The sequence below is a fragment of the Papio anubis genome, chromosome 8, assembly GCF_008728515.1.
Source record: "Papio anubis isolate 15944 chromosome 8, Panubis1.0, whole genome shotgun sequence".
Lineage (NCBI taxonomy): Eukaryota > Metazoa > Chordata > Mammalia > Primates > Cercopithecidae > Papio > Papio anubis.
Window position 1 is genome coordinate 40,133,288 of NC_044983.1, and position 70,357 is coordinate 40,203,644.

The 70,357-nt window shown below is 47.6% G+C and overlaps 2 protein-coding genes across 8 annotated transcripts in view; one reads left to right on the forward strand and one right to left on the reverse strand.

Annotated features, from left to right (window-relative positions):
- Nucleotides 1–9,775: 9,775 nt before the first annotated feature.
- GPAT4 (glycerol-3-phosphate acyltransferase 4) lies at nucleotides 9,776–44,809 on the forward strand. 7 transcript variants are annotated; one of them, XR_002523780.2, is made up of 13 exons: nucleotides 9,776–9,905; nucleotides 24,430–25,437; nucleotides 32,228–32,297; nucleotides 32,467–32,767; nucleotides 33,549–33,623; nucleotides 34,741–34,830; nucleotides 35,017–35,110; nucleotides 35,719–35,834; nucleotides 37,273–37,328; nucleotides 37,849–37,978; nucleotides 41,591–41,719; nucleotides 41,805–41,884; nucleotides 43,788–44,809. XR_002523780.2 is itself a non-coding variant. In XM_003902685.4 (13 exons), the coding sequence occupies exons 2-13, from the start codon at nucleotides 25,273–25,275 to the stop codon at nucleotides 43,894–43,896; spliced, it is 1,371 nt and encodes a 456-aa protein (XP_003902734.1). In that variant the 5' UTR covers nucleotides 9,776–9,905; nucleotides 24,430–25,272; the 3' UTR covers nucleotides 43,897–44,809. The 7 variants fall into 7 exon arrangements, 6 of the variants coding, with proteins under 6 accessions (XP_003902734.1, XP_009211226.1, XP_009211225.1 ...); XM_003902685.4 differs by having other exon boundaries at nucleotides 37,849–37,934; XM_009212959.4 differs by lacking the exon at nucleotides 9,776–9,905 and adding an exon at nucleotides 10,632–10,646 and having other exon boundaries at nucleotides 37,849–37,934.
- Nucleotides 44,810–66,070: 21,261 nt separating this feature from the next.
- NKX6-3 (NK6 homeobox 3) overlaps nucleotides 66,071–70,357 on the reverse strand; it is a 6,996-nt gene continuing 2,709 nt past the window's right edge. Inside the window, exons 2-3 of the mRNA XM_031669523.1 lie at nucleotides 68,880–69,049; nucleotides 66,071–67,458 (exon numbers count right to left, since the gene is read on the reverse strand). Of these exons, the coding sequence (XP_031525383.1) occupies nucleotides 67,213–67,458; nucleotides 68,880–69,049 (416 nt within the window). The 3' untranslated portion in view covers nucleotides 66,071–67,212. The remainder of the gene's footprint in view (nucleotides 67,459–68,879; nucleotides 69,050–70,357) is intronic.

Here is a 70,357-nt window from a genome sequence, read left to right on the forward strand (position 1 = left end):
GGGTTGAGCCCTCTGACTCCTGCCTTTTCCACCTGGGCAAAGCGTGATTTCTCGTCCAGGACGTGCGTGTTTCCTATGTCGGGGAACTTTGCTCAGTCTGTTTTCTTGCTCCTGAATTCATAATGGGGAACCAGGACTGATTCAACTCCTAGTACCTGCAGAAGGCCTCGAATGCCTCGCATTCTTCTCTCACTTCCTGACTACAAGGGATGAGGTTTTCTTTAGGAAGATTCTGGGAATGGAGTGGGGCAACGGAAGAAATGTAAATAAAGCACTTATAAGTAATTATTGAAAGGGCTTAGCAGAGAGTGTCTAAGGACCGCGGGTGGTGTGTGTGTGCGCGCGCGGTGCGTGCGTGCGTGCGTGCGTGTGTGTGTATGTTTGTGTGTGTATTGCAGAGGTTGGGGGGGGTTCTTTACATTAAAGATGGGAGAGATGCAGCACAGAACTTTGCCCTTCTACTTTCGTTTCCATCTGGGAAGGACTAGTTTCCTGGTAACTTGAAATAGTCCAGCTTATTCAACTTTTGCCAAAAGGAATGTTCATTAAAGCATCTTCAATAGTTGATATAATAAACACTTTTTCTCCCTCTTCATCATATAAGAGTGTGGGGAGACTCTGTCTCTGTTCATTTCAAAATACGGGTACTTTTAAAAGCACTTATTTTCAGTAGCTTAGTACACTTTAATTTTTAATTTTAATTATTATTATTTTTTAGACAGGATCTCGCCATGTTGTCCAAGCTGGTCTTGAACTCCTGGGCTCAAATGGTCATCCTGTCTAAGGATCACTCAGAGTGTTGGGATTACAGGCGTGAGCCATGGTGCCTGGCTACTCCCTTTTTTTTTTTTTTTGAGATGGAGTCTCACCCTGTCACCCAGGTTGGAGTGCAATGGTGTGATATCGGCTCACTGAAACCTCTGCCTCCTGGATTCAAATGATTCTCCTGCCTCAGCCTCCCGAGTAGCTGGGATTATAGGCGCCTGCCACCATGCCCAGCTATTTTTTGTATTTTTAGTAGAGACAGGGTTTCATCATGTTGGCCAGGCTGGTCTCGAACTTCTGACCTCGTGATCCTCCTGCCTCGGCCTCCCAAAGTGCTGAGATTACAGGCCTGAGCCACCACACCTGGCTGCTACTACTTTTTTGAGTCCAATTTACCTAGACCCAGAAGCCTGACTTTTGCTCCCACGGCCTTCATGGCTCCCCGTTGTGTATGGATGGTCCAGTATTCAAAGTGTCCACTGAAGTGTTTGCCTCCCCCAGGATGGGAGAAAGCAAGGACAAGTCAGCCTTGGACACAGCCAGCCCCAGGCTGGCCACCCCGCTGGAGCTCAGAACATATGGATTAGAATAATATATGCGAATGTGTGCCAAGTGTGCCTCTAGCTTCAATTTACAATGTTCTGAGAGCTTTAGATGTTGGAAGGCTTTAACGTCTTTCTGGGGACTCTTCATTCTTCAATTATTATTCATAGATGACAAATTTTAAATAAAAAATTTCTTTGTGTACACTTTTATCTCTTCTGATACTTGGACTACATTTGTTTGTGCCAATGGCAGGTATTGAGGCTGAGCAAGCAACATTCACTTTTTTCTTCCTTTCTTTTTTTTTTTTGAGACAGAGTCTTGCTCTGTCGCCCAGGCTGGAGCGCAGTGGCACTATCTTGGCTCACTGCAACCTCTGCCTCACGGGTAAGTGATTCTCCTGCCTCAGCCTCCCAAGTAGCAGGGATTACAGGTGCCTGCCACCATGCCCAGCTAATTTTTGTATTTTTAGTAGAGACAGGGTTTCACCATGTTGGCCAGGCTGGTCATGAACTCCTGACCTCAAGTGATCCACCCGACCTTGGCCTCCCAAAGTGCTGGGATTACAGGCATGAGGCGCCCCACTTGGCCACTTTATTTTTTTCCCTAAAGGGCCTGTCCCGCCTGACTCTGAAACAAAACAGACAGGGTGCCCTGCCAGGCGGATAACAGGGTAAAGACAGAAGCAGCCAGACACACAGGCTTCCAGGAACAGTGTGGACACAGCTGCAGCTTCCTCATCTGATAAGGGGAGCTATTGCAATCGCTACTGTTTCCCCCTTGCCTTCTGGAAGGCCTGACTCCATTAAGGGTTGATCATGAATAGGGCAGGTGGACTTACAGAGCATGCTGTCAGAGTTGGGGGTTGCTTTCAAATTCAAGTTAGTGAAAATCAACAGAAAAGATGAGTAGCCAGCTGTAGAAGTGACGTACTCCTAAGATGTGTGGTAATGTATTTCTAATGACATTAGAGTTTCTGAAATCCATCTCATCATCATGGCCTAGCACTGGAAAGGGGAAGTGCTGGGAGACCACGTGGACCAGGTGTCACATTTAGAGAGGGCCTGGGACCTAGACTTTTGATATTATCTCCAAATTAAGTTACACATACAACTACAGAGAGAACTAACAGGATTGAAAAAAGATGCTGCTCAGCTGGGCTCAGTGGCTCCTGCCTGTAATCCCACCGCTTTGGGAGGCAGAGGTGGGTGGATCACCTGAGGTCAGGAGTTCAAGATCAGCCTGGCCAACATGGTGAAACCCCGTCTCTACTAAAAAACACAAAAATTAGCTGGGCATGATGGCAAGTGCCTGTAATCCTAGCTATTTGGAAGGCTGAGGTGGGAGAATCGCTTGAATCCAGGAGGTGGAGGTTGCGGTGAGCTGATATCTCACCATCGCACTCCAACCTGGGCGACAGAGTGAGACTCTGTGAAAGGAAGAAAGGAAGAAAGGAAAAGAAAAGGAAAGAAAAGAAAGAAAGGAAGGAAGGAAGGAAGAAAGGAGAAAACAAAGGAAGGAAGAAAGAAAGAGAGAAAGAGAAAGAAAAAGGAAAGAAAAGAAAGAAGGAAGGAAGGAAGGAAAAAAAGAAAGATGAATGCTGCTCATCATTCACCTCCAAATTTCACATTTGCATCTCATAGCCAGAGATGTATCTCATGTTGCCTGCTTTGCACTTTGAAATAATATTTGACATTTTTATAAAGCTTTATCTTGAAAGCAGCACAATTGTGAATTGTCAGTTTTGGAAATATACACAGATACCATATGCCACAATTGTAATCCTGTAATTCTTTTTTTTTTTTTTTAATGTAGGAATAATTTCAAAAAATAAAAATAAAAAGTGATCAAGGGCTCCCTTGACCTCTGAAAGGTCCAGACGAAGATAAACTGGTCTGATTTATTACAACCTTTCCCATCTAGGTAATGTTTTAATATGTATGTATAATATGTATAAATGTATGAATATGAGTGGATATTAAATAAGCAGGGCTGGGCATGGTGGCTCACGCCTGTAATCCCAGCACTTTAGGAGGCCGAGGCGGGCGGATCACGAGGTCAGGAGATGAGACCATCCTGGCTAACACGGTGAAACCCCGTCTCTAATAAAACATACAAAAAAATTAGCCAGGCGTAGTGGTGGGCACCTATAGTCCCAGCTACTTGGGAGGCAGAAAATGGCATGAACCTGGGAGGCAGAGCTCAAGCAGGAGTAGAGAGATTGCACCACTGCATTTCATTCAAGGACAGAGTGAGACTCTGCTCAAAAAAAAAAAAAAAAAAAAAAAAAAAAAAAATTCAATAAGCTCAATATTTTTGCTGTTAAGAATTCCTTTGTGCCACTTGAGGTGGCTCACGCCTGTAATTCCAGCACTTTGAGAGCTATGTGAGACCACTGAGTCCAAGAGTTCAAGACCAGCCTGGGCAACATGGAGAAACCCCGTCTCTAAAAAAAAAAAAAAAAAAATAGCCAGGTGTGGTGATGCACACCTGTGGTTACAGCTATTTGGGAGGCTGAGGTGGGAGGATCACCTGAGCCCCAGGAGGCAGAGGTTGCAGTGAGCTGAGATTGCACCACTACACTCCAGCCTGGGTGACAGAGTAAGAACTCATATCAAAAAAAAAAAGAACACATCTTCATTTTCTCACATACCTAAAGTATTTTCTATCAAACTTTGCGTATTAAGTACTAGTTTAGTTTATACTTTTATTCATCAGATGTATGCATAATTTGTCTAGTAGTTTCTGGTAGTCACCATGTAGTTTTCACTCATCCAACAAACATTTATTGAGCAACTACTATATATGCCAACTGGTGACAGAAGGATGAATAAATCAAAATTTATGGTCTGGTTGGGGGACAGACATGTGAATAAATAATGAAAGTAAACAATATTAGAGGCACCCAAAGAGAGAGAATGAGCCCCTGGGGGAATCAGAGAAAACTTTCTGTTGGGGTTGATGTCTGAAGTGAGTCCCTAAAATATGAGCGGATATCCGCAAAAAATTACATTTTAGTCCATTTAAGTATCCTTATTTCAGGTAAATGTGTGATTTCTACTAGACTTTTTGAATTGTTAAAATAATGTACAAGCTCCTGTTTTCTTTCCGTGGGAACCCCAGGAAGGGAACTATAGTCTCACGGGAGGTGGTAATGGTAGGTGGGAGTGAATTTCAGAAAGTGGGGAGCTGGGCTAAGAGAAATAGTATATCATAGTCATCCAAGAGGATGGTCTGCTATGCCAGCTTTTATCCACTGCTTGGCAGGTGCAAGCAGAACTTTGCGAGTAGAGCCCATTGCCAGAGCCCTGAGAGCCACACATTTCCTCGTTTCTTTTTTTAAAAAAAAAACCTTATAGTAAACAATCAACTGATATTGATTTGATTTTCCAAGTATTTAGACTTTCCTACTGCTCAAAGTATGAGCTGACCTACTTATTCTATCATTCCAGTTAATTTTGCATTTTCAATCCTCCCAAAATAATAAACAAACCTTTTTGTATCAGTGTCCTTTGTTGGTTTGAGTCTCTGAACCAACTTGTCACAATCAATTCATTATAAATTGGCAAAATAGAGTGTGTTTCTTTCTTTTTTGTTTTTTGTTGTTGTTGTTGTTTTTGAGACGGAGTTTCGCTCTTTTCGCCCAGGCTGGAGAACAAAGGCGCAATCTCGGCTCACTGCAACCTCTGCCTCCCCAGTTCAAGCAATTCCCTTGCCCTAGCCTCCCCAGTAGCCAGCATTACAGGCAACCGCCACCACACCTGGCTAATTTTTGTATTTTTAGTAGAGACAGGATTTCTCCATGTTGGCCAGGCCTTGGTCTTGAACTCCTGGCCTCAGCTAATCCACCTGTCTTGGCCTCCCAAAGTGTTGGGATTACAGGCATGAGCCACTGCGCCCAGCAGAGCGTGTTACTTTCAAATTGAAGACTATGCTATAGATCTGGACTGAAACAACCTGTCTTCTTCACTTTGCTCTTAACTGCCAAGTCTCGCCTTAAGTCTGGACTTTCTTGTATTCATCTGTTCATATTCTGATAACTCTCAAATTTATTTATTTTTATTTTTTATTTTATTTTATTTTATTTTTTTGAGACATGGTTTGACTCCAGTAGCCCGGGCTGGAGTGCAGTGAAGCAATCTCAGCTCACTGCAGCCTCGACCTCCTGGACTCAAGTGATCCTCTTATCTCAGACTCCAAAGTAGCTGAGACTACAGGCTCCTGCCACCATGGCTGGCAAAATTTTTTTTTTTTTTTTTTTAAGAGAGAGAGGGTTTCACCATATTGCTCAGGCTGGTCTGGAACTCCTGGGTTTGAGCGATCTGCCTGCCTCAGCTTCCCAAAGTGTTGGAATTACAGGCATAAGCCCCCACACCCAGCTTGACTCTCAAATTTATATCACTAGCTAGAGCTCTCCTCCCAACTCCAGACTTTAAAAAACTGAAAGTAGAATTACCGTGCAATTGGGCAATCCCGCTTCAGGGTAGATACACAAAATAATTGAAAGCAAGATCAATCCCAAATGTCCATCAACAAACAGATAAAGAAAATGTGGTATACAAATACAATGGGGCCAGGCGCAGTGGCTCATGCCTATAATCCCAGCACTTTAGGAGGCTGAAGTGGGTGGATAACTTGAGGTCAGGAGATCAAGACCAGCCTGATCAACATGGTGAAACCCCATCTCTACTAAAAATAAAACAACAGCAACAAAAAATTAGCCAGGCATGGTAGCGCACACCTGTAATCCCAGCTATTTTGGAGGCTGAGACAGGAGAGTCTCTTGAACCTGGGAGACGGAGGTTGCAGTGAGCCAAGATCATGCCATTGCACTCCAGCCTGGGAAACAAGAGCAAAAACTCCGTCTCAAAATAAATACGTACATACATACAATGGAATATTAGCCCTAAAAAAAAGGAAACTCTGACACATGCTACAACATGGATGAATCTGGAGGACACCGTGCTAAGTGAGATAAGCCAGCCACAAAAAGGCAAATTCTGACTATTTATATGAGGTATAGTACTCGAACTCCCATTAGAAGAACGTAGAGTGGTAGAATGGTTTTTATTGGGGTTAGAGAGAAGAGAAATGATTTTTTTGTGTGTGTGGGTATACAATGTCAATTTTTTAAGACGAAAAATTTCTTTCTTTCTTTCATTTTTGTAGAGATTGGGTTCCCCCATGTTTCCCAGGCTTGGTCTTGAACTCCTGGGCTCGAGCAATCCACTTGCCTCAGCTTCCCAAATAACCAGAATTACAGGCATTAGATACTACCCCCAGCCTTGATGAAAAATTTCTGAAGATTCACAATAATGCGAATATATTTAACACCACTGCACTGTACACTTAGAAATGATTAAGATGGGCCAGGCCCAGTAGCTCATGTCTGTAATCCCGGCACTTTGGGAGGCCAAGGTGGGTGGATCACGTAAGGTCAGGAGTTTGAGAGCAGCCTGCCCAATATGGTGAAACCCCATCTCCACTAAAATTACAAAAATTATCTGGGTGTGGTGGCGCGCACCTGTAGTCCTAGCTACTCGGGAGGCTGAGGCAGAAGAATCGCTTGAACCAGGAGGCAGAGGTTGCAGTGAGCCGAGATTGCGCCACTGTACTCCAGTCTGGGCGACAGAGTGAAACTCTGTCAAAAAAAAAAAAAAAAAAAAGAACTGATTAAGATGGTATAATAAATTTTAGGTTCTACTGATTTTACCGTAATTTAAAACATTTTTTAAAAATAATATTTCTTTTGCTTTCTTTGGCTTTTTCTTTTGGTGCTTGGAAATGAGCATTGATGTTGCTGATTGTGCAGTCAACAGTTATAGATTCACCTCTTAATGAATGGCAAAGTCTTCGTAGAGGTTAAGGTTGACTTTGGAAGAAAGATAAGTTGTACAGCACAGGCATGGTATTCTCCTGGGAAAAGGAGTCCTTCCTAGGCTCACAGCACTGTGCACCATGTACAGAGCAAACACGCATTTTGGGGAAATGCCCTCATACTATGAATGAATTCAAAGTTAGTATGGGGTAGGATCTAAATCTTGTGATCTCTTTCTTCTAAAGGACTACCTTTCATCAGGTTTTAAAAATTACTCCTATAGTTTCTGTAGTATGAGTTTTTTCATTCTAGAATGTGAAAATACTGCCAACAATAACCTAAGGACAGCCCATATTCACAGCGACAAGAAGTTCAGTGTTGGCTATAAGCTTGGTCATGCTATGGGCAGGAGGCCTTCTCTAAAGCTAGGTCTGCTTTGTGTCAAGCATTTCAAGCATGACTTGCTTGTTTCATCTGCCCCATTTATATTCCTTGTACCTAGAAACGAATGTGATAAAAGTTTTGGTGCCTACAGGAACTATATTTACCCAGTTCATGTTGGCTTCCCGCTCAGAGGGAAGTCTGATTGCCTTCCTGCACTTGAGAAGTTTAGAGAATGTGCCAGTGAATGTGCACACTCACAAGGTGTGTGTGTATCAGTGTCAATACCCAACAATTGAGCCTACTATTTGCTTGGGCAAAGAATCAACACCATTTTCTCTTGAGCTTCTAATACGTGTGAAATATTTGAAGATTTCAATATTGTGTACAAAGAACTAGTAGATGTGAGAATTGTGACAAAATATCATGAGAACACAAACAGAGTAGAGCAGATGAGTGGGCTACTTCCAAGACTGGTTCTGGGGGCAGAAAACGAGACCAGGCATAAGACTCCAAAGAGCAGCTGAGATCCTAGTGGCCACTTTAAATCCCTATTCCTAGCACTGTGGAGAACACAAAAATGTATGATGTCTGGTTTCTCTTTTTTTTTTTTTTTTTGAGATGGATTTTCCCTCTGTCGCCCAGGTTGGAGTGCAGTGGTGCGATCTCAGCTCACTGCTACTTCCGCCTCCCAGGTTCAAGCGATTCTCCTGCATCAGCCTCCCCAGTAGCTGGGATTACAGGTGTGCACCACCACGCCCGGCTAATTTTTGTATTTTTAGTAAAGACGGGGTTTCACCAAGTTGGTCAGGCTGATCTCGAATGCCTGACCTCGTGATCCGCCCGCCTCCGCCTCCCTAAGTGCTGGGATTACAGGCGTGAGCCACGGCGCCCGGTAGTTTCTTCTCTTACGGATCTTCTCTCTTTCATCTTGAAAACTTGAGATAGGGTCTCGCTCTGTCACCCAGGCTAGAGTACAGTGCCACAATCTCAGTTCACTGCAACATCGTCTCCTGGGTTCATGCAATTCTCCTGTCTCAGCCTCCGTAGTAGCCGGGATTACAGGTGCGAGCCACCAGCCCCGGCTAAGTTTTGTATTTTTAGTAGAGACAGGGTTTCACCATGTTGGCCAGGCTGGTCTCAAACTCCTGGCTTCAAGTGATCTGCCCGCCTCTGCCTCTCAAAGTGCTGGGATCACAGGCGTGAGCTACCTGCGCCCCGCTCCCCCCACTCTTTTTTTTAATTTTAAAAATTTTTGTAGAAGTGGGGGTCTCGTTATGTCGCCCCGGCTAGTCTCAAACTCCTGGCCTCAAGAGATCCTCCTGCCTTGGCCTCCCAAAACGCTGGGATTACCGGCATGAACTACCATACCCTGCCCATTATTTTTACAGAGATTTTGAGGTCTAAGAATGTGAACTTTACCCTAAAGATTTCATTATCAGATTATGCATTTAGCATGGAATGACAATCTGACAGCAGTGTACAGCGTAAACCGGCGGAGACGGCTTGGCACTAAAGGCAAACTGTCTTTTCAGAACAGGAAAGAGAAAGGTAATATATATTTTAAAGAGGTCCAATATTAGGGGAGATAATAAGCTTGGGTTAGGCGTGTGAAGTCAGAAGATATGGTAAGAAACTCCAGCAGGCACCAGCTAGACTTGAGTAGAGACAGCAGGTCCAAGTGGAGGTGGAAGTTGGCAAGTTGCATCTGCGAGGGAGGGCAAAGGTGGCCCACACCCACTCCTGGAGCACCTTGCTTGAGAAGCAAGGCAGACAAGATTAAGGGATGCTGCTGGTGATGACGGTGGTCGTGGTGATGATGGGGGTGATGGTGCTGGCAGCTAACAGATCTTGAGCGTACCAGGCCCTGAGCTGAGTCCTCTACGGGCAGAATGTCGCTGCACACGGACAGTAGCCCCAAGAAGACAATGTGATTTCGTGACTCTAGCCTCTTCCCGCGGTGCAGGGTTGATTTCACCCTCTCCGGAACGCACGTGCGAACCTCCGGGTAGGGAGCCAGTATCGGGTCCTGACGCAGGGAAGCGCTCCGCTTATCTGACAGGGACGCGCCAGCGGAGGGGCCGCCAGGGCCCGGCCTCTCCCGCTCCCGCCCCGCCCCGGGCAATGGCCCCTCGTCCGCCAGGGGGCGACTCCTCGCTTCCCGGGCGCGCCCACCCCGCGGGCCCGGCCACGCGGCACCCGCCTCTTCCTAGGCCCCCGCCCTGCCGGCCCGCGCGCGCCCGGCGGGAGCGCGCGGGGCGGTGGGCGCAAGGTCACGTTGGGCGGCGTAGACAAAGGCGGGCGCGCGCACGTCCTGACGCAGCTTGGGCCCGCGGCGTTGGCAAGGGCGGGAGGGAGCGGTCGCGGCGGGATTTGGAGCTGCTGAGCTTCGCGGTCGGTAAGTAGGAAAGAGCTGGCCCCTTCCTTCAAAGTCCCCGGCCTCCGGGGAGCCGAGAGCGGGACGAGGAGGCCAGGCTCGGGCGGCCGCGCGGGGCCTGCGGTCTGGGACGCCCCGGCGACGCCGCGCCGGCGTCAGGAGGCACCATCGCCGCGCCCCGGGGATCCCCGGCGGGTGGAGCGGGTGCCCCCCGTCCCCGATGGAACGGTCCGCGCCCGCCCCGAGCCCCGGTTGCCCGCCTCTCCGCTCCCCTGCCCTCCGAGCCCGTTTCCTCGGAGCCCCGCGCCTCCCCCGAGTCCCAGGTGTCCGCAGCCCTCCCGCCCCGGGAGTCCGGGGATGTGGGTGGCGAGGGCTGCAGGGCGTTGGAGCGCCAGGAAGCGCCTTCCCCTGTCATTCCCCTTCCTGTGTTCTCTGGTTGCCCTGAGATGCTTGTCTTTCCCCTCTCTTTCTCCAAATGCATGCTCCCATTTTTCTTTCTTTAGGATTTCTTAACTCCCGAAATCCCTTGTCTTTCCTTTTTTATTTCAGCGCCCTCCGAGGCATCCTCCTCTCACTGGGGCTTGTTTATTTCCTCGCTTTCCATGTCACAGAAGGCTGAAGTTTAGCTCTTCAGAAGTGCGGAAAATAGCTTATAGGAGACATACGGTGTAGCACAATGGAAATGAGTTCCATCCTCTGCCAAGTATCACCATGAATCTTCTCATTGATAACCTTGAGGTTATTTGAGGAATTTTGGTTCTGGTCCGTTTTCCTTAATTTTGGCTGAGCTTTGAGGAGTTCTGATTAGTTTCATGTCTTGTAGATTCTATTTCAATCCAAGGGAAATGGTGTGAAGAGCAGTTATACCATACCAAAGTCTGCAGACAAAATCCTGTAATAATGCCAATCGAGTATACTTCTTTCTCTTTGAAAGAGATGTGCTTTTTTTTTTTTTTTTTTTTTTAAACTTTGTATTTTGGAGAATTTCAGACACAGGAAAATAGATGGAATAGGGAACCAGCATGTACTTTGTACTTGGTCTGGCCTCCTCAGCCACTTAACTGTGGCTATTCCTGTTCCATCCACACCCCACACATTTCCCCTCCCGTTGTCTCAGGGAGAACTTGATGCAAGGTGAGTCTGTCAAAAGTAGCTTCAGTTCCATAATGAAAACCACCCTACGAAGTCGTAATGTACTTTTTGTTTTGGAACACAGGCCACTCTTATGAGGTCTTAAGAAACACACAATAGAGTTGAAGAAAGAGCACAGCAAAAGGTGTCTTAACATGATCGAACAGGTTAAAAGAAAGTGTGGCCGGGCGCGGTGGCTCACGCCGGTAATCCCAGCACTTTGGGAGGCTGAGGCGGGCGGATCACCCTAAGGTCAGGAGTTCAAGACCAGCCTGGCCAACATGGTGAAACCCCGCCTATACTAAAAATACAAAAAATAGCCTGGCGTGGTGGCGAGTGCCTGTAATCCCAGCTAGTTGGGAGGCTGAGGCAGGAGAATCGCTTGAACTTGGGAGGCAGAGGTTGCAGTGAGCCGAAATTGGGCCGCTGCACTCCAGCCTGGGCGACAGAACGAGACTCGTCTCAAAAAAAGAAAAAAAGTATTTCAGATCTGGATGAGAGCATTTGGAATGTCCTGTCCAATGTTTTTATTTTTTCTGAGCCCTTGGAGGTCCAGAGGCTGGAAATCCCGCCTCTGCCTCCAGGCTGCGGTTCCACTGACCCATACTGCTTGCCTTTAGGTTGCCTTCAGGAAAGAGAAATGGGTAGGAGGGCTGTGGATGAAGACGCTTACATTCATGGAGGGTTTGGATAGGCAAACATGAGCTTTTCCACCAAATTCCAGAATTTTAAGAAATGCCTTAAATTATTTCTTAAAAATCAACTTGGGACAGATGAGAAGTTTTGATAGTAGTTTTTAGGGAGCATGATAAAATTCTGACCTTAGAACTGGTATACCAGTTTGAGAATAAGAACAAGCTATAAACTATGTAGATAACATTCACAACTATTTAAGAAAGAGTTACTAAGGGAAACCAGAATGACTTGGGACTGTTACTCTTCTTTTTCTGAGAGAACAATAGAATCCTCTCAGAAAGCCTTTCATGCCATTAACAGATAAAAATCTGGGCTTCTTGGACCGTGGGTTAGACTTTCTTACAAAACCATAATATGCATTTCCTAGCAAAATTTATGCTATTACGTTTCCTTATCTCAGCGAAGACTTGTGAATTCAGTACTTGTTCCTCAATTTTCCTACCCTTAAAATGGGGATATTCTACCTCTACAAGGAATACTGGAAACAAGCAATTCCTCATGTTAGGGATCTTTGAGTTTTCATGGAAGTTTAGGTTATTTATATGATGATATAGTTGTCAACTTACTTTCAGAATGGATTTTTCTTTTGTGAGTTTGTGACCTAAATACAATAGTTGTCATGTTTGTCCAGTTTATGGAAGTACCACTGCAATAACAGCATTTGAGTGTCATGGTATATCATTACCCCTAAAGATAGAGGAGGGACGAGGAGGAGGAGACTGTTGTGTCTATTTTGTGTTTGGTGTGAGGAGTGCTGTGGCTAGTCTCTTCGGAGGCTAGCCTAACTTGCTAAGTGTTTTCTGCTAAATAAAAATCCACTTTTCTTGTGTGTGCTTGTCACCAAAAGTTAGCTTGTATTAAAAACAAAACAAAACTCTGAGCTATCTGAAGGTTATTTTGCCCTGGTTAAACTTGAACTGTACCGCAGAATTTTTTGTTCGGGTAAAGTAGAACCTCATTACGGCATGTCATTTACTTCCTAATGTGTCATTGTGTTTACCGGGAAAACTTGATGGAATATCATCTGTTCCGTGTATCACTAAACCATGTAGTAGCGTACAGTATGATTAAGGCTTTTTAAGAGAATAGAATTTTAGAGTTAGAAGGAGCCTTCTAAGTGCTTAGAGTTTACCCTGAGTCCTTCAGTGTACTCTTTCACCTTTAAAACACATGCAGACACGTGCGCATGCCACACAAACACAGAGGCTCATCTAGGGCTCTCTTCATTTTGCCTTGTATAATCTTAGTATGTTTGGATCCCACCTCCAGTTAATTTGTAAGCTGAAGATCTGCCGTAATGGAAAAATACTTTGTAAAACAGGAGTATAATACGTTTGCGCTTGACTTTTACCTATTTATTTTACGGAGATGGTCTTGATCTGTGGCCCAGGCTGGAGTGTAGTGGCATGATCAAGGATCACTGCACCCTCAACCTCCCTGGCTCAAACAGTCCTCCCGCCTCAGCTGCCCAAACGATTGGGATTACAGACATGAGCCACCACACCTGGCCTTTGTTGACTTTTCTGAATTTTAAAAAAAAAAAAAAAGGTCAGGAAACTTAAGGGAAGTTCAGTGATTTTTTTTTTTTTTTTTAATTTTTTTTGAGGCTGAATCTCCCTCTGTCGCCCAGCCTGAAGTGCGGTGGTGAGATCTCGGCTCTGTGCAACCCTCCACCTCCTGAGCTCAGATGATTTTCCTACCTCAGCCTCCCGAGTAGCTGGGATTACAGGCGTGTGCCACCACGCCCAGTTAATTTTTGTATTTTTAGTAGAGACGGGGTTTCACCATGTTGGCCAGTCTGGTCTCAAACTCCTGACCTCAGGTGACTCACCTGCCTCAGCCTCCCAAAGTGTTGGGATTACAGGCGTGAGACACTGCATGCGGCTGAAGCTGAATGATTTATTCAAGGACACATAGACCAGACAGTAAGAATTGTGCCTGGAACCTAAGAGTAGTCCTGGTTCCAGATCTAAGCCCTCTCTGCTGTACCATTTTCTTCTCGGAGAAATAGGGTGGGAAATTATATATATATGTGTGTATATATATATACACACACACGCACACATGTCTTTCTTTCTTTGCCAGTTGAAGATATGTTGTTGTTGTTGTTATTATTATTATTTGAGATGGCAGTCTTGGTCTGTCACCCAGGCTGGAGTGCTGTGGTGGGATCTCAGCTCACAGCAGGCTCCGCCTCCCGGGTTCACACCATTCTCCTGCCTCAACCTAACAAGTAGCTGGGACTACAGGCGCCTGCCATGACACCCAGCTAATTTTTTTGTGTATTTTTAGTAGAGACGGGGTTTCACCATGTTAGCCAGGATGGTCTTGATCTCCTGACCTCGCGATCTGCCTGCCTCAGCCTCCCAAAGTGCTGGGATTACAGGCGTGAGCCACTGCGCCCGGCTGAAGGTATATTATTTTCAGAGTCTCCTTTAAAAATTTTTGATCAGTGCTGTCCCATAGAAATATTATATATGCTATATATACAATTTAAAATTTTATAGTGATGCTTTTTTAAAAAGCACAAGGAAATAGATTAGGTTGATTTAATCGTTCCACAAGGAGAGAGAGTGTGTGTGTGTGTGTATCTCAAAACATCACATTGTGCCCTATAAATATGTAAATGTATGTATCAATTTTTTAAAAATTGAGGAACAGTAATTTTACATATTTATAGTGTACAGTAATATTTGCCCACGTGGATAGAACGTGTAATGATAAAATCAGAGGATTTAGGATATCCAGCACCTGAAACATACATCATCTCTTTGTGTTGGGAACATTTCAAATCTTCTACTTAACATTTGAAATTAAAATACACAAGAAACTGGCCCAACGTGGTGGCTCATACCTGTAACCCCAGCACTTTGGGAAGCCGAAGTGGATGGATCACTTGCGGTCAGGAGTTTGAAATCATCCTGGCCAACATGATGAAACCCCTTCTCTACTAAAAGCACAAAACTAGCTGGGTGTGGTGGCCTGTGCCTGTAATCCCAGATATGAGGGAGGCTGAGGCATGAGAATTGCTTGAACCCAGGAGGCAGAGGATGCAGTGAGCAGAGATCGCGCCACTGCACTCCGGCACGGGCTACAGAATGAGACTGTCTCAAAAATAAAAAATAAAAATAAAAAAATATATATGTATATATGTAGAAGAAATTGTTAACTATAGTCATCCTACTTTGCTCTTGAATACTGGAACTCATTTGTTCCATCTAAGTTTTTTTTTCCTGTCCATTAACCAAGCTCTCAACGTCCACCCTTCCCAGCCTCTGGTATCTATTATATTCTACTGTCTACCTCCATGACCTCATTTTTAGCTCCTACAAATGAAAGTCAATTTAAATTTTACAAAAAAAAATTATAAAGTAAAAAGAAACAGGTGAAAATAATTTTAACAATGTATTTTATTTAACTTAGTTTATCCAAAATATTACTTTAATCCATAATCAATATAAAAACTATTAATGGGATATTTTACATGCGTTTTTTCATACGAAGTCATGGAACTCCAGTGTGTATTTTACATTCACAGCACATTTCAAGTACTCCAAGGTCACACATGGTTAGTGGCTGCTCTGTTGGACTGCAGAGAATCACTGTCAGTGGAACATGAAGGAACATTTTATTTTGCTTAGTAATGTTCAGGTCTGAGGTTAGAGTTTGTGGTTGTCGTCATTGTTTTTTTCTTTCCTGTTTTAGTGATTTTTTTCTTTGCACAATTAGAAGTATTTTGAATTTGCAGAGAGATGAACAAAAAAGTCTGATGTCACAAATTTGTGCATTTGTGATGAAAAGCTTTCATTTTTTAAGACAAGAGTGTTGCTCTGTTGCTCAGGCTGGAGTGCAGTGGCACTATCAGGGCTCACTGCGGCCTCAGCCTCCTGGGCTCAGGTGATCCTCCCACGTAAGCCTCCCAAATAGCTGGGATTACAGGAGTAAGCCACCATGCCTGCCTAATTTTTGGTTTTTTAGTAGAAATGGGGTCTCTCCTTGTTGGCCAGGCTGGTGTTGAACTGGCCTCAAGTGATCTGCCCACCTCAGCCTCCCAGAGTGCTGGGATTACAGGTGCGAGCCACTGCGCCTGGCCAGTGATATGTCTAAATTTAAAAGACTGACCATATCAAGTATTGGTGAAGATGTGGAACAAGTGGGACTTCCTACGCTGTTAGTGGGAATACAAAATGGTACAACTCATTTTGGAATTTGTCATTCCACTCCTAGGTATTTACCCAAGAGAAATGAAGTATATGTCCATACAAAGACTTGTAGATAGCACCTTTATTTGTAATAGCCCCAAACTGGAACAATCTTAATGTCCATCAGTAGGGGAATGGATGAAGAAACTGTGGTATATCCATATACTGCAATACAGCTCAGCAATCAAGAGAAAGAAACTGTTGACACATGCAGCAACGTGGATGGTTCTCAATATAATTATGCTGAGTGAAATAAACTGGATAAAAAGATTTTTTAAACAAGAAAAAGGCCAGGAAGTTGCTTCTAATTACATATACAGTACTCAGATGTCAAGAACTGGTATTGAAATGGAGCCATCAGAGCAGTGTTCAGGTCGAATAATGAATTGTCTTGGGTCTTAAACCTCCAGCAAATCAAATTGTCCTCATTAAAATATACTCTGTCTTTTTTGTTTTGTTTTCTATTTTTTGTTTTGCCAGCTTCAATAGATGGTTCCGTTACATTGGGGTGAACTTGGTACCAGTGCCAGTTCTAACTCAAGAAAGTTCTGGAGGGCATAATGATCTTAGATAAGACCAAGGCCCTGAACCTGACCATGTTCTATCTTCCCTGTGAGTTGAATCATCCTTTGGCTGGTTGGATCCTGGCTTTGTCTTGAGTGATTTTTTTTATCCAGGATTGATGCCAACTGTGTGTGTTCTGGGTTTTCAGCACTTCAGGTTCATGTCAACCGAGTCCCTCTGAGAGCTACCCTCTTTGGAAACATTATGCACTTTCCCCACTAAGCAGCAGAATCCTATTCAAGCAAATTTCTTAACACTCTACTAGTCCTGATACACTCGACATTAAATTCAGCCTAGCATACATTTCCTCGTGCCTGTGTGTGCATGTTTGTTTACATCACAGATGGGGCATTTGATGGGCCTATGTTCTGACAGTAAGTAAACTAGGAGAAATGGATGCTTTTCTCTGAATTGTAACCCACCCCAAAGCAAGTGAGGAGTCGGCCTGGGGAGTAGGAAGCGCACTCGACTGGGTATCAGATGGGCATTAGTCCTGCCTCTGTTACCAGCCAGTTTTGTAACTTGTCCCTGTCATCGAACCCTTCCAAGGCTCAGTTATTTGAGCCATAAAATGAAGAGGTTGGACTAGAAATCTGAAAGATTAACTAATAAAGTTGTGGTTTTGTCATCATTTTTTTATTATTGCCTCCAGCTTTATAGTGATGATTAGTAGTAGAAGCTTCTATTTATAGATGATTTTGTGCCAAGCACTACACTGATAGCTTGATAGGCATCACGTTCAATCTTCACAACAATACCACAGGATATGTATTATTCCCATATTACGGATGAGAAATCTGAAGCATGGAATGTGACTTTTTTGAGGTCAGACAGTCAGAAGGTAGGGGAGGCTGGGGTTTTTTTTTTTTTTTTTTTTTGAGACGGAGTCTCGCTCTGTTGCCCAGGCTGGAGTGCAGTGGCCGGATCTCAGCTCACTGCAAGCTCCGCCTCCCGGGTTTGTGCCATTCTCCTGCCTCAGCCTCCCGAGTAGCTGGGACTACAGGCGCCCGCCACCTCACCTGGCTAGTTTTTTTTTTGTATTTTTTAGTAGAGACGGGGTTTCACGGTGTTAGCCAGGATGGTCTCGATCTCCTGACCTCGTGATCCGCCCGTCTCAGCCTCCCAAAGTGCTGGGATTACAGGCTTGAGCTACCTTGCCCGGCCTGGGAGCCTGGTTTTGAATGTAGCTTGTCTGATTCCCTGTATGTTTGGCCATCATGCTTTACTGCTTCCCTCACATTATGCAATTTTAAATAAAGACGTAAGGACAAAAAACTTGTTTCAGGAAGGAATTTTAAAAGACATCCAGTGTAGCCACCATAACTTATCTGCCACTCGGCAGAATGCGGATGTAGGTGAAGGTCTCCCTATACAGCCTATTCTTTTTGAACAACTCAATCTTAGATTCTTTTAAAAATAGCTTTATTGACTTACAGTTCACCCAATGAAAGTATCCAGTTCATTGGGGTTTATAATGTTCACAGGTGTGTACAGTCATCAACATAGTTTTAGAACGTTTTCATCACCTCAGAGACCTTTTAGCTGTCACTCTCGTATCTCCCCACTCTCGCCAGCTCTAAAGTAACCAATAATCTCTTTCTGTGTAGATTTGCCTGTTTGTATAAGTGGAATCAATATGTGGTCTTTTTGATGAGTTTTATTCACTTAATATGATGTTTTGAAGATTCATCCATGTTATAGCATGTATCATTTCTTCATTTTTATGGCCAAAGATTCCATTGTATGGATGCACCACATTTTGTTTATCCAGTCATCAGCTGATGGACATTTTGGTTGTTTCTGTCTTTTGGCTGTTCTGATTAATGCCATTGTAAGCATTCATGTGCAATTTTTTTGGTGTAGACAGTTTGTCTTTCTCTTGGGTATATACGTAGGAGTGGAATTGCGAGGTACATGGTAACTTTGTTTAACCATTCTCCAAGCTGCACTAGCTTACATTCCAACCATAAAAGCATCAGGGTTGGATTCTTAGTATTGAGCTAGAATTTGCATCCCATACCTGCCAACTGTAAAACCAATTCCCTTGCATCAGGTGTCCCAAGCAAATCCACTTTTTCTAGGTGACAGCCAGTCCGATCTGACCTTCTGAGTGCTCTCCAGTACTGAAGGGCTTCCACTGGGTTTCATGTCCTGGGTTGTCATTCTAGATCCTCACCACCTCTCTTATGAATGTGATCCCCCTCCTTTTTTTAGAGAACTAGATGCCTTTTACTTGTGGGTAATTTGTGCTCAGAGATGGTTGTCTTCTCAGTTTCAGTTGTCCTTTCTCAGTTAACTGGTAAGAACCCTTAACCCGGTAGTCTCAACTGACTACACATTAGAATCGCTCAAGTGTCGTAAGAACAAATCCAGATTGTACCTGCAGATATTCTAATATATTTCATCTGGGCTGAGGCCCAGTGATGCAAATGAGCATCCTGGGTAGAGAACCAGTGCAGCCTTTAGTGGCCAGGGGATGGCTCTGTCTGGGTCTCTGAGGGCCCACGTGGCTCATGCCCCTGCCATCTGTGCATGGATACCAGCTGTCCTGATTCAGAATTACTGTGAGAGTCTCATGTTTTTACTAATGCGTTTACACAGAGTGCCATCTTGAAGCCTCAAGCATTTGTGTTCCTGTTTTCTGAAGAGTCTCGTTTGCCCCCAGTATGCTCTGCAGACACTGACTGTGGCAGTGTTTGCCTCCCTGTCAGGCCGTGTGCACTTTCTGAATGAGAAAGCATGCTCCAGCCATTTTAGAGGCATATAAACACCTTTAGGCAAAAGTGGTAGTTGAAAACCCCATTAGTGTAATGTCATTACTTCTTGGGAAATACCTTCAAATTCCCCTTCTCCTTCCTAGTGACAGGGGCTCAGATGAATAGTATTCCATTATATCCTCTATTGGGAGACACTGATGTTTGTTTTGATATTACAGACTATGCTGCAGTCAGTAACCCAGCACATATTATCACTTTGCTCATGCTTTAAAATACAGGATTTATACACTTCTGCACTACTGGCGTTTGGGGCTGAACAGTTCCTCATTGTGTGGGAGCTGTCCTGTGCTTTGTAAGATGTGCAGCATCATCTCTGCCCTGTGCACTGCACTAGATGCCAGTAGTAGCACTCCCATCCCAAGTCATGGCAGCCAGAAATCCCTGCACATGTTGCCAGATGCTCCCCAAGGGGGTAAAAAGAAATCATCCTTGGTTGGGAACCACTGGTCTGATTTATCCTTAGGATAAATTTCTAGAAGTGGAATTGCTGGATCTAAGGTTATGTACATTTAAAATTTTGATGGCAGTCGCTAAATTGTTCTTTGTAGAGGTTAAACCCATTTTACACTCCAACCAGCAGTATTTGAGGATATTTTTTCATTCTCACCAGTACAGTGGTTTATCAGAATTTCTTTACCATCTCACTGTACTTTCAGTTTGAATTTCTCTGTTTTACGGCTAACCTTTTTACTGAACACTTACTGCTTGCTAGGCAAGTTGTGTTGTTTGGCCTGTGTATTTTGTGTCATACATTATAATGCCTTCCTCTCTAAGCCTTCTTGAAGTTTGGTACCTAGCGCTGACGACTAAGTTTCTTCTGATTCTAATGAAATGATAATATGTACCATTCATTGAGATCTAACATGTGACTGGCATTGTGCTTGGTGTGCTCTAAAAATATGTGCATTCTTGTGTGATCTAAGCGTGTATTAATAAAGTGGCCTTTCTTTTACCTTTTGGGTTGGCACTGGGCCTCTGTCTGCACATATTCTGGCAGTTATAGTCCCTGAGTTGGGATATGTCACAGAGAGCCGACTGAAAAGTATTTGATTCTGCAGTTAGGAGTGATAATAGTCCCAGTCCAATGATTGGGACGGAATTGGTGTAGATGCCTTGATTTAAATTAAGTTCTGTTCTGTTTTGTTCTCTTTTTTTTTCTTTTCCTTTTCCTTTTCCCTTTCCTTTTCTTTCTTCTCTCTTTTCTCTTCTTTTCCTTTGCTTTCTTTTCTTTTCCAGGAGTCTATTTTCCTTGTCTACAGTCATCATAGTTTGAAATTACGACTTTTTGTGTGCTTGTTTCTGGATGAGCATATCTTTTCACCACTGAACAACAACTAACACATGGTGTACTGTCTGGCACACACTGTGTGCCCAGTGAGTATTTGTTGAATGAATGAACTAGTCACTCCAAGAACTGAGGCCGTTAGGGGGCCTAAAGGCCCGGATTTGCCATTCCATGGGTTGAAGAGTTAGGTTAGCTTAGTGATGGGCTCTGTTGCCTTCCTGGAATGGAGGCAGCTTCCTTCCTGAAAGGCTCAGAACTAGCTGATTCTCTGGAATGTTTGGCCTGTTGGGGAACGTTGGCCCTGATGATTCTGGGTGAGTTTGGTTGGAACCCAGCTGTGGATGTTGAGAGAATAAGTGAATATTCCTGTGAATGAATGGCTTCCCCAGCTCACATTCTTAAGAGGTCATGCTTATATTTACTTGAGGCAAAGTCATAGCCTCTCGTAAATGAACGGTTATCTAGAAATTGTGGTTGGATTTAGTTCTGATGTGAACAGTTTTGATATTTCCACACATCAAAGTCTGTATTAAGGGGACCTTCAGCTACTAGTTCCCTCTGGCTTTAATGAGTTTTCAGTTTCCAAACACTACCGATTCGATAAACTCAGTTGGCTTGCTCTTTCCTCTACTTCTAAGAATTTGTGTGAGTATTGTTTAGTGTTGGCCTAATAACTTGTTTGGCCAGTTTGGTGTTCTCTGTCCTGGAGGCTGGCATTCAGCAAAAGGAACTCGGGGTAGGGTGTGGCGGGGTGGGATGGGGTGGGATGGGATGGGACTGGGAGAGCCAGCAGGGGGCCTCTGAGTGGAGGAAAGACCAGCAAGGTCATGAGTGCAAACTCTTCCTATAAGGGGCAGATAGTGAGTATTTTAGGGTCTGTAGGCCATGGTCTTTGTCAAATCATCTTTGTTTTTTGCATCTGTTTAAAGTCTAAGAATGTAAAAACTCATGAGCCTTTGTGAAAAAGACTGTAGCCAGATGTGGGCTATAATTGGCCAACCCCTGAACTAGGTGAAGAAATTGGTTTATTGCTACACGTGTTTACTGGTTTGGGGACATGAACCCAGAATAACCTTGGGAATTTTCAGTTGTGATCCTTAGAGGAGTGATCTACACTCTGGCATGGGGGTCAAAGTGACCCTGGTGTCAGTCACCTTGGGTCTGTGGAACTCAGGGTAACCCTGACCAGTAGGACAGAGACCCTTGCTGCCTCTTTCCCATGGCAGTCCTGTCCACGGGGAGTGGGGAGACAGCAATGAAGGAGGAAAGGAGATGTTGTCCTGGATAGGCCTGAGGACTTGGGTAGCTCAGGTGCCTGAACTGCCTCTAGAACACGGTTAGAAAACTGGCGTGTATGAGTGTTTATGAAAATACAAGAGCATGTCTGTATTCTGAGAACACGACCAAATTCTAATACTGGAGTCCAGATCCTGATGGTTTTGTCTAATCACAAGAAGTTCTGTAGAGCAGTCTGGCTTGAAGGAAGTACTACTTCTTTTTTTCTTTTCTTTTTTTTTTTTTTTGAGACAGAGTCCTGTTCTGTCTCCCAGGCTGGAGTGCAGTGGCGGCGATTTCGGCTCGCTGCAACCTCTGCCTCCCTGGTCCAAGCAATTCTCCTGCCTCCTGAGTAGTTGAGATTACAGGCATGCTCCATGATGCTCAGCTAATTTTTGTATTTTTAGTAGCAATGGGGTTTCGCCATGTTGGCCAGGCAGGTCTCGAACTCCCAACCTCAGGTGATCCGCCTGCCTCAGCCTCCCAAAGTGGGCTTACAGGCGTGAGCCACCGCACCTGGCCAGTGCTACTTCATTTTAAAGCACATAGTTTGGGTGATAGGAAGAAGTAGGGGTTACAGAGCAGGGTCCTGGAGACGGATGCTCTTGTCCTGCTTCCAACTCTCTGCAACCCTGGGTGACTTGACTTCCTTAATCTTCCCAGCCTCAGCGTCCTCACCTGTGGATCAGGATGCCAATGACTCCAGCGTACAGCCATCGTGAGGATTACGTGAGGGTGGTGTATGTGAAATGCTCCTTAGCGCAGTGCTTGGCATGTTGTAAGCACTCAGTCAATGTTGGCAATAGCAGTGACAATGTGAAAGTGGAAGGAAACGTAAGAAGTGGCCATCAGAACTAGGAACTAGGGTTCATGACTCAGCGCCACTGATTAGCATGTCCTTATAGACTGGAGCATTTCGTCCTCAGACGTGTGAATGTCATGGAGTCGTACAGAGGAACTGGGTCTGCAACTACCTCTTTCAGCTTCCTGATGTGTAAAATGGAAATCATACAGATTGATGGGCTGGGGATAAACAAACGAGGTAACAAGGGAACGGCCTTGTTCTCTAGAACTGTAACAGGATGAGCCGCAGATAAGAACCTCTCAGACACCGAGTTGTAGAAGGAAAGGGCTTTATTCAGCTGGGAGCATCAGAGGACTCACGTCTCCAAAAACCGAGCTCCCCGAGTGAGCAGTTCCTGTCCCTTTTGAGGGCTTACAACTCTAAGGGGGTCCACGTGAGAGCGTCTGATTGATTGAGCAAGCAGGGGGTACGTGACTGGGGGCTGCATGCACCGGTAATCAGAAGGGAACAGAACAGGACAGGGATTTTCACGATGCTTTTCCATACAATGTCTGGAATCTATAGATAACATAAGCAGTTAGGTCAGGGGCTGATGTTTAACTACCAGGCCCAGGGCATGGTGCTGGGCTGTCTGTCTGTGGATTCCATTTCTGCCTTTTAGATTTTATACTTCTTCTTTCTTTGGAGGCAGAAATTGGGCATAAAGACAAGATGAGGGGTGCTCTCCTCCCTTAAAACATTGAGCAGATTTTAAGGCGAAGTCAGTACTTGTTAATTTGTTCAGTTTCTTGAACTTCTAAGTGTTGGGAACAGCCTGAGGGTGATTGGTGTGAAGCCAAAATGTTTGCCAGAGAGAGTTGATAGGATACTCCCAAGTTCAGGGATTTGGAATGTGTGATATAAAATTGGAATACTTTTGTGAGATATTTGAAATAGTGGAATTTCACAATGGGTGACCCGTGTGGGGAGAGGCTGGAGGAGGTTCATCTCTATATGGAAAATACGACAAGATCTTGCAAATTTAAAAATGTGTATTTTCTTTTCCTCTGCAATTCCATTTCTAGGAATTTACCCCGAAAATATATTTTCTAAGCACATTTTGTGTACTAAGTCACGCATGTACCTGGTTATTCCTTACAACATTATTTATACAAAAAAAAAAAAAAAAGTAGAAATATCAGTGTTTAACCTTAAGAGACTGGTGAACTAAGTTGTGGCACATTCTTAAGTTGAAAACTGTGCACCTGCAGAGTGAGGGAACTCTATGTGTATTGATGGGACATTCTTCTGAGATGTGTTAAGCTAAAAACAAAAACAAAAAGCAAGGTGAAGAATAATATGTGGTTGTTTCCCAGCCTGGGGGCCAGTGGTGATGGAGAACCATTGTGATTTCCTTGTTTAAGCACAGAATGTCTTGGGAAGAACACAAAGGTGGTTACAACCTTTGGCGGCATCTGTGCAGAACTACTCTGAATACCTGGGGGACAGGTAGTAAGGAGATGTACTTTCCAGAGCACATGCTTTTTATCTTTCAAATGTGTCTCGTATACACGTATTTTCTATTCAGAAAGTTTGACCACAGGTCGTATCGTTTGGGTGGAAAACTGAAACCTCTATGTTTCCCTCCCACATTCATGTCTGCCACCTGTTGGCTCTGCCTGGTCTCTTTGACCTTGATGACTTGAAAAGTGGGCATTGACCACACTGACAGTTTTAGGCTTACCCTGAAACAGTCCCCCTGGTCCCCAGCATATTGACATTTCTCCTCTTGATTTGTGTGACTGACAGTGTTTCTGTTTCCCTCCCCCAGCTTTGGCAGCATGTAAGCAGCTATTTGCCAAGAACCCAGGTCACCGCTAAGAAAGGGAGCCTTAGGGAGAAGAGTGTCCAGAGGAAACCAATGCCAGATGCGTCTGGAGTTACACTCAGCACTTGCATTATGAGACATTGTGTGCCAGCATCTCTTTCCTGCTGGCAAAGACTGTAGCTCTCCAGGTAGGAGGGTCCTGGAAGCTGTGAGCGCCAGGAGCCTCACCAGAGGAGGATGGGGCCAGATAATGAACTCTCTACAGTGAACATGGTTTTCAGCTTATGAAGGAATTTTAAGTAAAACAATTATTTAATTTCCACATATTCAAGTTCAAAAGCCTTCTGTGTAAAGTGCCAGTGATTACCCCTCCACAGAAGTTATCAGGATTTTTCTGGCACCAAGTTGAACTCTTCTTGGTACTTCTGGCAGTGACAGGGACAGATTTATCTGTTGAATGCTCTTGGGCAGGAAAACCATGTAAAACTTCTGGAAGCAGCATCAGGACAGCAGAGCAGAGCCCCTGCCCTCACTGCTCACTTGCACAGAAATTCCATCTGGACTCGGATGCTTTCACTGAAGACCCATCAAGCTTCATTCATCTTTAGAGTCCATCCGTTCTGGGGAGACCTGGCGTTTGCAGCTGCCTCCTGTGGCCGTGTTTTCCTGTCCTTCTCTTCCCAGGCCTTCTATTCAGGCGGTTGAGGGGTGTGGACTTTGGAATGGGGTTTGCTGTTCTTCGGGAACTTGCTTCCTTTCCCTGGCTGGTGCTGTCGGGAAGGACCATCTGAAGGCTACAGTTTGCTCTTGGGGAGGCAGGTGCTGGCCTGGCCTGGATCTTCCACCATGTTCCTGTTGCTGCCTTTTGATAGCCTGATTGTCAACCTTCTGGGCATCTCCCTGACTGTCCTCTTCACCCTCCTCCTCGTTTTCATCATAGTGCCAGCCATTTTTGGAGTCTCCTTTGGTATCCGCAAACTCTACATGAAAACTTTGTTAAAAATCTTTGCGGTAAGTTGTGCTGTTACAAAAGGTTGCTTCACAGGGGAGGGTAGAAGTGCATTTAGCAAAAAGAGTTATTCTTACAGGCCTATTGTTATCTCTTTATTAGACAGGGAGAAAGTTGGGAGAATGGGAAGTGGCTTTTTGAGTAAGAAGAATAACTAAACGTGTACTTTTGAAAGGTACTTGTATGTTTGATTTATGCTGAGCTGAGGGACCTATGCCATGACTGCACATGTCGCCTGTTTATTTCAAAGAGAATGGGGCTTAGAATTAAAGAAAAGCACTGCCAGTCTCTGTCTCTTCTTACATAACTGATGCCATAGCTCAAAGCTGCTGCAGGCATATTCCCTCACTTGAGAAGCATGGGAAAGCCTCTTCTCTTCCAGTCATTTATTCTAAGTAGGTCCTTGCATTTCAGACTAAAAGAATGGACAGAAAAGGGCATTGGAATTGTTTTATTTTCTTTAAAGGCGAAGGATACATTGCTAAACATATATCAGAACTTACCTGACCGTTGAATTATACCAAACTGGTCACATTGTAAGGAAATGGGTGAGAAGTGATGTTTTTTGGAAGTTGCTCTCTCCCATAAGACTTAAATACCTCTGCACAGATTTGGTGATTTAATTGTAATGTCTGTTTTTAGTAGTCACCAAATCTTTAGGGATTCATGTATAATTTGAGAAGTGCACTTACAGTAGTAAAAATAATACAACATTGTTTGTTCATATTGTATCTTTTTTTTTTTCTTTTTTTTTTGAGACAGAGTCTCACTCTGTCACCCAGGCCAGAATGCAGTGGCGCAGTCACGACTCACTGCAACTTCTGCCTCCCAGGTTCAAACAATTCACCTGCCTCAGCCTCCTGAGTAGCTGGGACTACAGGCACATGCCACCACACCTGGCTAATTTTGTTGTGTTTTTAGTGGAGACAGGGTTTCACCACGTTGCCCGTGCTGGTCTCGAACTCCTGACCCCTCAAGTGATCTGCCCATCTCAGCCTCCAAAAGTGCTGGGATTACAGGCCTGCACCACCGTTCCTGGCCCATATTGTATCTTCTGGTTTTGAGAGTAACTTTTATCATTTTTCTTTGATTCCTTATAATTCTGTGGTAGACGGGGCATTTTATTAACCTGCATTTTATTTATCTGCATTTTTATCAATGAAGAAAACGACTCAGATTAAGTGAGCGATATGAAATGTTACATTATAGTGGGAAATATTTTTATGTTTGTCATTGAATCTTGGGTTTTATCTTTTTTGGTACTTAGTATGTCTATAAGCATATGTGTTTTTCTTTTCACATTTAAGAAAACCAAGGGGAAATTGACAACATAAAGTTAATAATTTTAGAGTGAACAGTTCAGTAGCGTTTACTATATTCACATTGTTTTCTGTCCAGTCCACAACATTTTCATCAGTCCAAAGGAAACCCCACACTCGTTAAGCATTCACTCCCCATTCCTCCCTCCGCCAGCCCCTGGCAACCACAGTCTGCATTCTTCATAAAGATCACTAAAACTGGATACCTAATAGTTCATGCGGTACATATACCTGTGCTTTTGGCAGACCTAAGCAAGCCCTGGCTTACAGCTCCTTTCCCATGACTAGTTCTCCCGATATAAAGGAACTAGGAGAAAATATCTGTGTACCTGCCAAGTGATGAGGAATATGGAGAGGATATGGGTGGATCAATGTCGTTTCTATTCCCTTTCCTGGAAGCCCTAACTCAGTGCAGGTCCTGTTCATGCTGAGTCACAGAAGATCTTTGTGTGCAGAGAGCAGCATGTGACTGGAAGGGTTTTAGTCTGTTTGCTTAATGTTTGTGCTTCACATGAACCCTCTCCACAGTGGCGATGGTATCACTAAGAGCAGAATTCCCAGGAGTAGACTCTCAGCTGAGTTGAAAATGACCTGGAAGAGGGGAGAAGAGAAAGCCTGGATGTAAAGGAGAAAGATGAGAATAAATGATGTGAAAGGAGTTGATCAGGTCACGTTAGAGAAGATGAGACAGCTGTAATGTGATCTGTGTTAAACTCCAAGGTGGAACTTGTTGGTGGAGAGTCATAGAAACCAGTGGCAGTTGTGGAGAAGCTGAAGAGGCTGGTGGTGAAGAAGCTGAAGAAACTAGTGGTGAAGAAGCTGAAGAAACTAGTGGTGAAGAAGGAGAAGCTGAAGAGACTAGGGCGATGGGCATTCGTGCTAGGTCAGGCAGTTGTTACCTTGAATCCCAGGGCTTCCATTACTGGCTCTGAAAAGGCATTGAACTTTCCAGTGTTTCTTTGTCCAGAGAGTGGGAGTATTAATACTCCTTTTACATGGTTGTAGTGAAAGAGGTCATCCTACCTACCCTGATGAGGAGTGTGATTTTAACATAGCCTTGAGTAGGTTAAAGGACAAACTGAAGGAGACAGGAATTGGGGGAAAGATGATAGGAAATAGTTCCAGGTTTTGTCATTTTGGTTCTACTTTTCCATAAGGAGACCTTGATGGAGAGAAATATTGGGAGTTGATAAATTAAATCAGTGACTGCCTACTAAGTGGAAAGCACTCTCTCAGACTGTGCTGAAATGCACAAAGGGGTAAGTTCTGGCTCCTGCCTCTTGAGGTGTGTGTAGTCTAGTAGGAAAGACAAATATATGCATATATAACTAATTCAGAATGGGATACCAGTTGAAGTACACAGGCAGAGGTGAATTCTGATTGCAGGAATTGAGTAGGTAGCATTTCTTAGATTTGACATTTGAACTGGATCCTAAAAGGGAAAAGGATAGAACATTCTAGAAGCACAGTTGATAAAGGCGAAAAGGTAAGTCTTATTCAGAGATGGCACGTAGTTCAGTAGAGCAAAAACATTGGGCACATGGAGGGACTGACGTGGGTTATAATACTGAACTTCAGGCATTGGGAAGTCATTGAAGTCAGTGAAGGTTTTTTTTTTTTTTTTTTTTTGGAGACAGTCTCCCTCTGTTGCCCAGGCTGGAGTGCAGTGTGGTGCAATCTTGGCTCACTGCAGTCTCTGCCTCCTGGGTTCAAGTGATTCTCCTGCCTCAGCCGCCTGAGTAGCTAGGGTTACAGGCCTGTGCCCCCACACCTGACTATTTTTGTAGTTTTAGTAGAGATGGGGTTTTGCCATGTTGACCAGGCTGGTCTCAAACTCCTGACCTCAAGTGATCCACCCGCCTCAGCCTCCCAAAGTTCTGGGATTACAGGCGTGATCCACTGCGCCCAGCCCGTTGAAGGTTTTTGAACAAGAAAGTGACGTGGCTGGACTCTGGTAGCATGTGTTCAGGTGGATTGGAGGGAGGCAAGAGGGAAGCAATTCAATAGGGAATAAGGGAGTGCAGAGAACAGGGCATGAACCGGGAGGCAGCTGGGTGAGAGCATCCTCTTGGGAGAAATGGCAAGAGCTTGCCATATCTTGCCCTATGCATCTCTTCCATCTGGTGCTTCCTGAGCTGTGTGTCCTTTATCATAAAGCCATACATGGAAGTAAACCATTACCCTGAGTCTTGGGAGTCACTCCAGCAAATTGAACCTGACGAGGGGTTGTGGGAACCTTGATTTATAGCTGGTCAGTCAGAAGTATGGGTCACATGAGACTTTTAACTTGCATCTGAAGTAGGGGCAGTCATACGGGACTGACTCTCATAACTTGTGGAATCTGATACCAACTCCAGGTCGATAGCCTCAGAATTGAATTGAATTAGAGGACACCCAACTGGTGCCTGCTGAAGATTTGCTTGGTTTGGGTTTGGGGGTGGCATTCCTCACACATCTGGTGTCAGGAGTGTGCTGTGCGAGTATAGTGCAAGAAGCAGTGTTTTCCCAGAGGCCCTTTGATTTGGTCCAGTAGGGTTTGTAGGGGCCAAGGGAAAGCATCCTTTGCCTTCTGAAGATTCACTGAAAAATCAACTCTCAAAAGCAGATTAATAAAAGAAAAGACATACAGATTTATTAATGTGCACAGGAGTTTTACAAAGATCTCAAAGAAATAGCCAGATGGTTGATGCTTTTGTAGCATTTGAGGTTACAGAAGCAGTGGGGGCTCTGAGCATGGCCAAAAAACAGGCTATGGTGGTAAATCAGGTGGCAGTAGGTAACAAGAGGGAGAGAAGAGGAGGCCTGGCTGGCACAGGTGGTCTTGTGTAGATGAAGCCTCACAGATAGACGAAGCCTCACAGATAGCAGCCCTTCAAGAGTGTAGATGCTAAGTGTTTCTTTCAGACCTTTAAAGGTGTCTCTCAGTTCTTTCTAGATTCGGACAAGGAGGGAGGTGCTTCAGAGAAAGCCCATTGGCATCTGTTGTTTACTTCACTTTGTCTCCTCTACAGATGCAAATTCCTCCTGCAAAAGACAGCTTCTCCGTTATTCTTGCATTTCCAGTCCTTCTGAACAGTCATCTTGAAATATGACAAAGAAGTATATTTCGGGATGAAATATTTTGGTTTCTTTCAGCCAAAAGGATCCAGTTCATTGATCAGCCATTTCTCAAACTCCTGGGCTTAAATGATCCTCCTGCCTGTGATGCTGTGATTACAGGTGTGAGCCACTGCACTCAGCCACCTGATCAGCCATTTCTTAACAGGCTGTTCAGCCCTCTCCTCATTTCCCCTGCCCTTGTGACTTTGGACAATTCTTTCCTAAACACAGACATGTTTTGTCATGTTCCTGAAGTTAAAAAGTGTGAGGCCAAAGGGATGTTCATTACTGAACTGCCACAGAACTAGGAGATGTAGAATCTCAATTAGCAGATCCCTTTCCTGTGATGACAGAGACTGTAGGCATCTTGAATTTTGCACATTGAAACAGTCCTCAGACTGAAATAGTCATCCACAAGTGGCCTGATGTCATATATTCTCCGTCTGTTGCAGTCTCATGGAGTCTCAGAATTGTCAGTACAGAATCAAGTTTCTCTCTCTCTCTTTTTTTTTTTTTTTTTGGAGACAGGATCTCGCTCTGTCTCCCAGGCTAGAGTGCAGCGGTGCGATCTCCGCTCACTGCAGCCTCAACTTCCCCTGGCTCCCATCTCAGCCTCTGGAGTAGCTGGGACTACAGGCACACACCACTATGCCTAGCTAATTTTTTTGTATTTTTTAGATACCGGATTTTGCCATGTTGCCCAGGCTGGTCTCAAACTCCTGGGCTCAACCAATCTTCCTGCCTTGGCCTCCCAAAGTGTTCGGATTACAGGCGTGAGCCCCACTGCGTCTGACCCCAAGTTGTTCACTTCTGATTATTCTTGCGGTGCCAAAACAGAGCCTGGCCAAAATGTAGAACCCTAAATTCTGGTTGAGCGACCTGTGTTTCTGCATGCCAGGATTCTTGTGAACTCTCTTGCCCCTTTTCACCTCTTCTCTAGTTCCAGGAAACCAGATGAGATTTACTTTCCTCCATTTTAGGTATTAACATTTTTAAAGGAAAGCTCATCTGTGCTTAGAGCCAAAAGACATCAATGGCCAAATATCTGAAACAGAGAAACTCATGTGAGTTTTCTTGCCTTTGAACTTTCTTTGCGTGGTGACTTTGTGAGCCACCTTCCTTTCTAGACTGTGGGGTTTGAGATTTCCAGATGAGGTCAGATCACTGATTAAACTCGTGTGCAGCATTCGGCTTTGCTGGACCACGTGGTGCAGTCTTGCTGACCCTTTGGGCTTTGCCAGCAGAATCTGCACCATGTGCCCTGGGCCATGTGCATCTTCCTGTGCTGTGGGTTGATGGGCTCGTGCCCACCATGCATAACCGTGGAAGCTGAAGTTTGAGGCTTTTGAAATGTCTGTTCTGTTTCTCTGACTCGCTGTGGACATGACATAGCTTTCTCTCTAGTGATACCATATCCAAGAGGGGATAAGTGCACCCACATTTTCACCTCTCATTTGATAGTGGAAGAGAACCAGCCTCTTATACTAGCTGTCTTATACCAGCGAAACCGGTTTTAATGAAGAGGGGTTCTAGGAAAAGCGTCTTTTTCCTAGGTCTGTTCCAGAATCTGTGTTATTTCAGTAATAATGAGGACAGAGTGCTTTGCATTTCCCCAGTTTTGTCCCATACAGGATCTCATTTGATCCTAAGTGACCCCGTGAAGTAGGAGGTTGAGGTAGTATCAATCCTGTTTTGCAGATAAAGAGATCAGTATTCAGAGACTTGGAATGGGTTGCTTAATGAACACAGCTAGTGAGTGTAAACTTGGGAATTGAATCTGGGTTTTTTTCGGTTTCCTGATAGTGTTCTTTTTCTCCTTTAACACTATTAAGCCACTCCCAGGCCTTTCAATGTTAAGTTGTGGGATTCTATCATTAAAATGTTACTCCTGTTACTGGACGGTCCAAACATATGTATTGCTCAAGTTCTTTGTCTCCTCGAAAATGAAAATTGCTGCTTTCTTGGAGTAATTTGGTGGCAGGCAGTAGTTTACAGGATGTCTGGCTTCGCTGTTTTGAGTAGCTGCCATGGGGCAGTGCAGGAGGAATTGTGAGGTCTGTGTTGTCAGCAATTGAGCTCCCTACAGCCCGCAGACAAAGAGACGTAGGCAGTGAGGAACCAGGCCTGAGGAACTCACCCCAGCTTCTTGAAGTTCCCAGTGTTTTGCTTAAGGTGACTTAACTCTTGGTCCCAGCTGTCAAGGAAGGGGCTTCTCGAGGGAGAGGTGGTTTGAGTTTCCTTCTAGACTCTGTGGTTCTTGGCTGCGGTCTTAAGTGACTGGGACTGAGGCTTTCACAGAACAGAAATGGAGGTGTTCACTGATTGAAAACAGATCTCATTCTCGCTCTTGTATCTTGCTTCCTTCCCCTCCCAGTGGGCTACCTTGAGAATGGAGCGAGGAGCCAAGGAGAAGAACCACCAGCTTTACAAGCCCTACACCAACGGTAAGATGGGGGCGTGGTCCTTGTCCTGAGAGGTCCATTAGAACAGTGTTCCCCAGTGCTTCTGGTGCCACACACGCTCTTCCCTGCATTAGTGCAGGATGTGTGCTCTGAGTGTGTCTCACGTGCTCTCCCGCAGCATGCTGCTTGACAGGGACATACTCTTTTGCAGGAATCATTGCAAAGGATCCCACTTCACTAGAAGAAGAGATCAAAGAGATTCGTCGAAGTGGCAGTAGTAAGGCTCTGGACAACACTCCAGAGTTCGAGCTCTCTGACATTTTCTACTTTTGCCGGAAAGGAATGGAGACCATTATGGACGATGAGGTGACAAAGAGATTCTCAGCAGAAGAACTGGAATCCTGGAACCTGCTGAGCAGAACCAATTATAACTTCCAGTACATCAGCCTTCGGCTCACGGTCCTGTGGGGGTTAGGAGTGCTGATTCGGTACTGCTTCCTGCTGCCGCTCAGGTGAGGCAGGGCCTGTGGGGAGTGGGGCTCGCTGCTGCCACCCCACTTGGTGCACGGCCCACCTGCCTGCTCCGCTGTGTGTTCCCGTTTTAGAAAGGAGAAGGGAATGACTGTCACTAGCCAGGCCATGTGACTCTTTGGAGGGGTACACTGGTGATTCTCTTTTAGAGGCCCTTGGATTTTCTGCATATCAGACAGAAATAGTTGGATTTCTTAAAGACAGCTTGCTTGTCTAGATCACAGCAAACACGGGGATAGGGAACATTGTGTGCTTTCTGCCACTCCTCCCTGGACATGGCTTATTCTTTCCTGAAGCTTGCCTCTCAGGTACAGAGGCAGTATTGATCTTTCAGCTTCTCTGCACCGTGTGCTGCTCTGAGTGTGCCTTGCCAGATGCTAATACCCTTCAAGCTCCACCTCCTGTTGCTTCAGACGGAAGCTGTGCTTCCACCGGGGTTTTCAGCCATAGGGAAGGGGTGGGCAGCAGGGAGCAGCCCTGCGGCAGAACAGCCTGCTTAGGGTTTTCCAGCCTTCCAGCTGCCGAGGCCTCAGGAGATGCTGGCGGCTGAGAGCCAGACCCATGGCTCACTGTCAGTTGGAATCAAAAGGATCTCTGGTTCTGATAGGCCTGCTCACATTTCTAGGTGAACTCTGGTCCAGATCCCAGGTGAGCAGGTCTTGGGGGTGGTTTTTGTGATGCCCAGTGGGATTTTCACACCTTCAGTTCTGTACTTGGTACAAGGATTTGCTGGCTGTGCTCTAACTTTTCTTCTTCTTACAGGATAGCGCTGGCTTTCACAGGAATTAGCCTTCTGGTGGTGGGCACAACTGTGGTGGGATACTTGCCAAATGGGAGGTGAGTAGAATGTGGCAGTCCACGCCTAAAGGGCAGTTAGTTCTGGGAATGGTGCTCAGATATCGAAGGCCAGGCCCCTTCTTTGGACACAACCAAAGCCATGGAATCTTAGATGGATTAAATAACCCAGTGGTGGCCAGGTGTGGTGGCTCATGCCTGTAATCCCAGCACTTTGGGAGGCTGAGGTGGGCCGATCACCTGAGGTCAGGAGTTCGAGACCAGCCTGGCCAGCTTGGCGAAACCCCGTCTCTACTAAAAATACAAAAATTAGCCGGGTGTGGTGGCGGCTGCCTGTAATCCCAGCTACTTGGGAAGCTGAGGCAGGAGAATCCTTGAATCCGGTAGGCAGAGGTTGCAGTGAGCCAACACCACACCACTGCACTCCAGCCTGGGTGACAGAGCGAGACTCTGTTTCTAATAATAATAAGAATAATAATAATAATCATAACAACAACAACCCAATGGTAACAATGGCATCAGCAGTAAAGTCTTTACTTTTTTTTATTTTGATCTATGACTATTCTTTTTGTCCTTTAGCCCTCGCGTTCTTCCCATTTTAAAGACAAAAGGGAGAAGCCACAAACATGTAGAGTCCGAGACTCAGATGTTAACAGATTTTACAGCTTGTTGTTTAGTTTTGAGCAGTTGACTGTGTGGATAAAGTGGTGAGACCATACAGTTTTAAAAATGATACGAGATGTAGGGAGGTTTTGTCTGTTTGTGAGGAATATTTTGCTCCCTTCAGGAAATTCTGGGGCTTGGAAACCTTTCTTCTGCCTGGGCAGGTGAGGAGGTTGGCCTCTGGCCTTGGGCCTGCCACTGGGTGTTGACTGGGGGAACGGAATTCAGCCCGCCGGTGGTCTGCTGATGCCGAATTCTAGGCTGTGAGTTCTCCACCCACTGATTTGGGTGGATGTAAGCGAGTCTCCCTGTCCCCTCTTTCTTTCCTCATGTGTGAACATAAAGGTGGTCATGCATCACAGGGCTTTCCTGTACGTGCTCATGTCTATAAAAGCACTTTGCCGTCATAAAGGACTGCTGAACTGTTCAAGTCAGCAACTGTTTCTGTCTTCCTGTATGTAAAAGAAAACCCAGAATCCTTGTCCTGTTGTTGCAGGTTTAAGGAGTTCATGAGTAAACATGTTCACTTAATGTGTTACCGGATCTGCGTGCGAGCACTGACAGCCATCATCACCTACCATGACAGGTGAGAGTGCTTTGTATCAATAGGAAGGGAAATGGCACTGCAGGAAACACCACCCACCTATACTTGGCCAAATGGGAAGACACTTCTGAGCTTTTAGTTAGAGCTGATGAAGCGTGTGAGGTGAGAGGTGTGTTACATGAACTGTTTCACACTAATTTTGGTTGTTTTGCATACATTTAAACCCAGGGAAAATAGACCAAGAAATGGTGGCATCTGTGTGGCCAATCATACCTCACCGATCGATGTGATCATCTTGGCCAGCGATGGCTATTATGCCATGGTAAGAGCTCTTTCCGGTGCATTCTTGAGGCAAGACTTCCTGCTTTAGACTGGTCAGGGCCAGGAGGGTCTAGGAGGGTCTAGGAGGCTCCTGGACCCTTCACATAAACACTTTTATGCGTGGTCCACCACCTTACTGTCACTGTGGGGGCTCTGTGGGACTGTGATAGGAGATACCCTGGGTAGAGTGAGTGGTGAATGTGGTTGGAGAGGATGCTGAGGGCGGTCAGGCAGACCAGCATGGGGAGAGGGAGGAGCTGGCAAGGACTGTGTCCAGAGCATCTGAGAATCTGCCCAGGGAGGGGCAGTTTTACACAGGGATTTGCACTACTTTAGTATTTTGTCTTAGGGGTTTCAGTTAATGTTTTTAATTACCTATTTCTAGTATTACTGATTAAAAGGAGAAGTTTAAGATTTGGGGAGTCTTGGTAGTGGTTTCTTGGCAGTGAGCAACCTCCAGCCAGCAAGTGTTAGAGGTAAGAGGTTGGACCAGCAAGCGTTAGAGGTGAGAGGTTGGATTGCTTATTTTGTGAGATCTAGGACTTCCTAGAGTGGGGAGATTTGTGTGAGGATGGCTTCACTACTAATGGGTCCTGTGCCTGCGCTTAGGTGGGTCAAGTGCACGGGGGACTCATGGGTGTGATTCAGAGAGCCATGGTGAAGGCCTGCCCACACGTCTGGTTTGAGCGCTCGGAAGTGAAGGATCGCCACCTGGTGGCTAAGAGGTAATGGACAGAACACTGCTTGTTCTGCTTGGCCGGTTAGAATGCTGAAAAGGTTTCAGGGAGTTATCCCTCCACAGTGTAGTTATGTGCCTTCTATCATAAGCCTATACTGCTTTCATAATAATCTTTTCCTAAAACATGAGATTTTAAAAGTGGCTGGGTGTGGTGGCTCATGCCTGTAATCCCAGCACTGTGGGAGGCCGAGGTGGGCAGATCACTTGAGGTCAGGAGTTCGAGACTAGCCTGACCAACATGGTAAAAATACAAAATACTAAAAATACAAAAATTAGCTGAGTGTGGTAACGGGCATCTGTAATCCCAGCTACTAGGGAGACTGAGGCAGGAGAATCGCTTGAACCAGGGAGGCAGAGGTTGCAGTGAGCCGAGATCGTGCCATTGCACTCCAGCCTGGGCGACAGAGTGAGACTCTGTCTTAAAATTTTAAAAAAGTATAGAAACCCTAGTATTATTTACCAAGTTAATAATGTTTCTTAACCTTTTTTTATTCATTGTACCCATCATAATAAACAAAATACGAACTTTCACTGCTATTTGAAACCTCAAAATGAATTCATTTATCACAAATAAAAAGAAACCTAGGGCAGTGGAACAAAGTACTGCTCTGTTTTCAAACTTTAAGAAGGTGAATCTGGTGTAAGTAATGCAAAGAGATTTGCAGCAGAAAGAGACATCAAGACAGTTGAGACCAAGCCACACATGGTGGCTCAGGCCTATAATCCCAGTGCTTTGAGAGCCCGGGAGTTCAAGACCAGCCTGAGCAACATAGGGAGAGCTCGTCTCTACAAAAAATTTAAAATTAGCCAAGCCTGGTGGTACGCTCCTGTAGTCCCAGCTACTTGGGAGGCTGACATAGGAGGATCGCTTGAGCCAGGAAGGGTGAGACTGCAGTGAGCTGTGATTGCACCACTGTATTCCAGCCTGGGCAACACAGGGATACCCTGTCTCAAAAAATAACAAATAAGAAAAGACAGTTGAGATTATCTTCCATAGAGACAGATGAATCCTCTCCTAACTCCCTTTGCTACATCTCAGGGACAGAGCGTTGAGCCAGCAGGGCTGGGCCGAGCCTCACAACTGTTACACAGTCTAGTGCCACAGGTTTATTGAGGGGGCCATGCCCAGGCCTTGTGGCAGGCGTCTCCTTCAAGTGGCCCCCAGGTTGAGTGGCATCGTTGGTGCTCTGATGTTCACACAGAATTGAACAGTTCTGTGAATGAAATAGTAACCTGATTTTCTCTATCCATATACATTTTTTCTTGATGAGCATTAGATTATGGGTTTAAAAGGATACGATCATGCTTGTTAACTTCTTATAATCGAAACTAGTGTCACAAATAAATAAGTTATTTATAAACGTATTTTGACAATGATGTGTATAAGGTTGTCTGATCCTTCATTTTATTTTCCTCTTTGAAAGACTGACTGAACATGTGCAAGATAAAAGCAAGCTACCTATCCTCATCTTCCCAGAAGGTAAGAAGGGGTTGGTTGTCATCAAGCGCTTCTGTGAGGAGTGCAAGAGTGTGATGCTGATGTTTCGTGGGAACCAAGGCCCTCAGCCCTTGTTGGGGTTATCTCTTTTCACTGAATAATGTTAGGTCCCCTTTAGATTGGAAATAGGACTAAAAACTCAGGCAAGTTCAGAATTTGAACTAAGAATGCCATAGTGTAAACTCCCCAAATGCAGGAATTTCTTCTGTAATGTTTCAGCTCCTCATGGAGCTCGTGGAGTCCTCCTAAGACCACTGTGCATCTCTGCTTTATCCAGGCTGTGTGCGTGAATCAGGGAAAGTGGTCCTGTAGCAGGAGAATTGGAGGCACCATCTTGCCTGTCTCGTTAAGTGTTTGTTTTTAAGTTAGGGAGATGACAGATGTATCTTACTGGAGGAACCATTAGAAGAATTTTGACTATTGTGCTTAGTCTTTAAGAAACTCCTAATATCTGGGGTAAAGGGCCAACAGAAATAGCATTTTATTGTCTCCTGCATTTTAGGAACCTGCATCAATAATACATCGGTGATGATGTTCAAAAAGGGAAGTTTTGAAATTGGAGCCACAGTTTACCCTGTTGCTATCAAGGTACAAGACCTCCGATGGTACACAGTGTCATTATTGGAGCTGCTGTGAGTGGAGCGCAGCAGGAGGAGGTGGAGGAAGGAGCCGGGGTCACCAGTCTGTGGTTGATGCCCTCAGCAGAGTGACATGGGACTGGGCTGATGTGGATCAAGTGCTGCCAGAGGAGGATGCTGAGCACTCAGCACCCCCTTAGAAGGGCCTGGGGAGTGTGGGATGGGGGACAGCCAGATTCCTGCCTGCATGCTGCTGCCGCCACTATTCAGGAAATGGCAAGCCCTTCACTTCTTACCTTCATAAACCTAGCTGGAATGTAGGCCCCTCCACCTGGAAAGGTGACTGATTGCAGGGCACAGAGGTGTAGTTTCAAGCTGGATTTTTGCATTTTGGGGGAGCTGCGAGAATGGGGGGGTCCTTATTCCAGCGCAGTGGGAGAAACGGCTTCACTGCTTTTAGTCGTGTCATCTTTTAGACCTACAGCAGCTCCTAACAATGAGATGGACCCTGGGAGTTTATCTAATCTATGTCAACGCTTTAGGAACTGCTGCTCTAACCCTTCAGACACCCAGAGCTATAGGATGTGATTAGCCAGTCATCTGCACTTTGTTCCTCCCTGCTCTTACCCTCTCCACATCCACCAGGCCTCACATCATGACACCTACAAAACACAGGCCATCCTCAGTGTGGTTAAAGTATTTAGACTGCAGCCTGAGAGCTCGGTAAAATGGTGAGCAGATATGAGTCAGGCTCACGCTTAGAATTTCTTTTATAGGGGACTGTGGGTTGTCTGCAGAGCATTCTGTAGAGTTGGTTCTGACTTTCTTTTCACCTTGCCAGTGCCACTGGAGAGGTGTTGTTCCTGGTGAGACAGATGCTTACCAGCCACTCACTGTTCATCATTTAGGCAGAGGACCAGGCCAGGGATGGCAGATGAATATTGCCTGCAGGGGACTCTGATTGACAGGTTAGGACTCACCAGAGCCTGAGGATGCAGTGTCTGGGTACAGCAAGAAAGAGGAACATAGTCTGGTAGCAGAGTCTGCCTTGGGTGTGGGAGTGGGGAGTGGCATCTGCATCCTATATTCTGGCAAAACGAGGACAGGTGCTTTGCAGTGTGACCGTGAAGCTGCTGAATGGAAGCCGTTACCGCTCCCTCCAGAACAGTGGCTCTTGAACTTAGGCTGCATTAGCATTGCCTGGAGGGATTGTTAAAATGCAGATTGCTGGGCCCCACACCCGGGGTTTCTGAACTTCCCGTTCTTTTTCTTTTGAGGCAGGGTCTCAGTCTGTCACCCAGGCTGGAGTGCAGTGGCACAATCATGACTCACTGCAACCTTGACCTCCCACATTCAGGTGATTCTCGTGTCTCAGCCTCCCAAGTAGCTGGGATTATAGGTGCACGCCACCACACCCAGCTAATTTTTTATTTTTTGTAGAGACGGAGTTTCACCCCAGACTGGTCTAGAACTCTTGGGCTCAAGTGATCTGTCTGCCTTGGCCTCTCAAAGTGCTGGGATTACAGGCCTGAGCCACCCCTCTGGGTCTTCTGAATTTCTATTCTAACATGTTCTGGGTGGCACTGATGGTGCCTATTGGGACCACACTGTGGCAGCCACAGTTCTGAAGCAGTGCTCTTAGCTGCTGTTGAAACACGAACCCTGAGGAGTTTCCGCTCCTCTCCAAAGTAAAATGCTTATAAATTTTAGATACATTTCCATTCAGTCCACAGGGTAGAGCCCATGTATGGCTAAGAACATCTGGTCTACGGATTACTGGTTTTTGTGAACCCTTTATTGGTAACCACACTTGGATAACCTTAGTGATTTCCAGGCTCTTCTTATATTCCCACCGGAATTCCGCCATGACCTGATGTGAGGAGTGTGTCACTGTGTTGAGCTTCTGCCTTGTTTCTCTGTCCACACACACTGCCCAGTGTGGAATAGAGAATCAGCCCGAAACAAAGGGTTCTCACACTCTTGTGACATCAGAACTTCTGTCCATATCAGGCTTTATGAAATGTAACAACATGACCAGGTGCGGTGGTTCATGCACGTAATCCCAGCACTTTGGGAGGCTGAGGCAGGTGGATCACTTAAGGCCAGGAGTTTGAGACAAGCCTGGCCAATATGGTGAAACCCCGTCTCTACTAAAAATACAAAAAAAATTAGCCGGGCATAGTGGCAGGCGCCTGTAGCCCCAGCTACTCAGGAGGCTGAGGCAGGAGAATGGCATAAATCCAAGAGGCGGAGCTTGCAGTGAGCCGAGATAGCGCCACTGCACTCCAGCCTGGGCGACAGTGCGAGACTCTTAGCTCAAAAAAATATAATAATAATTTAAAAAATAAAAAAATTATTTCTGATCATACACATTAGCTTAGTTTTAAAAACTTATTATTTTCCCTTGTTTCTGTTGGTATTATAATAACTCATTAAGCCTTCTGTGGTTAAATCTAAATTTCTTAGCTTCTATAATTAAGCCTAAATTACCTTCATTTTTGTAGTTAGGGCCACAGTCTTGTCAAAATTATCCAATTTTTATACTGTGGATCATAAAAGTTAGGCTGGAAAGGCCTAAAAGATCATAGAGTTCAACCCCACCCCAGCCCATGCTCACATGCAGGACCCTGCCCTGGGCTTCTTCTCAGGCTTTCCCAGGAAAAGGGCATTTTTGATGTTGTTGGCAGCATGGCCGTGTGGCATAACTCTTGAAATTCTGGCTCCTTTATTTTTCCACTCTGGTCCTGGGTGTTTGCACAAGGTCAGCCTACTGCCTTGTGTACAGGATCCCTTCAGACATTTGCTAGCAGCACCAGGCACTTTGTCCAGGCGTTCTCAAGCGCCCAGGTCCTCCTGTTGCTCCTTGCGCAACTTCCTCCGGAGCTTACCCACCCTGATCACCTGCCCCTCCAGCTGCTGGTTTGGTGAGAATGGGGGTCACAGCTGCAGCCACATTTTCCGCAAAACGCCACTGAAGTGCTGCCTTTTGCCTCCATTAGAGCCACTGGCAAATGAAAGGATCTGATACCTGCTTCATGGTAGAAGCAGCCTATGTGGTTGAGACCTCCCGGGGCTGTCAGCGTGAGCACAGAGCCGTGTCCTGAACAGACGACTGACTTTGTTGAAAGTGTAAATGCAAAAGCTTTCTAATAGTTTCCTCCCTGGTCTGGGCACCAGAAATCATATTTAAAACTTGGTGTTTGTGTAAGAAAATATCTTTATTTGGGGGAGGTACACTAGATGAATGACAGGATGCTGGGAGGGGAGAGATGGAGCAAGTGGGAAACGTTGGCGGTGGTTGAATCAGGGAATGGGTACATGGGAGTGCATGATCCTTTTCTCCCTGGTTTTGAAGATGTTTGAAAACTTTATGTACCTATGAGTAAGACCTGAAACTAACCAACGAGGGAGACATTTGCGTGAGGCAGGCTGTCAGGGGAGCCTTCCTTACTGATCTGCAGCAGAGGCCAGGTCCCTCGGGGGAGAGCAGTGTTGCTCGCAGTCAGAACCGGCCACCTGGAGAGGGGCTTCCGCAGTACTCATGCAGGGTCAGGGAGCAGCACCCCAGTACCAGCACGGCCCAGTGGAGTCACTCAGAGCAATCACTGTGGACTCGCACACGTGAGAACTACTCACGTCTTACCTTCAGTTTTCCATTGTTTTCAGTATGACCCTCAATTCGGCGATGCCTTCTGGAACAGCAGCAAGTATGGGATGGTGACGTACCTGCTACGAATGATGACCAGCTGGGCCATTGTCTGCAGTGTGTGGTACCTGCCTCCCATGACTAGAGAGGTGAGTGCCTGCCCCAGACAGATCTGCACCTGCTCTGTGTAACGTCAAGCCGGGGCTGAGTGGTCTCATTTGTTCTTTCTTACAGGCAGATGAAGATGCTGTCCAGTTTGCGAATAGGGTGAAATCTGCCATTGCCAGGCAGGGAGGACTGGTGGACCTGCTGTGGTAAGTTTAGAGCCAGGCCTTATCAGCTGAGTTCCTGCAGCAGATGCTGTGTCATTGACTTCACTTACATGTCATTCCCCCTGCTGTGGAGAATTCAACTTGTCAGCTCTAGAGAGAGCAGTTTGACTCTCCCTGAATTCCAACCCAGAAGTGCCCTGTGCTTCCTTGACCTTGGGGAACCTGGATCAGGGACACCTGGACTGAAGCAGTTGATTCTGTGTACCTTTCTGGGGTTTGAACCCGTCTTCCAGGACACCTGGACAGTGTCCTTCTCTGGGTGGGCATGACCTGCTACTGATCTGAAAACCTCAAGAAGGCAGGGTGACTTTCCCTGGTCCCAGTGTATCTGGCAAAATTGAACCATCCTTAGAAAGGCAAAGGTTGTGTTTGTTGTATTCAGCTTATTACCTAATAGAGCAGGATTGACATACTTTTTCTGTAGTCAGTAAATATTTTAGGGTTTGCAGGCCATATGGTGTCTGTTGGAGCTACTGATCTCTGCCATTGTAGTGTGAAAACAGATAGTCTATAAACCAATGAGCATGGCTGTGTTCCAATAAAACTTTATTTACAAAAACAGGTATCAGCTGGATGTGGCCCATGGGCTGCATTTGACCAGCCCTTATACTAGAGTATAAGATAGTTTTATCCCAAACAGTAGGAGAGTGACCAGAGGTGAATGCTGGTTCAGAGAAACTTTTCCACTCTGTGGGTCACTTAGGTTTAAGAGCCAAGGGTCAACTGGGGAGAGCATTTGACTTAGATGGGCATTATCTATGAGAAAAGAAAGGGTAGAAATTCACATTGTAAACCCAACTGTATAGTCTCAGGGATTAGATTGGCTTTCAGATCATGGCCTTTTAAAAAATGCTAGCGTGGATTGTGCACTCACTGTGTGCCAGCCACCGAGCTTCTGGGGCCCTGTGTGATCATCTCTTTCACCCTCACAGTAGCTGCAGCCCTGTAAACAGTGTTCCCATTTTACAGATGAGAAACTGATACTCAGGTTAAATCACTTTTTTCCAAAGTCATAACATTAGCACTGGAGCTAGATTTTGCATCCACATCTAACAGACTTTTAGAGCTTCAAGGTTTAACTTCTGCCCCATCTTCCCATCTCTAAGAAAGACAGAGTGGCTGCTTTTAAAAACCATGCCTTTGCTATGGATTTTAAAGGGTGTAGTGGAGAGACTGAAAGCGGGCTTGGATTTTTATAAGTTGTTGAAGGTGGTGATAATTCTAGAGTGTAGGCACAGAGGGGACCAGCAGGCAAGAGGGAATGGGACTGTAACGAAACAACCCCAAGTCTGGTGGGTTGGTTTGGGGCTGCTGCAGGGAGGCACTGGGGCAGTGACGTTGGGACTCTGAGAGGCAGCCCCAGAGATAAACCTGCATTCCTGACGGCACTCTTTTTTGAGCATGAAAGAAGTCAGAACGCGCGTTACCCCTTGTGTTAGCTCTCTGCATGAATTCGGAGTATCCCTGGGTCTGAATTAAACAAATGACATTTTACAGATCGATATTACAGATATGTTATGAGTCGATATTTTGGAAGCATGTCTACCTTCCGTAATGCCAGAATTCCCTTTTCCTTTGTGAGGTGAAGATGAATGTTAGAGTAGAAAGAATTGTAAACTCCTTGGTAGGTTTAAGCAGTTACCAAGTACTTTCAATGTGAGTAGTAAATTCTTACTCCAGGGCAAGAGTGGACCTTCTGAGATAGGGTGAATATTGGGAGCCCAGAGCCCCAGATCCCCTGAGGTTGTCTTGGTGAGAGTGCCACGGGGTACCCTGTTTCTGGCAGGTTTTTCTTGGTATTTGGGCAGCACGGTGCATCTCCCATGGTGTGAGGGTGCCTGGGAATCCTCTTGGCTGTTACTACATCCAGCCTTTGTCTCTCCAGGGATGGGGGCCTGAAGAGGGAGAAGGTGAAGGACACGTTCAAGGAGGAGCAGCAGAAGCTGTACAGCAAGATGATCGTGGGGAACCACGAGGACAGGAGCCGCTCCTGAGCCTGCCTCCAGCTGGCTGGGGCCACCGTGCGGAGTGCCGACGGGCTCGGAGCTGGAGTTGCCGCCGCGGCCCCCACTGCTGTGTCCTTTCCAGACTCCAGGGCTCCCCGGGCTGCTCTGCATCCCAGGACTCCGGCTTTCGCCGAGCCACAGCGGGATCCCTGTGCACCCGGCGCAGCCTGCCCTTGGTGGTCTGAACGGATGCTGCTGGGTGTCATGACCCAGGACGAGATGCCTTGTTTCTTTTACAATAAGTCGTTGGAGGAATGCCATTAAAGTGAACTCCCCACCTGTGCACGCTGTGCGGGCTGAGCGGTTGGGGAGATGTGGCCATGTTCTTGTGCTAGGGATGGCGGGACAAGAGTCTGTTATGCAAGCCTGTGTGCCAGGGATGTGCTGGGGGTGGCCACCCGCTCTCCAGGAAAGGCACAGCTGAGGCACTGTGGCTGGCTTCGGCCTCAACATTGCCCCCAGCCTTGGAGCTCTGCAGACATGATAGAAAGGAAACTGTCATCTGCAGGGGCTTTCAGCAAAATGAAGGGTTAGATTTTTATGCTGCTGCTGATGGGGTCACCAAAGGAAGGGGAAGAGGCCAGGTGGGCCGCTGACTGGGCCGTGGGGAGAACATGTGTTCATACTCCAGGCTAACCCTGAACTCCCCATGTGATGCACGCTCTGTTGAATGTGTGTCTCAGTTTCCCCATCTGTAACCTGAGTCGGGGGGAAGCGTGGTGATTCCTACCTCACAGGGCTGTTGTGGGGATTAAAGTGCTGCGGGTGAGTGAAGGACACGTCACGTTCAGTGTTTCAAGTACAGGCCCACAAAACGGGGCAGGGCAGGCCTGAGCTCAGAGCTGCTGCCCTGGGCTTTGGATTTGTTCTTGTGAGTAAATAAAACTGGCTGGTGAATGAACTGGGGGACTTCTCCCTTTACTTTCTCCCCTGGCTGTGGCCCTGAGTAGCGGGCTTCTCGTGAGAATTCCCGTTCTCTTCTGGGAGCATGGCCCTGGGGCTGCGGAGAAGCTGCCTGACTGCTGGAGCGAGGAAGCCTGCAGCTGAGAAGGTGAACGGGCTCGTCTCAGATGCTTGCAGATCTTTGGGTAATTTAGAATTTCCAGCACAGACGTGAATTTCTCCAGAGATTGGGGGTACACGAGGTGCTGATGTGAGGCCTAGGAGAAGCAATGAGTAAACTCCAGGGCGGGGGAGGAGCAGGGGCCCTGGGAGGGCTGCAGAGGGGCAGGGTGGGCAGGGCGTGTGCTGCATGGTGGCTTCCACACAGCCAGAGCAGGCACCACAGGGAAAAGACTCGGCCGCTGGTGCCTGCTGTACAGTCACAGTGGAGGCAGAGCCAAGGCCAAACAGCCCCTCTGGGTTCTGGGGTTTCACCAATTTCATGCCCCTCAGCCCCCCATTCATGTGCCACTAGCCCTCACTTGGGACCCACGCTCCCTTGTGGCACAGTCATGACGCCTCTCAGGATTTTGTGCCACGGTGCCAAGTGTCATGTCCCTAAGGTTGCCCTCTGTCCTGCGGTTCAGAGAGGGGTGGGAGTGAAGCCGTGTTCGTGGGGCTGCAGACGGATCCACTTTGTCATGTGGGGACCTGCTGGGTTGGCCCTGCAGTCTCCCTTTCTCTGCGCCTACCTGTGACCTCCCCGGGAAAGCCTCCCATTTCCTCACCTACCCTGTTGCCAGCCCAGGGGAAATCCTCTTTTTGCTCTGAAATGAAGACTGAAAAAATAAAGTCAGTGTTATGACTAATAACAGTCTCTTAGCAACTGTTTTACAGAATGCTTAAGAATAAAAAGTGATTTTCAGCTTCTATAGGTGATGTTTACAGTGTTTGTAAACTAACTGGAGGGATCAGTAATTGGTCTTAAAGATCAGGTTCTCTTTTAAAAGGTTCATCTGAAACTATGATCTGTTACTTTCGTGGTTTGCATAGGTATTTATGTATACACACACAGGTTTTGCTTTTGTTTGTCTCACATTCAGCACAGCTGTCTGCAGCCCCTGCCGGCAGGTATGGCCACACCTGGTGTGAAGTCACGTGGAGTCAGCGCTGTGGAGGGAAGTCCTGTGCAGGACAAGCAGTGAGGAGAGGACTGACTCTCACGCCTGCAGAAACAAAACCTCCCCTTTCTGTGTATGCCTTCTATCATCATCCAGGCGACTGCTCCATCCTTTTAAATTAGGGGTCCTGCAGGCCCCAAGTGACCCATAGAGTATCTGGTTTGAGATGACTTGAGTTGGTCTTATGGGACAAAACCTCAAGACACTTAGAAATATGCAAAGTACAAAAGAATGTTTTCCCTCCTGTTACCCCAGTGAGGGTGGGGCTGAGCTGGGAATGACACCCAGTAGTGTAATGAGTGCAACAAGTGCTGGCCAGCTGCTAACCCCCCTCCAAGCCTGCTGCATCTTCACTTCTCTGCGACTGTCTCCTGAGTCATAACTAGGGACTTGGCTAGATGACCTCAGAGACCCCGTCCACATCTGAATTTTCTATTTTGAAGCCCATAGTTCAGACTTTGGTTTTGATCTCTGAAGCCTTCTGGGTTTGGAAATATGGGAGGTCAGCTCTGAATCCATTGCTTCTCTAAAACATCGGGGCTAGAGGAACTAACCCACTTGAGGGTGACCTCAAGGGCTTTAGGCAGCCGTGGGGCTGGTGCCACACTGCTCTCAGGCTGGGCAGTGTCCTCTGTGGATCTCGGACAGCCTTTTTTACTCAAACAGGAGACCTTCCACCCACCAGTTAGAAAGGGAACTTTTTTTTTCTTTTTTTTTTTTTTAACACGGAGTTTCACTCTTGTTGCCCATGCTGGAGTGCAATGGCACAATCTCAGTTCACTGCAACCTCCACCATCAAGTGATTCTTATGCCTCAGCCTCCAAGTAGCTGAGATTACGGGCATGCACCAGCACACCCAGCTAATTTGTTGTATTTAGTAGACTGGGTTTCACCGTGTTGGTCAGGCTGGTCTCAAACTCCTGATCTCAGGTGATTCTCCTCAGTCTCCCAAAGTTCTGGGATTACAGGCATGAGCCACCGCACCCAGCCAAGAGGGAATTTTTTAATAAAGCTAGTGGGATTCCCTTGACAGCAGAACCAGCTTTGGGACTTGATGCTTCACTGTGTCAGAATCCAGTCCCTGCTGCTGCCTTTCAGAGATAGAAGAGGCTTGATGTGTGAGGGGTCAGGGGAGTGCTCCAGATCCCTGAATGTCCATCCCAGACCAGTGACAGGCAGTTTTGGGCGCCATCATGTGTCCTTCACGGCAGAACAAACAGTGGGCACTAACCCTGTTGTCCTGTGGAAATCTGGGTCCCTGAATCCTGCCGTTTCCTTCCTGGAATTGGCCAGGAACTTGATTGTCTGGGCTAGTGCTTGCTGCTGTCCCCTGATGCATGAAGGATCCCCCCGTGTCATAGGTCCCACCCGCCTGCTGTGCATCCCGGGTAGCCAGACTTGGCTTCTCCAGGTGCACTTGTCCTGGGTGGCCCGGCCCGTGGGCTGGAAGGGCAGCTGCAGGCGCACTGCCTCGCAGACAGGTTAAGAGACGGGCACGCGGCCATCCGTCTTCTACAGCACACACACCCCGCTCCCCCCCCCAGTCAATATGTCTCTCTCCGATGGGAAAGTTAATAAATTTTGCTCTAGATTAAAAGTATTGATCATTTCATTTGTAAACGATAAATAAAAAGGGGGAACTTTTCATTGCGCCGGGGGTGGCGCCTGGCGTGTGTTGTGGGGGTGATTGCACTGGCTGCCGGGGGATGGGCTTCTCATATGCATTCTGGCCGGCCAGCTGCATTGATTTCCTATTAGTCTCCCAGCACCACCCAGTAACACATCATTTCAGTACCTGCTATTAATGGTCTTTTGATAAATAATCACTTGTAAGTCAATAAATTTTTATTAAACAGTGTGGCTCTTTGATTTATTAAAATCCGACCGTGTTTGTCTGGGAGAAAAGGGATGCCGAATTGAAGTGGAGGTTTTCATACATCTTCCTGACGCAGAGCAGTCACCACACACTCCAGAGAAAAACAATTGCATTTTAACAGAAACAAAACGGCCGAGTTTGGAACTTGGGCCCAGGGAAACTTTATCTCCGTCAGCCTGAGGCTTACTCTGCAGGGATCAGCCGCAGGCCAGAGGGCGCCGAGTTGAGAACTTTGTGTTGGTCTCCAAGAGTGCCCAGGTGCCAGGGCTGGATGCCCCTGCTGGGCTGCATTCTGGGGTGGCACCTACCGGCCCTCTCCCAGCTGGGGATGCACCCTGGGGCAGGCACCCTTTGCCAGCAGACATCTGGCATCAACAAGAGAAGCTCATATGGCAGGACCCTTTAGCTTCCTTCTTGGCCAAATTGCCACCAGAGTCACCTGTGGCAGGAAGATGTGCCAGGAGACAGTCTTTTGCAGCAATCAGGCTGTGTGGATTATTTTTTTAAGTGTGGGCCAATAGCTGAAGACTGGAAATGCCATTTTGTGAGATTTTCATTGGCATAGAGTTTGCTGTAAAGAGTTTGGCACTTTTCATCGAGACGAATATGGCCCCAAACAGATGGTCTTACATAGAGTAACCCAACCACTGACGATGCAACCAGAATTCTCACCCAGGGGGAAGTTGTAGGAAAGGGAAAACACTTTCTATTCTAGTGTTTCTAATAAACGTTTTTATTAAAGCGAATAGTTGGAACACCTTCTTGACCCTCCCTCGTTCAGGCTGCTGCTGCGGACTTCCTTCCCACTTCCGCTTAGTGGAGCGGATGGGAACACACAAGGGCTTTTGACAGCAGGACTCTCGGTAAGAAGTGAGGCTGCAGGCCTTCTCTGGGATTGTTAGGATTTCCTTTTCTCTTCTGGTCTCAGGGGACCTTGAAGGTGGTTAGGAAACTGGACGGCAGAGAACAGGTCTGAGTGTCCCACAGAGCAGGCGAATGCTAATAGAGTGGTTTTCAGGAGTGTGGTCCAGGCTGTGCCCACGTGCAGGAGGCTGGTCAAGGACCTAGTTTCTCTTCCAAAGACTTCCAGCCCTGCCCCCAGGAATGTGCCAGGCTGGCCAGTGAAGCCGGGGGACACCATGAATGTGGATTCCCAGCGCACCTTGCATGTTAACACGTACAGACTTCAAGTCCACTTTCGGGGTTAAGCAGGACACTTCTGAAACGTTTCAGTGAGGGCTTCAGTGCGCTGGCTCTCCGACACCTCACTTCCCGTGCCCACACCCATCCCACTGCACTGTTAGGAGCACTTTGCTGGGGAGGCTAAAGAATGATCTCAGGCTTTCTCGTACTCCGTGAGGTTACTTCCTATGCAGGAGTCAAATACATTAAACTGGGAAAGGAATGGCTCTTGCTTGGCAGCTGCCATTACAGTTGCTGATGGGGGCCAGAGGAGTGAGGTTGGCTAAAGATGGGATAAGGGGATTTGGGCCATCACCCGGCAGGTACCTGCACCACCTGTTGATGTCACCAGCGGGAAGCCACAGCAAGGCGGATGTCAGGAGGCTCTGTCTCCCTCGAGAGCAAAAGAGGAGACCTGGTAATTCCAAGAGTAGCCATGACTGCACTCCCTTCTCTTGAACCCACGGGTCCCAAAATGCATTTATTGGTTGTTGTTTTGTTTGTTTGTTTGTTTTTGAGACAGAGTCTTGCTCTGTTGCCCAAGCTGAGTGCAGTGGCATGATCTCGACTCACTGCAACCTCTGCCTCCCAGGTTCAAGTGATTCTCCTGCCTCATCCTCCCGAGTAGCTGGGATTACAGGCACGTGCCACCATGCCCCGCTAATTTTTGTAGTTTTTAGAAGAGACAGGGTTTCACCATGTTTGTCAGGCTGGTCTTGAACTCCTGACCTCAGGTGATCCACCCGCCTCAGCCTCCCAAAGTGCTGGGATTACAGGCATGAGCCACTGCACCCAGCCCAGTTGTTATTTTGAGACTAGATCTCACTTTGTTGCCCAGGCTGGAGTGCAGTGGTGTGATCATGTTCATGACTCACTACAGCTTGGGCTCCTGGGTTCAAGCAATCCTCCTGCCTCAACCTCCCAAGTAGCTGGGACTACAGGCGCACACCACCACACTGAGCTAACGTTTTAAATTTTTTGTAGAGGTAGGGTCTCACCATGCCGCCCAGGTTGATGTTGAACTCCTGGCCTCAAGCAATCCTCCTTTCTTGGCCTCCCAAAGTGCTGGGATTACAGGTGTGACACACCTTGCCTGGGCAACCAAAATGTACTTTCAGTGCATTCGAATTCCTCCATACGCACAGACTCAGCTCTGGATGGCTGGATGTGAGATCAAGAGGTTAACTGGTGCCTTCCCTTCTGATCCATCTAGAGTTCTAGGCAGATGTTCGGAGGCTCCCTCTGCTCCCTCTTGCCCTGTGTTCCAAATACAAACGAACACCTTGCCTCTCCCTGCTAAGGAGTCAGGACTGGGTGGGGGGCATAGAGGCCCTGCTCAGCCTCTGCAGGAGAGGCTGGAAACAGAGGCTGGGAGGGCCCAGCCCCAGGCCGGGGTCCCGGTTCCTGCTGCTCGGCGTGGGCTTGGGGAAGGGCTGCGCGTACGCAGATTGATCCGCCAGCTGTGATTTGTCATTTCTCCCAGGCAGGCGCTGTTTTCTCTTGGTTCAGGAGGCCCCTTCGACACCTGCTTTATTTTTCTTCCTGCGCTGACGTGACGGGAGACAGGTGTTAAACTACTTAATCACTTTAAAATTGTTTTAATTTTCTGTTTTTTATTGATCTCTCCAGCAACAATTAATCAGCTCACTGGACCAGGCAGTTAGTACATTAAAAATTGTCAGGGAGGCCGTGCATCTTGCAAAATGTCTAAAAAATATTCAGCTGGCAAATTTCCCTTTTCTTTCGCATGCAACAGTCCACGGCCCATGAAACTCCCGCTCAGGAAGGGCCTCTACCTCCGGGACTCGTGTGCGGGGAGTATTCAGGCCACTGCAGGAGCTCCGGGCAGGGGCTTCCGGTAGGGCAACACTGGACGCAGGTGCCTGGCTCATCAGTCATTTGCCACCTTTCCTTCCACTTTGTTCTGTTTCTTGCACATCCGGGGTCTGCTTTCCCCAAGGACTTTGGGAGATTTTGTGGAAGGGGATTTGACGGTCTATGACTGCTCTGTGGGGCCAGGACAGAGGGTCTAGAGCAAGCATCTCTTTCCACAAAACCTCCCAACGTCTGGCCCCCGAGCCCACAGCCAGAGTTCCCCTCCCTGGGACACCAGCACTTTTGGCTTGTCCATCTGACGATGCCGAAACCACCTCCCTGGGGCAGGGGCCCCCTGTGCTGGGTACACTCCATCTGCTGGCGGGCGACGGGGTGTCATGCTGCCTCTTCCCCGGCACTCAGTGATGGGCCTGAAGCCCTTCCACAGAATGTCCTGGGCAGTGCCACTCCACACCCACCGTAACTGTCACTGGCTCCTGTGCTGCAAGCCTTCACTGCCTGTCTTTTGTCACCCCTCTGGAAAATGATTTATTAACTGCTTGACTGTACTTCTCATTCAATAAAATATGGACGGAACAACCAGAGACTTCAGCCTCACTTCTTGGGGTGAGAACTGTGTTTTCTAGTTTTTCCATGTTTGCCTAGTTTCCTATCACTTCCCAAGAGCAAGTCCCTTATTTCTTCCGGGGTGCATTAACCATCCTGCAAACTGTCCACAGGGTCTGGGTCGCCCGCTGCTTCCCAGGGGCACCACCCTCTCACAGCAGCCCTTGCTCCCCTGCCCCTGTGTCCAGGCCCAGTGGGCCCCATGCAGGCAGACAACATTTCCTGCCCTCCCATGTGCTTCCCACTCACGGGGCTCCCCAGAGAGCTAAGGTCCAGGCCCTCGAGACTCAGGGGTCCCAGTCCCTGCTGAGAAGGGCTGCCGGCTGCCCCCCAACCCCCCGCCCCACATTCTGGAAAGTTGGAGGGCGTGGCCCTCGGGGGCCGGCACAGCCAGCCCTGGTTCTGGCCGTGGACTTATCTACCTCGCCCCACCCGCTTGGTATTAATTGGTATATGATTGGGCCAGGACATATAATCTAGTATTGATTTTCTCTCTGGACGCCACAGCTTTATTTGCTCACATCTGCCTTGTGTTTAATTGGTGCTTTGCTCTGGAAACGGAGATCTTATCGGCCTGCTGGGTTTCTTTTCCTGGGGCACACAGGCATGCACAGTCCCAACCCTGCCTCTCCCGGAGCCTCCCACAGCCAGGCCTGCCCGGGCTTAAGGGGGCAGCAGGGAATGGCCCGGGGGGCTTGCTTTACACTTGACCTCCTGAGCTGGGGCCGATCCTTCCTGGAATGAATGTGTGTGCGTCTGTGATGATCACTGGGGAACACTGGCTTTGGGTGGGGCCTGGGTTCATACCCGCTTCCTCCATGTATGTCTTTGTGGCTAGCCTATTTAGTGTCTCAGCACAGTAATATCTCTTCCTTATCTGAGAGAAAGGTAGAGTGGATACCCGCCCTGTAGGACTCCTGGAGATTTGCTTTCAGGCCCGACACAGCACCTGGCACTTGGTAGGTGGAACGAGCAGCAGCTCCTTTGTCATTTGCCTGGTCCCACTCAGCCCATGCAGCTCTGTCAGAGGCCTGTGAACCACAGCAACTCCATCTTGAATAGGGGCTGGGTAAAATGAGGCTGAGACCTCTGGGCTGCATTCCCAGGAGGTTAAGGCATTCTTAGTTACAGGATGAGATCGGAGGTCAGCACAAAATACAGGTCATAAAGTCCTTGCTGATAAAACAAGTTGTGGTAAGGAAGCCGGCCAAATCCCACCAAAACCAAGATGGTGACGAGAGTGACCTCTGGTCGTCCTCACTGTTGTACTCCCACCAGTGCCATGACGGTTTACGAATGCCATGTCAACGTCAGGGAGTTACCCTATGTGGTCTAAAAGGGGAGGCATGAATAATCCATCCCTTGTTTAGCGCATCATCAAAAATAACCATAAAAATGGGCAACCGGTAGCTGTCAGGGCTGCTCTGTCCATGGAGTAGCCATTCTGTTATTCCTCTACTTTTTTTTTTTTGAGACAGAGTCTCACTCTGTCACCAGGCTGGGGTGCAGTGGTGTGATTTCGGCTCACTGTAACATCTGCCTCCTGAGTTCAAGCAATTCTCATGCCTCAGCCTCCTGAGTAGCTGGGATAATAGGCACTCGCCATGACACCCAGCTAATTTTTGTATTTTTAGTAGAGATGGGGTTTCACGTTTTGGCCAGGCTGGTCCTGAATTCCTGACCTCAAGTGATCCACCTGCCTCAGCCTCCCGAAGTGCTGAGATTACAGGCGTGAGCCACCGGACCTGGCCTTAATCCTCTACTTTCTTCACAAACTTGCTTTCACTTTACTCTGTAGACTCACCCTGAATTCTTTCTTGTGAGAGATCCAAGAGCCCTCTCTTGGGGTCTGGATCGGGACCTCTTTCCTGTAACCGTTCCATGTGACTGCAGGCATGGAGAGAGAGAGCCACAGGCATGTGCATTGGAAAGGCGGTATCTCCTGCTGACACCTCTGTTTGTAGGACTGGGCTGGGGGGATCATGTCCTCCTAGGGACCCACAATCCAATGTCAGCCTCTGCCCCCGAGGCCCTGTGGTCGCCACCCCCTGCCGCCTTGTCTGAGGTTGAGGGCTTCTGTCCTCTGCCCCCAAGAGCTCACCCTCAGGAGGGCCTTTCCTGCCCCTGTCCTCCCAGCTCCATCATACCCCGACCCCTGCATTTTGGCTTTTTGTTTTTCCCTCGTCTGGCTGTGGTCTGGCATTGGGGCTGTTCCACCCTGCCTGGGCTTTTTGTAGTAAAGGGAAGAGAGAAAGGCCAGGGGTAAACACTGATTTCCTATTGACACAACATTAATTCTCTTGCTTGGACAGGTGAATGTGCTTTCACTAACTTTACCAAGATTAATGATACTTGTTTGCTTGCTAAGAGCGGCCTAATGAGGGGCTTTGGAACACATGCCTTCTGGGCTGGAGGAGGGAAGGAGGCTGCAGGCTGCTGGACGTGGGAGGAGAAGCAGCCTCCCCACTCTGCTTCCAACGCCACGGCTCCTCCTTGGGCGCTGGTACCTTTCCCTAGCAGCAACAGAATCAAGGAGTTATTGGATAAAGAATGTGGGCTTTTTGTGTCCTGCCCCGGGGTTATTTCTGACAAGGAGAACTTCTCAACAGACCTGCAAATGGGGTCCCTAGTCAGTCTGCCCCTACCTCTACCCCTGCCCCTACCCCTGCCCCTGCCAGTCACCGGAAACTCTCCTCCCACCCGTGCAAACCAGATCCTCCCTCCATTTGTGCCCAAGGCCAAGGTCAAATGTAGGATCAGTCTTTGCTTTATGGCTCTGTAGAGTAAACGATAGCATTGGAGAGGACAAGCTGGGGCTTCTGAGGTGGGACAGCTGGCAGAGGAGCATCAGGGCCACGAAGGATGCCCTTGACCTAAAGGGAGGGGACTCCTGGGCCTGTGAGTGATGCAGCAATAAGATTGGATCAGAGCCGTTTCTGCCTTGTGACTTTGTAGGTTCAGCACAGCTTGAATAGGGCAAGAAGAAGCCCTACAGCCTCTCTTCTCAGCAGAACAGCCGGTGGCAGATCATGAAAGCGGGTGCAGGGGTGGAGTCGCCCCAGTCGCAGGCTGTTCCAGATCCAGGGACTGCCAGGATCTCCTGAGGACCCCCTCACCAGGTGGGAGGCAGACAAGGCCATGCCACAAGCAGCCAGACACAGCAGGCCTCCACCAAACAGAAGCGCCAGCTCTCAGGCAGAGCCATGCTAGAATTGTAAGGCTGGCGTTGCTTTCTTTCCAGCACTGAGCAGCAGCAATTTAGCAAATTCTGCTAAAGCAGGGTCTCTTGAGAAAATAAATAAACACGATCTTAAACCCCAAGAGCCTACGAAGGTTTTCTTCCGTAAGACCTTCCGCTGGCATTGAGCAGCAGGACGCCTGGGCCTGTCCCTGCTCTTTCACCCTTGCCACCTTTCCGGGTCATTCGTATCTTTATCATCTGGGGAAGAAGGAAAAACTACAGAAATCAACTTAGATCATATATGGACAACTCCATAGGGGGCAGGGAGAACCAAAACATATGGATTTAAATCAAATTGGGCTTTAAAAATCACTCTTTCCCAGGAGGGAGAACATTAGGACACATACCTAATGCATGCAGGGCTTAAAACCTAGATGACAGATTGATGGGTGCAGCAAACCACCATGGCACATGTATACCTATGTAACAAACCTGCGCGTTCAGCACATGTATCCCAGAACTTTAATTTTTTTTTTTTAAAAATCACTTTCCGAAATGCCTCCGTCGCAAGTCCCTGGGGCGCTTGTTAACCGGGTAGTTTCCTAGGCTGCCCCTCCCTTCCCCTCCCACCTCCCACTGAGTCTGAATATCCCTGCTGGCTATGGGGTCTATGTGTCTGACTAGTCTGGTCATCAGGCGGGTTGGGAAGCTGCCTACATGAACATTGCTGGCTGAGGGGTATCTGCTCCATCAAGGAATACTGGCAGCCAGCTACAAAGCAGCAGGAACCACTCCAGTAAATATGATGCTTGCTGTGAAAATGAACTGGAACACATTTGATCAGCGTGCCTTTGGTTAGAAGACTTCCTCTCATCCTCTTGTGTTCACTGTAGCTTGGAACTTCAGGCCTTTATACACCTGGGGATTGGACACAGATCTAGATGAGAGCTGGAGGGCAGCGTGTCAGCCCCAGACCTCACACTTACTAGAGTTCTGGCCTCAGAAAAGTCTTCTCAGCACTGCATGCCTCAGTGTTCTCATCTGCAAATCAGGAATAAAACTGGATGGCTGGTCTGAGAATTATGAAATAATGTTCAAGAATGCAATCCCTATCAAAATTCCAATGTCATTTTTCATAGAAATAAAAAAAATCCTAAAATTCACATGGAACCACAAAAAATCCTCAATAGCCAAGGCAATCACGAGCAAAAAGAACAAAGCTGGAGGCATCACACTACCAGACTTCAAACCATACTACAAAGCTGTAGTAATTAAAACAGCATGGTACTGGCATAAAAATAGAAGCACCAAACAATGGAACTGAGTAGAGTCCAGATATGATCCCACACACGTATGGGCAATTACTCTTTTTTTTTTTTTTTGAGACACAGTTTCACTCTGTCACCCAGGCTGAAGTGCAGTGGCACAATCTTGGCTCACCACAACCTCCACCTCCCAGGTTCAAGCAATTCTCCTGCTTCAGCCTCCTGAGTAGCTGGGAATACAGGTGCCCACCACCATGCCCAGCTAATATTTGTATTTTTAGTAGAGTCAAGACTTTGCCATGTTGGCCAGGTTGGTCTCAAACTCCTGACCTCAAGTGATCTGCCCACTTCGGCCTCCCAAAGTTCTGGGATTACAGGCGTGAGTCATTGTGCCCAGCCTGATTTTTGACAAAGATGCCAAGAACACACAATGGGGGAAGTATAACCTCTCCAATAAATGGTGTTGGGAAAACTGGATATCCACATACAGAAGAGTGAAATAAGACTCTTATCTCTCATCACATACAAAAATCAACTCACACTGAATTAAAGGCTTAAATGTAAAACCAGAAACTGTAAAACTTCTAAAAGAAAACATAAGGGAAAAACTGCACAACATTGGTCTGAACAATGATATTTTGGCTTTGACCCCAAAAGCACAGGCAACAAAAGCAAAAATAGATAAATGGGGTCATATCAAATGAAAAAGCTTCTGCATAGCAAAGGAAATGATGACGAGAGTAAGAAGCCAACTTATCGACTGGGACAAAAAAATTGCAAATAGGCCGGGCGTGGTGGTTCACGCCTGTAATACCAGCACTTTGGGAGGCTGAGGCAGGTGGATCACCTGAGGTCAGGAGTTTGAGACCAGCCTGACCAATATGGTAAAATCCCATCTCTACTAAAAATACAAAAATTAGCTGGGCGTGGTGGCAGGTGCCTGTATTCTCAGCTACTCAGGAGGCTGAAGCAGGAGAATTGCTTGAGCCTGGGAGGCAGAGGTTGCAGTGAGCCGAGTTTGCACCACTGCACTCTGGCCTGGGTGACAGAGCAAGACTCTGTCTCAGGAAACAAAACAAAACAAAACAAAACCCCCCGAAACAAATCAAACACTTTGATAGCAAGAAAACAAACAACACAATTAAAAAATGGACACAGGACCTGAATAGACATTTCTGAAAATAAGACATACAAATGGCCAAGAGACATGAAAAAAACAATGCTCCGCCTCACTAATCATTAGGGAATGCAAATTAAAACAACAATGAGCTATCGCCTCACACCTGTCAGAATGACTATTATCAAAAATACAAGTGTTATTGAGGATGTAAAGTAAAGAAAACCCTTATCTGCTCTTGGTGGGAATGTAAATTAGATTAGGTATTATGGAAAACAGCATGGAGATTCATTCCTAAAACTAAAACCAGAGCTCCCATATGATCCAGCAGTCACCTATTAGGAAAGGAAATCAATATATCAAAGAGATGCCTGCACTCCCACGTTTATTGCAGCACTATTCACAATGGCCAAGATTTGGAATCAACCTGTGTCCATCCATCATAGACGAGTAGATAAGGAAAATGTGGTATATGTCACGATGGAATATTATTCAGCCTTAAAAAAGAAGGAAATCCTGTCATTTGCGACGTCATGGATGGAATTGAAGAACATTATGCTAAGTAAAATAAATCAATCACAGGACAAATACCACATGTTCTCACTCATATGTGGAGTCTCAGACAATTGAATTCACAGTAGCAGGGAGTAGAGTGATAATTACAGAGACCAGGGGTTGGGAGAGTGGGGAGATGATGGTCTCCCACACAATTAGACAAGAAAAATGAGGTTGGTTGTTTGTTCGTTTTTGACACAGAGTCTCACTTTTGTCACCAGGCTGGAGTGCAGTGGCATGGTCTCAGCTCACTGCAACCTCCACCTCCCAGGTTCAAGCAATTCTCCTGCCTCAGCCTCCTGAGTAGCTGGGATTACAGGTGCGCACTACCACGCCCAGCTAATTGTTTGTGTTTTTAGTAAAGATGAGGTTTCACCGTGTTAGCCAGGATGGTCTCAATCTCCTAACCTCGTGATCTGCCTCCCAAAGTGCTGAGATTACAGGCGTGAGCCACCGCGCCAGGCCAGGAGTGAGGTTTTATTTGAGCTCTATTGCACAGTGTAGTGAATATAGTTAATAATAGTGTATTGTACATTTCAAAACTGCAAAGAGACTAAATTTCTATGCTCTCATCACAAAAAATGATAATTATTTGAGGTGATGGATCTGTTAATTAGCCTAATTTAATTATTCCACTTTCTATTCATAAACATAGCATCACTTTCAACCCCCAAGATATACACAATTATAAACCATCAATTTATAATTAACATTTTAATAAAACAAAAAATAATGTACAAGACAGCCAGGAACAGTGGCTCACATCTGTAATCCCAGCATTTTGGGAGGCTGAGTCAGATAGATGACTTAAGCCCAGCAGTTCGAGACCATTCTGGGAAACATATGAGACCCTGTCTCTACAAAAAATACAAAAAATTAGCTGGGCGTGGTGGCATGCACCTGTGGTCCCAGCTACTGGAGAGGCTGAGATGGGAGGATTGCTTGAGCCCAGGAGGTAGAGGATGCAGTGAGCCATGATTGTGAAACTGTACTCCAGCCTGGGCACAGAGTAAGACTCTGTCTCAAAAAAATAATAATGTATAAGGAAGTGTCTTGAAAAACTTCAGCTTGTAATAGTGAGTATATTGTTAGTATGTTAGTGAGTTATATTAGTATGTTGTTAAAAATGGGAATTTGGTCATGGCTTTTCATATACTATATAGTCTCATTGAAATTCTATGAGTTCTTAATTTTAGGTAATGTAGACACGATGATTCTTACTGAAACACTTACCTTTATTTTAGTACTCCTTATATGTTAAAGAATATGTTTAGTAATCCTTATATGTTAAAGGATATAATGCTTTTGGTGAGAATGGTGCTGTGTGGATCGATTGTGAGTCGCGTTATTGCTAGTGTACATTACTTAATGTTCTTGCTTCTTAACCACTGCCTCCCACAGGTCCCTCTGTGCCTGGTGAAGGCATTCCTCAGAGCACTAGCAGCTGCATTCCCTTCGTTTCTTGGTGCAGTCCTCTAGACTGTGAGGTCAGCAAGGTAGGGAGCTCGCCCTTGTCACTATCCCCAGCTCTAAGCACAGAGCAAGGCAAAAGGCAGACCTCAAATGTTGATTGCATAGATTTTCATTTACAGCACATATGACCTTCATTTTCTTTTAAACAGTTCAATAGCCCAGCCTTAATTCAAACAGGCCTTCTCTCCTCTCCCTTTTTATGGTGTTTTTATGGTGGTTAAGAGCGGGAGCTTCAGGGTTTGTCTTCCGGGATTAAGTTGTGTGACTTAGGACAGTTTACTTAACTTCTCCGTGCCATGTCCTGGCAAGACAGTGGGTGTAATAGTAGTGCCTATTTGATACGGATTTTTGAAAATTACACGAGCTAAGTAAAGCACCTAGAACGATGCCTAGCACATAGTGAATGTTTAATAAATGTCTGCAGAAAGTAGCAGCAGGAGTGGGGCAGGCTTGGCTGTTCCGTTGCAGTGTGGTGAGGGCACAAAGCATGTGCTTTGGAGTGGAGCTGAATCACCACTGAGAAGCCATGGGCCTGGGGCACTCCAGTGAACCTGCCTGCTTCAGCTTCTTCATCTGGAAAATGGGGGTGTTAATCATGCACAGCTGTTGGAGGATAAAAGCGTGAATGTGAGGCATTTATTAATAGAAATATCCCATTTCTTTTTTCTTTCTTTTTCTTTTTTTTTTTTTAGATGGAGTCTCGCTCTGTCCCCCAGAATGGAGTGAAGTGGTACGATCTCAGCTCACTGCAACCTCCGCCCCCGGGTTCAAGCGATTCTCCTGCCTCAGCCTTCCCAGTAGCTGGGATTACAGGTGCTCGCCACCACGCCCAGCTAATTTTTGTAATTTTAGTAGAGATGGGATTTTGCCATGTTGGCTAGGCTGTTCTCAAACTCCTGACCTCAGGTGATCCACCCACCTCGGCCTCCCAAAATTCTGGGATTACAGGCGTGAGCCACCGCACCCAGTCGAGCCCATTTCTTAGAAGGTGCTGGAGTCTCCCCTGCACCTGGGCCTTCTGCATTATAGGGAACACACAAGCACCTCTTCAGCAGCCTGGTCTGATGCCAGATGGGTCCTGTCAGAGCTCCAGGCCCTGGGGACAAGATGACCACAGGGAACCTCTTAGCCTCGTTCCCAGGACCTCTGCCTTGGGATGATGGGAAATCCTTTCAAGCAGAAGCCTGTATTAGATTCCTCCATAAACTCCCAGCCCAATCTCAGAACCAAGCTGAAATGATGTGATCCAACAGTGATTACAGGATTTGTATGTATTTGGTACCATTTTGTTTATCTGCACGTTATCAAGGGTGAATGAATTGTTCTAAGCAAGATAATGTTCCAATGAAAATCTTCTAGAATATTATGCTGTCCTGGCCATTTGAAGCAGAAGATAAAAAAAAAATAAATAAAACAGAGCTAATCTCAATTACTGTGGAGCCTCATTCTAAACAGGAGCCCTGTGATGTCCTCTGACTTTGGATTGGGTTTTCAGTGCTATCAGAGGCTGAACTCCTGGGCTTCCTCCTTCTGCCTCCTTCAGCCTCTGCTAGTGGTTTGCTTCCCTGTGTCTTCACTGATGGGACCCTCGGAGTCTAGTCTTGCACCTATTGAATCTCCTGACCTTACCTGGGAGAGCATTGCATGGACTCTATCGCAGCTGCCCTCTGGTCCTCAGAAGCTTTTCCTTATTCTGCTCACAATCGAGTTCCAGCTGTGTTGCCCATGCTCATCTGCGCATACCTATCTGTACTTGTTTAACGATTTTTTCATTGAGCCTCCAATTTGGGCCAGTGTCTTAGTCCATTTGCATTGCTATAAAGACATACCTTAAGGTGGGGTAATTTATAAAGAAAAGAGGTTTCTTTTCTTTTCTTTTCTTTTGAGATGGAGTCTCACTCTGTCACCCAGGCTGACATGCAGTGGCACAATCTCAGCTTGCTGCAACCTTCGCCTCCCGGGTTCAAGCAATTCTCCCTGCCTCAGCCCCCTGATAGCTGGGATTACAGGTGCCCACCACCACACTCAGCTAATTTTTGTATTTTTTAGTAAAGACAGGGTTTTGCCATGTTGGTCAGGCTGGTCTTGAACTCCTGACCTCAGGTGATCTGCCCACCTTGGCTTCCCAAAATGCTGGGATTGCAGGTGTGAGCCACCGCACCTGGCCAAGAAAAGAGATTTCTTTGGCTCATTATTCTGCTGGCTGGGAGACTGAGCATCTGGTGAGGGTGTCCACCCCTACGACTCAAACACCTCCCATTAGGTCTCACCTCCAACACTGGGGATCACGTCTCAACATTGGAGATGGCGGGGACAAATATCCAAACGATAGCATCCAGGCACTGTGTCTGAGAAGAGGGGTGCTGTCCACACATGTGCACACAGACATGTCTGCTCTGGATCTCCTCACACCAGCAGGGAATTTGTTGAAATGCAGATTCTGATTCAGGAGGTCTGAAATAAGGCCCGAAACACCACATTTCTAAAATTTCCCAAGGGAGGCTGCTGCTTCGGTGCATGGACCACTTCTTTGCATAGTGAGGTTTATAGCAGGTGCACAGACTCAAACACCTGCCTGAGCCAGACAGGTGATGTTGCTGTGGAACCCAGGTGTGGGACGTGGGAAACGGTGGGTCACTTACTGGGCCAGGCTCGTCCTGCCTAGAGGCAAGCTACAGTTTCTTTCTTTGTTTTTTGAGACAGGGTCTTGCTCTGTCACCCAAGCTGGGGTGCAGTGGTGCGACCTTGGCTCACTGCAACCTCTGCCTCCCAGGTTTAAGTGATTCTCCTGCCTCAACCTCCCAAGTAGCTGGGATTACAGACGTGTGCTACCATGCCTGGCTAATTTTTGTATTTTTGGTAGAGACAGGGTTTCGCTATGCTGGCCAAGCTGATCTCGACCTCCTGACCTCAGGTGATCCATCTGCCTCGGCCTCCCAAAGTGCTGGGATTATAGGCATGAGCCACCGCACCTGGCAAGCTACGGTTTCTATAAAAGCACTGGTCCATGAATAAACACATCTGCATGCTGAATTCAGCCCTGGGCACCTTGTTCAGACCCCTACTCTAGAGTTCAGATCTCAGGGGCTTGCAGATAAACTAATCTGGTCACTCATTGAGTCCTTCCGTAGCTTCCCAGCTAGTAGTTGACTTGCCAGGACTGTTACAGGAGTGGGTAGCTGTGATTTTGGACCAGCTCGTCCCATTGTTGAGAAGACCAGATTAGAACTGGCTCTGCCGCTTACTGGTGGCATGAATTTGAGAGGAAGGAGAGAGTGTGAGTGTGCCAATGTTTAAGTGCCTGCACCATTCTATGCTTTGTGCATGATTCCATTTGAATCGTCTCATCTGTCTTGCAGAAGTGGTTCATCTCCTTCATTTTACAGATGAGAACAGTGGAGTTGAAGAGCTTAACTAACCAGTCCTGGCAGCCCAGTTACTACTTTGTGAAGTGGGGATTCAAACTCAGGACTGCCAGCCTTCATCTTAGTCCATCTGTGGCATTTTAGCAGAATATCTGAGACTGGGTAATTTACAAATGATAGACATTTATTTCTCACAGTTCTGGAGGTTGGGAAGTCCAAAATCAAGGTGCTGGTAGGTTCAGTGTCTGGCAAGGGCCTGGTCTGTGCTTCCAAGGTGCTATGTCTTCACATGGTGGAAGGGATGGAAGAGCAAAAAGGGTCGAACTAACTTCCTCAAGCCCTTTTATAAGGGCAGGAATCCGATCCATGAGGATGAAGCCCTGATGGCCTTATCACCTCACAAAGGCCCTACCTTTCAATACTATCACCTTGGGAGTTAAGTTTTGACATGTAAATTTTGGAGGGGACACCGACACTCACACCAAAGCCCTCTCTGAATAATACAGGGCTACTGTTTACTGTCTGTGTATGCCAGGCCCATGCGTTAGTTCTAATAGCACAGAAACCTTGCAAGGTGTGTGGAATTATTCCCATCTTACAGATGAGTAAACTGAGGTTCAGAGGTTAAGTAACTGGCCCAATGATACGAAGAGTGGTGGAGCTGTGGTTTAAGCCCCTATCTAACTGACTCCATTCCCCTAACCCATGCTGCAGGGACAGCCAGTTTCAGGGGTCAAAACCTAGGGGTGACCTGAGGATGAGGAGGGGTTACCAGAAGTGGGACTTCAGCACCTTGTCGCCTTTTTTTTTTTTTTTTTTTTTGAGATGGAGTCTTGCCCTGTTGCCCAGGCTGGAGTGCAGTGGAGTCATCTCGGCTCACTGCAACCTCCGCCTCCTGGGTTCAAGCGATTCTCCTGCCTCAGCCTCCCCAGTAGCTGGGATTATAGGTGCCCACCATCATGCCCAGCTAATTTTTGTATTTTTAGTAGAGAGAGGTTTCACCATGTTGCCCAGGCCGGTCTCCAACTCCTGATCTCAGGTGATCTGCCCACCTTGGCCTCCTAAAGTGCTGGGATTATAGGCGTGAGCCACCGCACCTGGCCTCTTTGTCTTCTTTCTGATTGTTACAATCAGCATATGGCCACTGTGAGCCTGGTAAGGCATGGACATCCATCCACCTTCACCCCCCAACCTGCTGAAGACATATCCCGGGTCCTGCTGATAGCGGAAGCCACAAAGATGACGGCTATGGCAGAATCAGTCCCTACTTGGTGGAGCCCATGGAGCCACCTGTCAGAGCAGACGCCACAGCTGTCATGGACATGGGACTTAATTTCTTTCCTTTTGTCTCTGAAAAGTGTGTAATGTGGTAAGAGAGGAGCTGCAGGGAGCATGCATTTCCAAAGTTCTGTTGCTTTTTGTATGTTTGTTAATTCAACCCAGAATATACAAGAAGTTCTATTTATGAGCAGAGATAAAAGTGGAGCCTATGGCTTATGATTTTTTTTTTCTTTTTCTTTTCTTTTTTTGAGACAGTTTCACTCTGTCACCCAGGCTGTAGTGCAGTGGTGCAATCTTAGCTCACTGCAACCTCCACCTCCCAGGTTCAAGGGATTCTCCCACCTCAACCTCCTGAGTAGCTGGGACTACAAGCACTCACCACCACACCCAGCTAATTTTTGTATTTTTAGTAGAGACAAGGTTTCACCATGTTGGCTAGGCTGGTCTTGAACTCCTGGCCTCAAGTGATCTACCCGTCTCAGCCTCCCAAAGTACTGGGATTACAGGTGTGAGCCACCACACCTGGCCGGCTTATGATTTCTTTATGATGGACGAAGTGAAATAGCCTTGTGTTCTCCCAAGTAATACACACACACACGTGTGCACACACAGGCATGCACATGCATTCACACGTGTGTATATCTGCAGAGGGCCAGACTTATCTCGAATCACCCTTGGGAATCTGGATCATCCACCTTTGAGTTTTCTCCTCCTTTGAACTCCAAATCTAGTCTTTTGAATATGCTTCAGCATGATCGTTAGGGAAATGAGAGGCAGTGCCTCTCCTGTGCTTGGCCTTATGTCCAGGAAGTACCTGAAAGCCAGCGTAGAGTTAGAAGAAACGGCCTGGAAAGCTGGAGTCTTTTAGCTAAAGGTTCCAGTGGCAGGTGACCCAGAACTTTGAGGTCGAAGGAGGTCTTGTTTAGCTCAGCAAATGTCTCCTGGGAAAAACTTTCCCCAGGCTTGATTTCATATTGACCCCAAACGACTTGAATCAGACATGCCGGAATTACAGCTACAATAGAGCAGTTAAGATTACAGCATGCTTCAGAAAGAGATAAGTAAACACAGTTTTTATGTCACTGGCATCTTCCTCCATACCTGCTTGGTGACTTCGCACCTGGGCTATGTGATAGCCTTTTCCTGCCTGCAGCACTCAGTGAATCGTGAGCCTCCCAGGGACACAGAGACTTTTCTTCTTTGAAGCCTGTGCTGAATTCTAGGGTCCTCTCCTGCTGTAGCCACTGTAGGACCCACTCAGGACACCCATGACAGAGCACAGCTTCTCAGTGTGCACACAGAGATTGTGCTCAATTCCCTTCTTTTCTCCTTTCCGCTTTCCAAGGGAAGAGACTGACACCTGAGCTTGGGCATCTTCACAGATGGAGGGTGGAAGTTTGCACACATTCTGCATTTTCTGGTCATGTTCCCCACTGTCTTCTAGTTCCACTAAGGGTCTTAGGAAAGGTGGGTGCGCCACTTTTCTGAGATGCTCCTAGCTAGGGTCTTCCTCCACCCTCATCCCTTCTCAGGCTGGTTCCAGAGCCAGGTTCACCTGTCCTGGGGGTCCAAGGATGGACGATGGACTTCTTGGGAGAGCAAAGGGGTCAAGCCTAGTTGCTAGTTGCATAGATTGTTGAAGTTGGAGGGCCTTAAACTACTTTTGGTTCTAGCCTCTCATTTGACAGAAAAGGCTTTGAAGGGTGCCCTTCACAACCCAAGGAAGTGGCTGAAAGGGCCTTGGGATCTACTCTGAGGTTGCCTCTTCCCACTTCTGTGACTTGGTTTAGGAACTTTCTGAGATTTGGTTTTCTCCTCCATGCATTGAAGATGATATCTACTGCCTAGTTTTCTTGTGGGGTCAGTGATAATCCAGACATTCTACAGGGGAGAAATTAGCAGGTGTTCTGTTAAAGTTAGCTCTTCTAGTCTCTCCCTCCTTATTTTTCTTATGATACCCAATTCTCCACACAGATCATTTTCCCCACTAGGCTATAAATTCCTGGAGATCAGGGACCCCATAAAATTCATCTTGGGTTTCTCAGCACCTGGGGACAGTGTCTGGCATCTACCAGTGAGGTTTCAAATAACCTGTGTTGTGCAACCTGTCAGAGCACGAATGTCCCCAGGAGACTAGACAACGGCCCTCGGGGAAGGCCCCACAGCTGGGAAGTCTGGGATGTCACAGCCAGTTTCCTGCCGTTCGTTCCTTTCACAGAAGTACAGGAGCCATAAGGTTCATGGGACTTTTATTTTTACTGTTTATTTTTTGAAAGCCAGCAAGGATGGGCAAATGCTCAGTCCCTTCTGGGCTGCATTCCTCTACCACCAGTCCCCACCCACCTCCCCCAGCCCACCCCCTACCTGCCAGCAGCTCAGATCACCTGGGTGAAAAATACCACTCTGTTGGCCAGCATCCCTGTCAGCACCAGCTCCAGTGCCAGACCGCAAGATTGTCCCAGGAAAGGAAGGGCCATGATTCCCAGCAGGCCGTGGTTCAGCCCCTCCCTGGCATCCTTCACCCAGCTGGAGGGGCTCTCCTTCTCCTTTCCTGCCTTGTTGGAGGGGTGTTGTTCCCAGCCCTTCCTTTCCTCCCCAGATGGGATGCTCCTTCTCTCTGGGTGGGCCTGTCCTTATATCAGCACCAAATGATGCCCAGGTGGGCAGCCCTTGGGTACACCGTCCCCGCCTCACCTCTCCCTGCATCCTCCCCTTTTCCCGGTTGTCAGGGATTTTCCGTGTCTTCCGGTCTCAGAGGTATTGACCCTGAGGGTAAATCGGAGAAAGGAGGCCAAGGGGATTTCCACAGCTCAGGGGCCATCATTCTGGAGTGTCAGGGGCGTTTATTCTTCACTGAGATGTCCCACTTGCCCTCCTGGAGGCAGATTCCTGCAGCCTGGGTTAGGTGCTCAGCTCTGGCCCCTCCAGTGGGATCCTTCCTGTGCACAGATCTGAGGAGTGCACCTGGCCACTCACCTGTCTTTTCTTCTGCAGCCAGCAGCTGGCTTGGGCCCCAAGACTCTGGTCTTCTGACTCCCCAGCCAGCTGCCTCCCTTCCTGGGATGTCCTGCCCCCCACCCCCACAAAAGTTGGATCACAGTGGCATGTCTGGGACCCCACAGCCAGTTTTCTGGCTGCAGAGCCTGGTCATTTTAGTCCTCTGTCCTCTTGTGAATCTGCAGAAGTGGCAGGCGAAGCCCGCGGAGGTGCAAGGGGCAGCGGCTTCCCGGTCTCAGGAGTGCTGTGCCTCCCTCCTCGCCTCCTCCTCCCTTAGCTAGGATGCCTGTCCCCTTTCCCTCCTTTTCCTCCTCCTCTCCCGCCTCCCCTCCTCTTCTTCCGCCTCCTCCCCTGCACCTGCCACTCCTCCTCCACCTCCTCCACGCGCCTCTCATCAGAAGACTCAGTCCCTGCGCCCCCAGCAGCGTGGGGAAGGGGAGGGGAAGGTAGGCTCCTCGGCGTTCCCCCGCGGGCTGCAGCCAGGATCCCGGGCCTGGACGGCGGGCGTCAGACGCTGTGCGCTCCCAGGCTGAGCACCGAGAAGGCGGCGCGGTGCTTGCGCAGCAGCAGGCGGATCTTCTCGTCGTCCGAGTCAGGGTCCAGCGGCTTGTTGTACTCGTCGTCCTCGTTCTCCGAGGGTGCGCGGTCCCCGCCTGCGCCCGCGCCCGCGCCGCCTGGGGCCCGGGGCGTGGAGGACGAGGGTTCCAGGGCGCTCTTCTTCCGCCACTTGGTCCTGCGGTTCTGGAACCACACCTGCGATGAGAAGACTGTGAAGGGCACAGGGCCACAGCGCGCACGGGACGCGGGAACAGCCACCCTGCTACAGCTAAACAAATGGTTCAACAACCAAGTGACTGTCACATTCACGTTTCTGTTGGGGAAGGACAATAAAATTTAAAAACGTGAGCGCAAGAGCCCTCCCCTCCCCTCCCTCAACTCCCCCGTGTTGCCGCCGCCGCCGCCGCCGCCGCCGCCTCCTCCTCCTCCTCCTCCTCCTCCTCCTCCTCCTCCTCTTTTTCCTCTTCCTCTTCTTCCGCCTGGGTTCTAGGTGGAAGATGCGGAGTGCGGGGGTGGAAGGCTTAGCCCTGGTACTCATTGGAAGGTGCTTATGAGCAGTCCCTCCTCTGGGCTTCATAGACCCTCACCCTACTTCATAAATAATTGTTCCCCTGGTTAGAAAAGTAACGTTGGTCCATTCCTTGGGATAGTTGAAGAGTGCAGGAATGCACCCCAGAAGCAGAAAGACGTGTAGGGGAGTCTGCCTCTTCCCCCCAGCTCTCGCCCCAGGGCAGTTGAACGGCTGATGAGGAGGGCTTAGCGGGTGGGAGCTCGGAGGCCCCAGGGCCCTGAGCAAAGCCCAGACCCAGGTGCCAGCTGCCCGTGCTGCATCCTTAGGCCCGTCGCCGAGTCACTGAGCCAGCAGTTCCTGCACAGTTCCGAGCTTTCTTGAGCTTCGGTGCCCCGACTCAAAGTCCCAAGAGAGATCTAGCATCAAAATGGGGAAAGTTGCCCCCAGACTCTGAGGCGGTAGAAACAGGTTTCCCCAGGTCTATTTAGGGGACATTTGGGGCCCCTGAGTGTGGAGTGGGAGAGCCTGGGTTCACCTTCCCTAGCCCTGGCATGGGCGACAAGGCTTCATGCCCCTGATAGCCCATCCGATCCTGCTTAGTAGGAGGAGGCGTTGTCTTCATCTTAAAGATTGGTAAACTGAGGTCAGCTCCTTTTGCTCCAGGCATCAAGCATGAATCTGGGCCAGAGGCTGCCGACAGTGCTTGGAATTTTTGGCCAAATACGGGGGGAGAGGGAAAGCCTGAGGCTGGAGTCCCCCCACATCTGGGGTTGAATCCCAGCTCTGCCAGCTCTCCCAGCTCTCTGAGCCAGGAGACACTGATCTTCATCTGCGAAATGGGTAATAATACCGTCTCCCCGGGTTGCTGAGATGATGAAATGAGGTGCCGCACATAAGGCTCTGAGAATGGGGCTCAGTGGATCATGGCCTTTTCCTGGCTATGGTTAATTACCACAGGCTCCAGGGTTAGGCAGGCACTGCCCAGACACCAGTACAGCTGTGCTCTGGGGGGCTGCGTTGTGTGGCCACCTCTCTCCAGCGAAGTGCCGTCCTGTCCAGCAGGCTCCTCCCTGCAGGGCAGGCGCCACCTCCCGCACAGACTTACCTTGACCTGTGATTCAGTCATGCCCAGGGAGTATGCCAGCCGCGCCCTCTCAGGGCCAGCCAAGTACTTGGTCTGCTCAAAGGTTTTCTCCAGGGCAAAGATCTGGTGCCCCGTGAAGGTGGGCCGGGTGTGCTTCTTCTTGTGTATGCTGTCACTTAGGGGATCTGGGGCTGGCAGGAGGAAGGAAGTGTGGGGTTAGTAGAGTAAGTGGGGACCCTGAGGCTAGGCACCACTGTCAGGGCAACAACCATGCCCGTCCTCTCCTTCCTGCAGAGGTTGCCAGGACACCAAGATTCCTTTCCCCTGAGCAGTATTCTTGATATTGGAGAACAGTGACTGTGACCTCTGCCCCGCCTGGGTGGACAGGGCTCCAAGCGGGCAGCTATCCTAGGGTAAGGGGACTGAGGGGCAGCAGAGCCTCATGCCTCTCTGTCTAAATTTCTCAATACTCACTGATGTTGCCTTCTCCTGAGGGGCAACAGGAGTTCCTTCTCTGTCCCAGGGATGTCCCTTCAGGTCACCCTTCTCCTATAATTAGGGACCGGGGCCTGTGAATTCCCTCCACCCCTGGCTTCTGCCAACTTCCTTGCTCTTGAGACCTTACTTCCCAGGTCTCCAGGAAACCAGGGAGGGGGAACCCCAAGCCCCAAGCTGCTACTTCCCCATGTCACCAGGCCTGGAAGTTATGTGGCTTAAACCACCCTGGAGAGCCTGGAACAGAGGCCAGAGGCCTTCAGCCTGGCCAGGGCAGCCGGCTTGAGAAGGAGTCGTGGAAAGTGGGCTCAGGAGAGTCAGAATTCCCATGTGTCAGGCCTCGTTCTGTGCAGTCTGACAGCTCAAGTTACAGGTGAGGAAACTGAGGCACAGAGAGAGGAAGGGCCCTCCTGAGAGATCATCTTCAAGTCTGTCTGCCTTTGCCTTCATTAGCCACTGACTTTCTTGGCTATGTCCCTGTGTGTGTACCTGCATTCAGGACTGAAGAGGTAGTGTGTGGGATGTGGACAGGGGAGGGGGAGATGGAGGGAAGAGAGAGCCAGCTGAGGCTTAAAGCGCCCCCGAAGCCAAGCCTAAAACAGGGTCCGAGAGAGGAGGCCTTCACCTCAAGGGGCACAGGGATGGGTGGCAGCCCATGGAGGGGTGGCTGTCAGGCAGTGTGACTGGCAAGGCAGATAGCAAATGGGGGGACAGATGTGCTTTTGGAGATTCCTAGGTTGGCCCCAAGCCCCTATTGGCGTGGGGGAGCCCAGAGATGAGACAGAAGTGGAGGCCCCTGCCTGACGTGGGCAGGGCTTCAGTGGCACAGGGAAGGTTCCAAAAACTCTCATCTCCCTGCCTCCCAGCGGAGCCTCACCTGCCCGGGCACGCCCTGCCACCTCCTCCAGTAACCCTGAATGGCATCACAGGCCCACCCTCTGAAAACCTTGGCTGAGGGATGGGTGGGCTGAGAAGAGGCCCCCTGCTTCCCCACAGCCAGGACC

What these genes read in the sequence shown, in the direction of transcription:
- GPAT4 (XM_003902685.4), top strand. Translation starts at nt 25,273, where the DNA reads ATGTTCCTGTTGCTGCCTTTTGATAGCCTGATTGTCAACCTTCTGGGC. An exon ending in GCGATGGCTATTATGCCATG is followed by an intron (nt 35,111 to 35,718) that starts GTAAGAGCTCTT and finishes GCCTGCGCTTAG; the next exon opens with GTGGGTCAAGTGCACGGGGG. An exon ending in TGCCTCCCATGACTAGAGAG is followed by an intron (nt 41,720 to 41,804) that starts GTGAGTGCCTGC and finishes TCTTTCTTACAG; the next exon opens with GCAGATGAAGATGCTGTCCA.